This window comes from Nannobrachium achirus, assembly GCF_963921795.1.
Source record: "Nannobrachium achirus genome assembly, chromosome: 4".
NCBI classification, from domain to species: Eukaryota; Metazoa; Chordata; class Actinopteri; order Myctophiformes; family Myctophidae; genus Nannobrachium; species Nannobrachium achirus.
In genome coordinates this window covers 56,105,621-56,177,709 of record NC_137813.1, presented here as the reverse complement: position 1 = coordinate 56,177,709, position 72,089 = coordinate 56,105,621, and the positions used below count along the sequence as shown (strand labels likewise).

Below are 72,089 nucleotides of genomic sequence, written 5' to 3'. Positions count from 1 at the left end.
TAAAACGGTACAAGCGGGGATAAGATGCATACAGATAGACAGGCTTACCAGTTCAGACAGCCAGCAGTAGTGGGATAAATATGTAACAAAAAAAGGCAAATGTGTTCACTTCCGGCAGAAAGCGTGAAAATTTGCACCTAGGGGTATTTTTGTGCGCTGAATTCAAAAATTGACGGTCCCAAGCACTTTTCCCATGGGATCTGGTGGCTCTCATTCACTTACCATACTAGGGAAAAAAGACCCCCCAAAAAATCTTCTTCAAGTAGCATGAGAGGGGTCTATCTAGGGGGTTTTCATGATTCTGAATCCATTGCAAGCATTTGTTTTGCACGGAAAACATTCCTTTCCGAGAAATGGACACAACAAAACTTTGAAAAGTGATGACTCATCACTAAACCATAGTTTGTGGGGTCCATTTCTTCCCCAAGGAATGTTTTGTGTGCAAAACAAATGCTTGGAATGGATTCAGAATCATGAAAGCCCCCTAGATAGACCCCTCACATGCTACTTAAAGAAGATTTTTGGGGGGCCTTTTTTTCCTAACCCTAACCCTATGGTAAGTGAATGAGAGAAAAGTGAATTTGAGAAAAGTGCTTGGGACCGTCAATTTTTGAATTCAGCGCACAAAAATACCCCTAGGTGCAAATTTTCATGCTTTCTGCCGGAAGTGAACACCTTTTTCACATATTTCTTCCACTACAGTACTCAACCCTCCCTCGCTCAACACGCAACCTGCAGTGAGGACCCACAGTACTGTTCTGTGCCGCGCCTGTCTAAAATTGCTCTTAAATATACACCCCACTCATGACGTCAACTTGTCCGCCACTCTGTGCTCTACTGCCCTCTAGGGGTTACATTCTACCCCCCCATAGATGAATGTCGTCCCGACGATTCACTACTAAATGAAAAACTGGAACAGTTACCCACTTCTACAGGGCCCCATCATTGTCTTATTCTGCCATTGGTGCCACCCTTCGTTCCACTGACCAGGGGAGATGATAAGAATTCGAGGGCCGTCTGCTTTCCATCCGAGGTCATCAAGGACCCCTTTGTACTTCGGGAAGTTCTTGTGCTGCTTCTCTAAGGCTGGCTACAGACCTGCAGGCACAAAGTCTAGTGAGAGTTGTGTGGGGGGAGCGGGGGGCAGAGACAGCACAATGCATTCCGGATGGAAGTCACATGGTTTGAAGTCTAGTGAGAGTCCTGTGGTTGCTTAAGCACAAGCACACAAGCACACAACACGCACAGGGACTGTTGTAGGCAAGCATTAGAGGGCAGACATGCTGCACTTGATGAGACAGAAGGGCAGGGTTCAACTGCCAACCAATAGGGCAGAAAGGCCATGATGCAATCCCACACAGCTGTGTTCACTTGTAGTTTGTAATCTACAGCAGCAGAGCCTGTCTGCACTGCAGTGACATGAAACCTCCATTTCAGAACGAAAAATATTATAAATAAATTAAAGTTAAGTGTGTTTCACAGTAAAACATTTGACAATAACAATGAATATCACAAATATTTCTTTGCATGTCATACATAGTGACAGTGATGCCTACACAGATGCAATTGATTAATAATAAAATGATTCATAATAAAATGTAAGCTTTATACAGTGGTGGAAAAAATACTCAAATTCATTGCTTAAATAAAAGTATCCATACTGAAACATACAAATACTTTGTTACAAGTAAAAGCCTGGAATTCAAAATGTATTGAGTAAAAGGTACTCTGCCTTCACCCGATGACAACTCCAAAAGAACTACATGGCCAAATACCATATCTGGTTCCTCCTCAAGCGGAACCGCCCACGTCCGCAAAGCATTGTGGGAAATGTATTATTTTTTGGAAGAGACTTTGACTGAACACAGAACTTTGATGAACACAGTGCGTTCCAGTGTGAGTGCAGCCTCAGTGTTCCTCCAGTGTTTTCTTCAACAGGAAGGAGAGCGCATCATCAGTCTTGTTGTGCTGAGCCTGTAGAGCCTTCTGGAGCTCCTCCACCTAGACTTGCAGCTCTGGCAAGCATTTGTCTTGTCCCCGCCTCAGCTCGTCATTGGTCACCTGGAGTGCCACTCTCTCCGAGATCAACCCTTCTTTCTCCTCGACTAGAATGCGGTGCTGGGCACGAAGGTTGTTATATCCTCCTCTAGCTCACCCATGCGCTGCCTATAGACAGTGTTGCGCTTCTCCAGTAGGTGCACTTGTTGCTGTAGATCTCCCAGGTCATCCAGCTTCTGGTTGCAAGTCTCCCCCTGGGCCTCTGGCCAACTCACCCGGTCAGATGAGTGTTTGGAGAAGTCCATCTCTTTGAGGGTCTGGGCCATACTAATAGGCTCCTTGTTGCCGTGGCTCAGCTCCGACACCTCACCCTCCAGAAGGCCCACTCTCCTATGCCGCTCCCATCTGCTCTTCTCCAATGCATGTGGTTCCACCTGTAGAGACGGCTTCTCCACCTTTGTCAGTGGCAACTGGTGCTCCAGGTCTCGACAGCGCTGGTTCCTAACTTTGAGCACAGGGTCACAGTCGGGTGTAGTTTGGCAACCTTGGTCATTAGTGTCACACCGGTAAGCTACATGTCCTGATTGGTAGCATTGAAAGCCAGACAGATCCTTTTCTAAAGAGAAACGGTTAACTTGACCAAATCTCTGAATCCCACTTGTGTACACACTCTGTTTCTGTAAAGTTGGACAAATCATATTAAAGTGTGCATGCTGCTTTCTTACAATGTCCTTGCCATTTGAGCCCAATGCCCCCACCTCCAATATGTGGCTCTTCATGCTGGGGGGTTCTAGTTTTTTTGCTGCTCTGCCTCCTCTCTACCTTGCCTGGTGTCAAAATCCAACCACCTCTCGCCCATTTTTGGTCATATAGTACGCATTGCCTCATTGCCTCCCGTACATATAAGCCTAAAAAGGCCCCGTTCCCGTACTATTCAACCGAGAATCTCCCCCATTCAAATCTATGGGAGCCGAGCAGCCAATCAGCTGGCTGGCCGTCATCCGCGTTGGTTTGGACTATAATAATAATAATAATAATAAAATGGCCTGGGACTGTATTTTTATAGCACTTTTATAGCGTTTTTCCAAGTGCTCAAAGCACTATATTATTGTCCTATAATAGATGTTGACAGAATGTCTTTACACAACCTGATTCACGCTGATATCGCTTTTGTTGTTGTTTTTTTTATTATATATATATTTAACAAGGAAGTCCCGCCTACTGCAGTGCATCCGGTTTACTCCCGTTGCACTTCCTTGCACTTTCACCCATAGAGTATGCTTACACCACCGTCCCACTTGCAAAAGGCGTGCTGTTTCCGTGATCCGGTCTAGACCGGATGGTCAAAGTGTTTACACACTGCTGCAGGCTCACGGCACGGATTATGTCTTTTCTTCAATAATTGAAATGTCCATTCAGGTAAGATAATAAATACGTTACATCATATGCACCACTAATGTTAGGATGTGTAGGTACTGTAGCAAAGGGTGTGTGACTGTCTGCTTTCGCCTTTGTTGGGAGGGACACATATTCATAACTCTAAAGTAAGCTAACAAGCTAATCTAAGCTAAGCTAATTTAGCCAAGATAACAAAAACCTACAAGCAGCTAAACCTGGGGTCTTCAACGTTTTCAGGCCAGGGACCCCCTAGCTTATAGAGAGATGAAGCAGGGACCCCTTAGCTGAGAGAGATGAAGCAGGGACCCCTTAGCTGAGAGAGGGATGGAGCAAGCAGGGACCCCCTTAGCTTAGCATGCCTTGAATGCTTTGTTGTCAGTATTAAAGTGATAGGTAAAGCCACTGTTACTTACTTCAACAGGGGTCCGGGGGTCCCCAGAGTTACTACAGGGGGGTCTTCCAAATCTTTGAGTGATAGAAACTTTGGTTTATTAACCACTTGAACCCTAGCGTCCATATTCTGAGAACTCTAGCCAAAAATAGCAGATCTCCTATTTTTGGCAAATAGCTTTGGTGAATGGGGAAAAGAGCAGACTAAGTACAGAGTGAAAGGTCAAGTTTATCAGGCCAGGGACCCCCTAGCTTATAGAGAGATGAAGCAGGGACCCCTTAGCTGAGAGAGATGAAGCAGGGACCCCTTAGCTGAGAGAGGGATGAAGCAAGCAGGGACCCCCTTAGCTTAGCATGCCTTGAATGCTTTGTTGTCAGTATTAAAGTGATAGGTAAAGCCACTGTTCCTTACTTCAACAGGGGGTCCGGGGGTCCCCAGAGTTACTACAGGGGGGTCTTCCAAATCTTTGAGTGATAGAAACTTTGGCTTATTAACCACTTGAACCCTAGCGTCCATATTCTGAGAACTCTAGCCAAAAATAGCAGATCTCCTTTGGCAAATAGCTTTGGTGAATAGGGGAAAAGAGCAGACTAAGTACAGAGTGAAAGGTAAAGTTTATTAATATTGACAGTTCAAGTCAATCTCTCTCAACTAAGGGGCCCTTGGCCTGAAAACGTTGGTTAATCGGTCAATTATTTAAGCAATTAATCAGATTGTGGCATTTGTTTAGCTATTACCTTCTGATTAAAGAATAGCCACACATTTGTCAGGCTAAATTCTTTTCAAATAGGTAATTTAAAAATAAATATTCAAGTCATATTTTTAGCAGGGTTCCCACGGTCATGAAATTACTGGAAATATTTTGAAAGAGTCCTGGAGAAATAGCTATGCATTCTTTGGTTATTAATGATGTTGTACCTATGAAATGACAAATTAAACATGGGGCAAAAAAACTACAAATATTAGAGGCAGAAATTGTGAAAATAGCCAATCTACATGCTCACAACGTTGCGAGGCGTTGTGAGCATGTAGATCTGCTATTTTCACAATAGAACAGTGTTATACAAAATTCCTCAACTCTTAGTGCTCAGGGTCAGTATTGTTATACCATTAACTTGTTTAGACCTGAGGCCGATTCTAAAATCCACTTGAAAATTTAAATGTAAAGCTTTTGCCATCTGACCACTTCACCTGGCAGCCTATGAGCTGCCATGCTCCGTGGTCATGTGGGTAGATCGCGTGCATTTTCACTGAACCCTAACTGCTCCTGATGATCAGATTGGTGCCTTGCTCTGCTGTTCATCTTGATGTGTGTGAATGTAATGAACATTGAAATTCACTGTGTATATAACGACATTTACCTTGATAAAGCTTACTTTAGAAAAGATATTCTGAGTGCTTTGCCAATGGACAGCCAGACAGCCAACCTACAGCAATCATTCTTATTTGATTGCATATTCCTAGGCAGATAAGTGACTGAACTGTCCACATTATGTTTTGGGAAATAGTCTAGTCCTCTCAGGATAATAACCATGTAACTACCGTCACAGCAAAAAGGATAGTTATATAGTTATATATACTTATAGATTTTACAATTTATGCATTTAGCAGATGCTCTTAATCCAGAGCGATTTACAATAGGCAAGGACAGCACAAGGCAATCCATCAAATTCATAGAACAACTTGTGTTTATAACACATTATAGGCATGGGGTGCCTAGCAAGTGTTACACTATTCATGGGTTGCATTTGTAGTCCTACATCAGCCATGTTGAGGACCAACACAGGCGTTCTGATTGGCGTAGAACATTAGTTCTATGCCAATTAGACAAATTGAAAAACCTTGTTGGTCCTCAACATGGCCTTTTAGGACTACAAATGCAACCTGAATTCATGAATGAATTGCATGAATATAATGGAAACCGCTGATTAATGTAAGTAACACAGTCTTTATGTTGTGTTCTCCCCCAAGACTCACCGTGGGACCTACGTGAAGAGGGGGTGAAAGGTGCATTCTCCTCAGCAAGCAGTGGAACCTCCGAAAAGTGATGACGCAGTCAAGGGAACGTTACCTGCTAGTTTTGACTGGGGCAGAGAACGTCAGCTTTTGGACAACGCACCACAGATGCTGATGATGATTATGACAATGACAGTGACTCCGACATTTTCTGAGGACGATTTGGAATAGGCAGCTGCAGACCATCTCATTTGTCTCTCTCGCTCTCTCTCAACCACTCCTACCTACAGGGCTTTTTCACAGCCACAGTGTCCCTCTCTGGTTAATATGTAGACACCAGTGTCTCCACACTGGACCACTTTTCTTTGATGGACTACTATTCCAATTTTGGATTTGTGTGGATTTTACCCCTATGCGGACTACTGAACTAAGGGTTGCCCACCTGCCCCTGGCAGATAAATAAAACTCTCTGGCAGGTGAAGTTTGCTTTCAGGTTGCCCGACTGGGGACAGCAGGGCTGTGTTGTGTTGTTGTTTTGGATGGAGCATGGGAGAGGAGAAGGAGAGAGGAGGTCAGTGACTCTGGCCCTCAGCAAGGAACAGAATCCAAACATTTATGAAGAACGCATGAGGATACAGAGAGCACGTCCCCTCTCCGCTGTTTGAGAGGGTTCGCCAACGGAACCATCTTTATAAACACAACATGAGATATCGGCCCAAACGCCTGAACGTGGCCAGAGCACTCTTTCTTCTTGTGTGGAGAATGTTAAATAAGAGCACTGTTTGCCTAAATGTCCTGTTGTCACTGTTGCTACACTTGAAAATATAAAACAGTAAATGTGAACCCTATAGTCATATTCATAGCTATGTAGGTTTTTGGCTTAAAGAAATGAGGTATGACATTTGTTATTGCACATCCCCAGAAACATTGAGAGAGAGAAAAATAGAACAGTAATTACAATTTTACCTATCATTCCATAATGTACTATTTCGTTTAGTAGAACATGACATGGACTTGCCAAACAGGTACGTGCCCCTGAAACAATATTTATATGGCAAGAGCAAGATATCACAGTAAACTTCCATCTAAACCAGGGGTGGGCAACTTTATGATGGAGAGGGCCACTATATTTCCACCTTCACTCCAGAGGGCCACAATGCATATTGCTGTGTCCTATACTTTGTCATTCTAAGTATCTCATACAAAAAAAGTCAAAATAGCAGATCTACCAGCTCAAAACGCTTCGCACTGCGATGCGTTTTGAGCTTGTAGATTGGCTATTTTTGCTTCTTTTGAATTGGAATCCGGAATTATTTTTTGTTCTTTTTTAATTGGAATCCTGAAATCTAACATTTTGATTTAATTTCAAACTCATTTAGTTATATACTCATGTTAACTTTATGAACCTAAATATGAAAACAATGGACATTAAAAAATACATTTTATTACTACTATACTAGTCATTATGGCATGACCTGAGGCCACAGTGGCCTTAATGCCCCAGCTGACTGTACCACTTTATCCTCTGTCTCTTTCTGGTCAATATGTTGACAGTAGACACCAGTGTCTCTTTCTTGTCATGTAGACACTGGTGTATCTTTCCAGCCATGTAGACACCAGTTTCTGTTTAATATGTAGACACCAGTGTCCCTCTCTGGTTAATATGTAGACACCAGTGTCTCTTTCTTGTCATATAGACAGCTGTGTTTCTTTCTAGTCATGCAGACACCAGTTTCTTTTATTGAGATTCTGAAATTTTAACTCCTCAAGTCCCCATTTGGAATTTGAGAACATTAGTATTCATTTCAATGTGTTTGTAGTGTCCCTGGTACAGAAGTCTCTTTGTGAGAACATTGCGGGGGCAGGTGAAATGGTTCTGAAGTGTTTGTATGAATGGGTGAAGTGGTCCTTTAATGTTTTTCAGTTAACTGGTCAACCATGGTTTTTATTATTCTGTCTGGAATGTAACAGGGACGCTACAATATCCTCTGCTCACACTTTTTTATAATCCTGTATGAGAGCCTCATTTAGTATTAATATGTTGTGTGAATCTTTAGAAACTTAAAGGTGGACACTACAGTACTCATACTAAGGAGAAGCCTTAACTTTGCCGAAACTTGTTCATTTACTTTTGTTTTCCTTCTGTACCGTATGAAGTTGTGATTAACACGGATATGCTGTTCCGATTTATAAAGTTCTCTGCACCTTAATAAAAGCCAGATAAACCTTCCTTGTTGCTCGAATGCCTCCTTTTTTATACTTCTGGAATGTATTCATCTCTATTGCTGTATCTGAAAGTACTTGTTTATCTGTCATCTTGTAACTGGCAGTGCTGCCTCTGGGCGACATACTTTTCCTCCTAAGATTAATACGACTAATAAGACTGATTCTGAATAAAATGAGTTAAAGCTACTTGTAGAACAGGAAATGACAGCTTGTATATTTTGTAATCTATGCAAGTAATACTTGTAATACTCTGTTTTCTTATGAAGCAATTTCATTCACACTAGCTGGAGGGCAAATGTGCGGACAGCATTCAAGGTGTGTAGTTCTTGAGCACAATAAACATATTTTATGTTAATCATTGTAGACCAGTCTATTTCCACACACTGCCAAAATATGATTTTAAAAGGTGATTACTGGCTTTGGCTGGCAGTGTGAATATACTACAACACCACATTACAGGAATCTGTTATAGTATATTATCACCAAGCCCCCAGAACCCAGGGCTAGATTTGAAGGAGCCCCGATGGTGGCCAAAGTTGGAACTGCAGCCTAAACGCGCATTTTGGCCCCGCCCCCTCCACTCCAGACTGTGAGCGGAGAGCAGCGTGACGTCATTTGTGGTCTCGAATAGTGGCCAATTTCCCCCAGAATGCACCTGGATTAGCTACATGCTAGCACGTAGCCGTTGCTTCAAAACGCCACTGAGCACTTGCATTGAAATGATAGTGGGGGCGGGGCTCGTCCGCTCTCTATTTTATATATACTCTATGATTATCACTGATAAGATTATAATGCTTTTTAACTAGAACATAGTGTTAACAATGTGGGTGTATGAAAGCTGGGGAAGACATAAGGGGCCTCGGAATCTCAAAATGGAGCTTTGTGTAAAACTTGACACAAAGGGTTGTGTTATAGTGTAATATTATAATTGTGTAATAGCGTAATAGTGTAATCATGTAATAGCGTAATAGTGTAATATTTTAAAAAACGTAATAGTGTCATATAGTAATATTGTGATAGCATAATAGTGTAACAGTGTGATAGAGTAATACAATAATAAAGGGTGGGCATACTAGACTGAGTACCAAAACACAAAGCAGCATGAAGCATTGGAGTTTGGATGCACTCGATGGGAAAATCCTACAGACTCCTCACTCCTACTGAATCCTCATGACTCCTGCTGTTATAGTGTAATAACTAAATGAGGGTATGCATCATATCATATGCCACTCAGATAAAGTAGCAGTTGACCAGTAGCAATTAATTCCAGGTGCCTATAACTATGGTCTTTGCTGTGTTCGGTAGATATTGTCTTTGCTGTATTTGAAGGAAACCAGGTGTTGTTACTTCGTATTCGCTCTCCTATTTTGGCATCGCTTCACAGTAACTTGAACACTTTCAAACTCAAGGTTTTTTTATCCAAGGGTTTAAGAAAAACCTATCCATCATTCTCCTCCTCCACTGAAGCGCTGCGTGCTAAGAGAAGATGAGGAGACTTGCCGTGTCCGAGTTGTTCCTCCTGGCCGCTGTGGTTAGCCTGGCGACAACATCACTGGCACCGGAACACAACAGCTACTGGCTGGACCCTCTGGTCAAGGAGTTTGTGGATCTGGCGATTTATAAAGCCAATCGTCAACTCAATTACGACCATCTGAACTTCGAAAGAATCGAAGGTGAGGCAGACCTCAAGGACCACTGGGTGAAAATAGACGTACGTTTAAGAGCAACAACCTGCAGTAAGGAGGAGAGACCACACAGACAACGCCCTGAGTGTCCTTTCAAATCAAGGCCTGAGGTTCGATGCCTTGTTTGTGCCCAGAAGCCAGCAATTTTCAGCCTGAACTGGCAAGATACTTTCATTGACTGTGTTCGCAGAATGGACGAGAGGGCGCATTATGCTCTATGGGATGAAAAATGTAAACCTCCACAACCTCCATTTCCAACGCTGGTCAACGCTAGCCAATAGAGGGTATGCGTGTGACACCATATTCATCATACATGGAAGTTATGCGGGAACACCTATTGAGTGGTAATAAAAAGAGCCAGCAGCAGTTATGAAGTTATGAAGAGTCAGTGCGCCAACATGCGCCCCAATCAAACTCCAAAGCTTCTTGCTACTTTATCTGAGTGGCATATGATATGATGCATACCCTCATTTAGTTCATTCAGATAACTTACGATATGATTAACAATGTTTATTATTGATGAGTATTACAAGTGTATAATGTAACATTTTGACTTGGCGTCGGCTCTGCTTCCCCCTGCTCAGCGCAGCCCGGAAGAACATCATAAACCATTAGGAGCAGGGGGATATAAATATATAAATATATAAACACCCCCCATGGGGGACAGAATTAGCAGAGCCTACTGGTGGAGCTGGGGAGGCGGTGGGGGCAAGCAAGCGCATGGCACAACAGCCTGGAAGGCAGCAGCAAGAGAATGACAGCCTGAGGGGGTTACATAGCTTGGCAAGAGATCAGCTGACTGCCAGCAGGCTGCCACGTCGCCTGTGACGTAGACTGCGTAATAGTGTAGTAACAGACTTAAAGCAACATAGTGCGCAGTGACCCCTCAAGTGTATCTGTATGAACTAATTCTGCTGCGCTACATACATTTATTACACTATAACAGCAGGAGTCATGAGGATTCAGTAGGAGTGAGGAGTCTGTAGGATTTTCCCATCGAGTGCATCCAAACTCCAATGCTTCATGCTGCTTTGTGTTTTGGTACTCAGTCTAGTATGCCCACCCTTTATTATTGTATTACTCTATCACACTGTTACACTATTATGCTATCACAATATTACTATATGACACTATTACGTTTTTTAAAATATTACACTATTACGCTATTACATGATTACACTATTACGCTATTACACAATTATAATATTACACTATAACACAACCCTTTGTGTCAAGTTTTACACAAAGCTCCATTTTGAGATTCCGAGGCCCCTTATGTCTTCCCCAGCTTTCATACACCCACATTGTTAACACTATGTTCTAGTTAAAAAGCATTATAATCTTATCAGTGATAATATACTATAACAGATTCCTGTAATGTGGTGTTGTAGTATATTCACACTGCCAGCCAAAGCCAGTAATCACCTTTTAAAATGCCATATTTTGGCAGTGTGTGGTAATAGACTGGTCTACAATGATTAACATAAAATATGTTTATTGTGCTCAAGAACTACACACCTTGAATGCTGTCCGCACATTTGCCCTCCAGCTAGTGTGAATGAAATTGCTTCATAAGAAAACAGAGTATTACAAGTATTACTTGCATAGATTACAAAATATACAAGCTGTCATTTCCTGTTCTACAAGTAGCTTTAACTCATTTTATTCAGAATCAGTCTTATTAGTCGTATTAATCTTAGGAGGAAAAGTATGTCGCCCAGAGGCAGCACTGCCAGTTACAAGATGACAGATAAACAAGTACTTTCAGATACAGCAATAGAGATGAATACATTCCAGAAGTATAAAAAAGGAGGCATTCGAGCAACAAGGAAGGTTTATCTGGCTTTTATTAAGGTGCAGAGAACTTTATAAATCGGAACAGCATATCCGTGTTAATCACAACTTCATACGGTACAGAAGGAAAACAAAAGTAAATGAACAAGTTTCGGCAAAGTTAAGGCTTCTCCTTAGTATGAGTACTGTAGTGTCCACCTTTAAGTTTCTAAAGATTCACACAACATATTAATACTAAATGAGGCTCTCATACAGGATTATAAAAAAGTGTGAGCAGAGGATATTGTAGCGTCCCTGTTACATTCCAGACAGAATAATAAAAACCATGGTTGACCAGTTAACTGAAAAACATTAAAGGACCACTTCACCCATTCATACAAACACTTCAGAACCATTTCACCTGCCCCCGCAATGTTCTCACAAAGAGACTTCTGTACCAGGGACACTACAAACACATTGAAATGAATACTAATGTTCTCAAATTCCAAATGGGGACTTGAGGAGTTAAAATTTCAGAATCTCAATAAAAGAAACTGGTGTCTGCATGACTAGAAAGAAACACAGCTGTCTATATGACAAGAAAGAGACACTGGTGTCTACATATTAACCAGAGAGGGACACTGGTGTCTACATATTAAACAGAAACTGGTGTCTACATGGCTGGAAAGATACACCAGTGTCTACATGACAAGAAAGAGACACTGGTGTCTACTGTCAACATATTGACCAGAAAGAGACAGAGGATAAAGTGGTACAGTCAGCTGGGGCATTAAGGCCACTGTGGCCTCAGGTCATGCCATAATGACTAGTATAGTAGTAATAAAATGTATTTTTTAATGTCCATTGTTTTCATATTTAGGTTCATAAAGTTAACATGAGTATATAACTAAATGAGTTTGAAATTAAATCAAAATGTTAGATTTCAGGATTCCAATTAAAAAAGAACAAAAAATAATTCCGGATTCCAATTCAAAAGAAGCAAAAATAGCCAATCTACAAGCTCAAAACGCATCGCAGTGCGAAGCGTTTTGAGCTGGTAGATCTGCTATTTTGACTTTTTTTGTATGAGATACTTAGAATGACAAAGTATAGGACACAGCAATATGCATTGTGGCCCTCTGGAGTGAAGGTGGAAATATAGTGGCCCTCTCCATCATAAAGTTGCCCACCCCTGGTTTAGATGGAAGTTTACTGTGATATCTTGCTCTTGCCATATAAATATTGTTTCAGGGGCACGTACCTGTTTGGCAAGTCCATGTCATGTTCTACTAAACGAAATAGTACATTATGGAATGATAGGTAAAATTGTAATTACTGTTCTATTTTTCTCTCTCTCAATGTTTCTGGGGATGTGCAATAACAAATGTCATACCTCATTTCTTTAAGCCAAAAACCTACATAGCTATGAATATGACTATGGGTTCACATTTACTGTTTTATATTTTCAAGTGTAGCAACAGTGACAACAGGACATTTAGGCAAACAGTGCTCTTATTTAACATTCTCCACACAAGAAGAAAGAGTGCTCTGGCCACGTTCAGGCGTTTGGGCCGATATCTCATGTTGTGTTTATAAAGATGGTTCCGTTGGCGAACCCTCTCAAACAGCGGAGAGGGGACGTGCTCTCTGTATCCTCATGCGTTCTTCATAAATGTTTGGATTCTGTTCCTTGCTGAGGGCCAGAGTCACTGACCTCCTCTCTCCTTCTCCTCTCCCATGCTCCATCCAAAACAACAACACAACACAGCCCTGCTGTCCCCAGTCGGGCAACCTGAAAGCAAACTTCACCTGCCAGAGAGTTTTATTTATCTGCCAGGGGCAGGTGGGCAACCCTTAGTTCAGTAGTCCGCATAGGGGTAAAATCCACACAAATCCAAAATTGGAATAGTAGTCCATCAAAGAAAAGTGGTCCAGTGTGGAGACACTGGTGTCTACATATTAACCAGAGAGGGACACTGTGGCTGTGAAAAAGCCCTGTAGGTAGGAGTGGTTGAGAGAGAGCGAGAGAGACAAATGAGATGGTCTGCAGCTGCCTATTCCAAATCGTCCTCAGAAAATGTCGGAGTCACTGTCATTGTCATAATCATCATCAGCATCTGTGGTGCGTTGTCCAAAAGCTGACGTTCTCTGCCCCAGTCAAAACTAGCAGGTAACGTTCCCTTGACTGCGTCATCACTTTTCGGAGGTTCCACTGCTTGCTGAGGAGAATGCACCTTTCACCCCCTCTTCACGTAGGTCCCACGGTGAGTCTTGGGGGAGAACACAACATAAAGACTGTGTTACTTACATTAATCAGCGGTTTCCATTATATTCATGCAATTCATTCATGAATTCAGGTTGCATTTGTAGTCCTAAAAGGCCATGTTGAGGACCAACAAGGTTTTTCAATTTGTCTAATTGGCATAGAACTAATGTTCTACGCCAATCAGAACGCCTGTGTTGGTCCTCAACATGGCTGATGTAGGACTACAAATGCAACCCATGAATAGTGTAACACTTGCTAGGCACCCCATGCCTATAATGTGTTATAAACACAAGTTGTTCTATGAATTTGATGGATTACCTTGTGCTGTCCTTGCCTATTGTAAATCGCTCTGGATTAAGAGCATCTGCTAAATGCATAAATTGTAAAATCTATAAGTATATATAACTATATAACTATCCTTTTTGCTGTGACGGTAGTTACATGGTTATTATCCTGAGAGGACTAGACTATTTCCCAAAACATAATGTGGACAGTTCAGTCACTTATCTGCCTAGGAATATGCAATCAAATAAGAATGATTGCTGTAGGTTGGCTGTCTGGCTGTCCATTGGCAAAGCACTCAGAATATCTTTTCTAAAGTAAGCTTTATCAAGGTAAATGTCGTTATATACACAGTGAATTTCAATGTTCATTACATTCACACACATCAAGATGAACAGCAGAGCAAGGCACCAATCTGATCATCAGGAGCAGTTAGGGTTCAGTGAAAATGCACGCGATCTACCCACATGACCACGGAGCATGGCAGCTCATAGGCTGCCAGGTGAAGTGGTCAGATGGCAAAAGCTTTACATTTAAATTTTCAAGTGGATTTTAGAATCGGCCTCAGGTCTAAACAAGTTAATGGTATAACAATACTGACCCTGAGCACTAAGAGTTGAGGAATTTTGTATAACACTGTTCTATTGTGAAAATAGCAGATCTACATGCTCACAACGCCTCGCAACGTTGTGAGCATGTAGATTGGCTATTTTCACAATTTCTGCCTCTAATATTTGTAGTTTTTTTGCCCCATGTTTAATTTGTCATTTCATAGGTACAACATCATTAATAACCAAAGAATGCATAGCTATTTCTCCAGGACTCTTTCAAAATATTTCCAGTAATTTCATGACCGTGGGAACCCTGCTAAAAATATGACTTGAATATTTATTTTTAAATTACCTATTTGAAAAGAATTTAGCCTGACAAATGTGTGGCTATTCTTTAATCAGAAGGTAATAGCTAAACAAATGCCACAATCTGATTAATTGCTTAAATAATTGACCGATTAACCAACGTTTTCAGGCCAAGGGCCCCTTAGTTGAGAGAGATTGACTTGAACTGTCAATATTAATAAACTTTACCTTTCACTCTGTAATTAGTCTGCTCTTTTCCCCTATTCACCAAAGCTATTTGCCAAAGGAGATCTGCTATTTTTGGCTAGAGTTCTCAGAATATGGACGCTAGGGTTCAAGTGGTTAATAAGCCAAAGTTTCTATCACTCAAAGATTTGGAAGACCCCCCTGTAGTAACTCTGGGGACCCCCGGACCCCCTGTTGAAGTAAGGAACAGTGGCTTTACCTATCACTTTAATACTGACAACAAAGCATTCAAGGCATGCTAAGCTAAGGGGGTCCCTGCTTGCTTCATCCCTCTCTCAGCTAAGGGGTCCCTGCTTCATCTCTCTCAGCTAAGGGGTCCCTGCTTCATCTCTCTATAAGCTAGGGGGTCCCTGGCCTGATAAACTTGACCTTTCACTCTGTACTTAGTCTGCTCTTTTCCCCATTCACCAAAGCTATTTGCCAAAAATAGGAGATCTGCTATTTTTGGCTAGAGTTCTCAGAATATGGACGCTAGGGTTCAAGTGGTTAATAAACCAAAGTTTCTATCACTCAAAGATTTGGAAGACCCCCCTGTAGTAACTCTGGGGACCCCCGGACCCCCTGTTGAAGTAAGTAACAGTGGCTTTACCTATCACTTTAATACTGACAACAAAGCATTCAAGGCATGCTAAGCTAAGGGGGTCCCTGCTTGCTTCATCCCTCTCTCAGCTAAGGGGTCCCTGCTTCATCTCTCTCAGCTAAGGGGTCCCTGCTTCATCTCTCTATAAGCTAGGGGGTCCCTGGCCTGAAAACGTTGAAGACCCCAGGTTTAGCTGCTTGTAGGTTTTTGTTATCTTGGCTAAATTAGCTTAGCTTAGATTAGCTTGTTAGCTTACTTTAGAGTTATGAATATGTGTCCCTCCCAACAAAGGCGAAAGCAGACAGTCACACACCCTTTGCTACAGTACCTACACATCCTAACATTAGTGGTGCATATGATGTAACGTATTTATTATCTTACCTGAATGGACATTTCAATTATTGAAGAAAAGACATAATCCGTGCCGTGAGCCTGCAGCAGTGTGTAAACACTTTGACCATCCGGTCTAGACCGGATCACGGAAACAGCACGCCTTTTGCAAGTGGGACGGTGGTGTAAGCATACTCTATGGGTGAAAGTGCAAGGAAGTGCAACGGGAGTAAACCGGATGCACTGCAGCAGAGCGATATATAAGAGAGTGGCGTCACGCTTTGAACTCGCCGCAGACCGGAAGTGGCTTCGCATGGAGCCGTTCTCATTCCTAGCGAGCCTCTGCCCCGTCCGCCCCCATTCTAGCCGAGGCATTTAAAATCGCTGGAAGTAGACCAAATCACGTCTTTTTCACCATTGTAACGCATTCACGGGCCTCGCTAAGGTAGAAAACATTATTAAAAGAGTGAAAAAGACGTAATTTAGTCTACTTACCAGCGAGTGACAAAATGAATGGGGGCGGACGGGGCAGAGGCTCGCTAAGAATGAGAACAGGCTCCAGTAAGCTAGGCTAAGTTAGCTTCCCACCATAGAGTAAATAGGCTTTCCACGCTTACTATGGGAGTCGACGTAAGTGACGTAACTCTCTCTTCTACAACTCTGCACTGCAGTAGGCGGGACTTCCTTGTTAAATATATATATAATAAAAAAACAACAACAAAAGCGATATCAGCGTGAATCAGGTTGTGTAAAGACATTCTGTCAACATCTATTATAGGACAATAATATAGTGCTTTGAGCACTTGGAAAAACGCTATAAAAGTGCTATAAAAATACAGTCCCAGGCCATTTTATTATTATTATTATTATTATAGTCCAAACCAACGCGGATGACGGCCAGCCAGCTGATTGGCTGCTCGGCTCCCATAGATTTGAATGGGGGAGATTCTCGGTTGAATAGTACGGGAACGGGGCCTTTTTAGGCTTATATGTACGGGAGGCAATGAGGCAATGCGTACTATATGACCAAAAATGGGCGAGAGGTGGTTGAGCCTATACTGGTAACGGATGTATAGAAAAAAAGAAAAAGGAATGTATTTAAGAATATTGTAACCTTTCTGAAAAGGTGTCATATAATCCCATGAGGGATGGGCCACGAGGTGGCATGACACTCAAATAAAATTATTCATTCATTCATTCATTCATTCATTCATTCATTCATACATAGCCGAGTAATTATGTGTACGTGACATCTGTCTATTTCCATTTCTGATCAGCCTTCTATAGGAGAAATGGCCATGCTGATGATGTCTGAGATAGAGTTTTCAAATTCTGCCCGAACCCAACCCGACATTTAGGGTAGGGGAGGGCCTAAAATGTATGCTAATTAGTCAGGCCGGGTAGAGCCTCTGGCTCAATGAAAAAATAAAATATATTATTTTATTACTATTACTCAGTGATAAAATAATGAGAACCCGACCATACCCGAACCTGACCCGACATTTAGGGTAGGGTAGGGCCTAAAATGTATGCTAACTAGTCGGGCTGGGTAGGGCCTCGGGCCAACCCAGTTAGAGCCCAGTTAGGGCCGGGCCTTCATTTTCAGGCCCGTTGAGAACTCTAGTCTGAGAAAGGTGCAGAGTACGTTTTTTTTGTGTGTGTGTGTGTGGGTGGCTGTTGAAAAAGCCACAGACACACACACATATGATTGATGATTACGGTTTACATGGAGCCAAACGTAGGAGCAGGCAAAGGTTTTGTGGTTCTAACCACTAGCATTAAAATAGGACAATCTATAGTGAGGAGTTCGACAGACTAGACTTTCCCTGCTTAAAATAGAACCCACGAAAGAGATTAAGAAGATCTCAAAGATCTCACAGAATAAAAGAGAAATGTATTTTTATTTTCTTTAACTCACCGGGGGACAACATTAGGGATCGAGAGGCCAGATGCCACAAGATTATTAAACTGGCTCAATAAGTGCAGAAGAATATAGGCTGTATTGCGTGGCTGGTATCGTTCGGTTTCGTTCCCGCCCCATGGGCACTACATAAACTTTGCTTCATTAGAAAGATCTATTGATAGTAAGTAAGAAACAAAAAGTTCTCCGCGTGTCACTGGCACAATCTTTGTCACCAGCCAGAAATGTATTTAATGGGAATAACAAAAAAACGATTTTGGCAACACAAAATCTTTCTCAAATGTCATAAATACATCTACCTAACATCTGAAACAAGTATTGGTGCCTTAGTATACTCATATGCAAATTTAGATCATGTAATGTAGCAAATTTGTTGAAGCAAACGCTTCAATGTAGTGAGGTTAATGTTATTTTAATGCATCCATGAAGCATTATTGTGTCGTTATTATTAGATTATTATCTGTGTAGAGATTTGTTTAGTTGTTCATATACCGGTAAGTGCAGAGTGAGTCACATATCGCCCTACAGCTGATCACAGTTTGAGGTTTGGTTCCTACTTTCCAAATCACAATATTGGACTGCTGTCCATTTCATTTTCAGTGTGTGTACTTCAATGTAAGTATAAATATAAGTAATGAGTTATTGGGTTCCAAACGGCTAATGTGGGCAGTTGAGACTTTACCTGAGTCTTACAAAAAGATGTTTCCGTCGCCTTGCAAAGTCCCTTATGGTTACAAACCTGTATAGTGTAGATCGTCTATTTACCAAAATGCAAAAATGCCTAAATACTCCTTGGGCATAAGAGGTAAGGCGAGATAGGGTGCTTTTGGCTTTCTTCCAAATAAGTAGCAGAGAGATTTGCTCAATGAAAGCCCTCCCCCTGTTTAATGTTTAACTTTTTTCCTGATGTTATTATCATTAGACCTATTTAAAGAGTGATCTAATGCCTCTAATTTCAGCTTTGAAGGTGAGTGAGCTGAATTTGATATGTGTGACAAGGAAGATAAGACGCAGTTTGCAATGGGCGTCTCTGCGGCTGGCATTTAGGACTTTGTGTTCTACAGTAGGTGACTAATGAGATGGTTTGAACTTGGTACGTCCTGGTACGGATTGGTAAATTGTTATGTACTCTTACAATGTGTCTGAATCTGACCGCTGGCTGCTAAACGCTGCATCCTGGTCCTTATCGTTTGTCCACTGTGTACAGTCACATGAGATATAAATGACCTGGCCGCCTTATCGTGCTGTATGTCCACAACGTGCGTCATACATTTGTTTTTAGGAATAGATTATTCTATTGAAACATTGCTAAACCACTTACCGATAGGCTCTAGGCATAACTGGAAAGGGCACGCATATCTCCGCCTGGCTCGTGGCCTACTGTACGTAGGGGCTGTGCAAGTCAGGAGTTGCACACGTCGGTAGCAGAGAAAAGCTGAGCCGTTGTTCCCCCTCAATCATGCATGTTGACGATTCTCCTACATTTGTTCCATTACCTCCCAATACTATTAATGGACAAGTCTACATGGAATGGATGTTTGTGTCATTATCCCCAGGGGGTATTTGTACCCCATACCCCTCGTACCCCTGACATGGATGTACACCTTGTTCAAACAGGTCACCCTAGCAACATTGGTGTAAAGCAAACTGTGGGTCGGGACCCATTTGTGGTTCGTGGACACATTTTTATGGGTCCCTTTATTTTTTGTTCCCTCCCTTTTGTTTTGAAATGATTATTTCAAAACATTTTCAAAAACAAAAAGCAATTCTTTTCATGAACTAATAACCTAATTCAATATTTTTGTTTTTCTTTTCAGTAATTTCATGAAGAAATCAAAGACAAATCGAATACATTCCATAAATTAGGAAACCAATGTTTCGTGCCGCATTGAGAGCTTGTAGATCGGCCATATTCACTAGTGTGGGTCCCGGGCAAACGTCTAATTTCTCAAAATATTTAGGAAGAAACAACAATGCTATAATCTGACCTTGTATGCTGGCTTCATATGAGCCAGAGAGGGAGAGATTTGTTTTTGAAGTTTTAATGAATCGTCACTCATCTTAACTGTCTTTATGATTGGTTAATAGAACAGAGTATCCGTACATGAGGAAAATTTTAATAATTGGCATTATAGCTTGATTTTACAATCAGTTACTTCAAACAGTGCATTCCATGTAATCATGGTTTTTAGGGACTAGAGAATGAGCTCTTGTCTTGTACGTAGCCTATGTATGTATGTATGCATGGCTTGTATGATATCTCTGTGTGAGTTGATTACGGCATGTCTGAGTCGTTGCAGGAACACCGTTGCTACTAGAAGCAGTTGAACTTGACACACAGCCGGAAGGGGCAACACGCCAGAAACACACCAGCTGGCCCTGCTGGCTGAGTATTCTGAACGGATTATGTTTTTGTTGTTTAACATCACTTTGCGTTATGAACTTGACCACCCCATAAAAAAAGAAAAAGAAAATAATCAAGTAGATTGACAACATTCTGAATTTGTATTTTGCATCATTTACCATTTTACCATGAGAAATGTCGCAGCTTGTCTCTGTCTCGTCTGACTGTCTGTCTGTCTGTCTGTCTGCGTCGGTACACATTTTTACAGTCTATGGGTTGGTTCCCTTGTCACTGTGACATCACAGGTGATATCACAGGTGACATCACCTATGTGAAAGTCCATATATGGTTATTCCCCAGAATCCCTTTTATGCCCATACATGAAGATCCCTGATGTCATCGATATATCACTGGCCAGATGGCCAAGAGATGGCCCATAATCTGTGTGGCTGGTTCAGATAGGGATGGGCATAAAATATATTGTATGTACCGGTATATGGATTATGGATACATATTATTATTAATAAAGGATAAAATTATATATATATATATATATATATATATATATATATATATATATATATATATATATATATATATATATATATACGCATTCTGACATCACTTCTGCTGACTCAAAGACAAACAGGCAAACAGATGGTCAAAACGGGTCCTACAGAGATCTTACATGATCATTTTGTGACATTCACTTCATCAATCTTGATTTTTTAATCAAATACATATTCTGTATACTGGAATACATGTTGTGCTATATTACACTAGAATACAGTTATATTAATGGTGCAAAGGTACCATGAAATTTTGAAAACATTTTTGGATATCTGTGCAGCAACTGTAACTTCTGAAACATGCCTCAGAGTTGATTACAGGTCAAACAAACAGCCTCTCAGCTTAAAAAAAGAAGGGAAAAAAAAGCTCCTGATGGCGTGTTGAGGGGAGGAGACTGGTTGTACAGTACTCTTTATAAACTATAGCGAGTGGAAAAAGTTCAACTAACTCTACAACAGACAGACATCAGCAAGACATCAGAACTGACAAGACACCATTAATCTTGACAAGACACCATTAATCTTGATACTACCGTATCAAGATAACCATGGCCAGCAAACATGGTAAGTAATTTACTGCTGTTCAGGTCATCATATGAACTAACGTCACACTATAAATATGAATGTCATCTTTTGTCAGAAAGGCATCTATAGTAGGCTACACAGAGATTATATCTATTATTTTATTGTTTAGAATTCTTGCTCTTTGCAAAGGTTGGGCGCAGCTCAAAGCACAACTAAGACACCATCATGTGTCTTTAAGTGTGAAATCATTAAATATTCATTGGTGCACATTGACAAAATCTCCAATGGAAAAAGTAGCCTAAACTAAAATGGGGACGTTTATACTACTGTGTATGAACAGAGAGGCATGACACTATAAGGTGATGAATGGCTTGAGTTCCAAGGTGTGTTTAGTGGAGATGACATTTTCACCACAAACTTGGAGGGAGGAAACAACATAGCCCTTGAAAATGTTGAATTATGTAAGCTGCTATACCTTTACATACAGTAATGCTAAAACCTTATATTTTGATTGTCTGAAGGCCTGTTGTCCATACTGTCTCTGACCACCAAACTTTTCATCAGAAAGGTCCGGTTCAACTACAAAATGACATCACTCACATCGTCTGAAAAGCATTAGGCCTACTACAAATTAGATTTCGGAAAGCTGCACATCAGAAAGTAGGAACTCTCTGACCAAAGTTTTGTTGGTCGGAGACAGTATGGACAGCCCTTTAAATTAAGCCATAAGAGCTTGTACTTAAGACAATCAAAATACAGCCAATGGCTCTAATTACTTAATGAAAGCACTAAAAGTCCATGAATTCACATTTAATCTTTGTCTCATGATCTTGAGTTATTTATGTCATTATCATTATCAAAGGAGCATGATTACATGCATGATTACACCCCCCCCCCCCCCCCCCAAGAGGTGGTGCCATAGTTTTGTACTTTTTTCTGTTTTGTATGTGTCTATGGTGTTAACATTACTCTAATGGACCACCGGGTATGGTTATTATAATGTGCAAAATTGCCTTCCCTGTGTATTTTTGGTTTCTTCCTGAAAGCTGAAAGCCTCTGAGTCATAAACGCATCCCCTCCACTTTTACTATACACCCACACTGTGGGTGTTCAGCTCACCACCCACCAGACAACCAGAAATACTTAATGAATTGGTGGTGTCGCCACATAAATAAACAACACATTTTAGCCCGTTCTGTACACTTGTTTGAAATATTTCAAAGCTGTTTGTTGATTACGATTGATGCAGAAAAGGTCTTATTTTTATTTATTTTTATTTTAGAGGTAAAATAAAATACCTTAAAGGACAACTTTGTGGTAGTAAAGAATAGTAACAAAGAAATTGCCGGCTTATTGTGTCTAAAAAGTCATATTTAGCAGCTTGTACGCATGCCCCCACCCACTGAAATCAAAATACTAAAATTGCTAAAACAATAGAAATCAGTAAATTAAAACATTTTAACACTCATCTTTTCTTTTCTCTAATTTGCAATCTAAAATATGAACCCTTGTTGTAAAAAAACAAAGTTGTCCTTTAGTTACTAATCATCAACATAATAAATACAACAACAACCTAAGCTAGACACATGGCCCTCCTCCATTTCAGAAACGACCACAGACAGTGGAGCTGCAGCAGGTCCCCCTGATGATGACATTGAAGACATGAGAGGTGAGCTCATATAACGGCAATTTAAAGTTATTCCAAGCAACCTTTGTTTTATTGTGGGCTGGACATGACATCATCAACGTGTGACACACATTGTCCCCCTTGAGTGAAATATTAGGCAAATAAAATATTTAACATTTTAGTTATAGAGGGCAATTCGCCCTTCGCTATGCCCCTCCCCAACCCGTCCTTGTCCAATACAAGGAAGATCAAAGAAGGAATGGACACCGACGTCATTTTAGGCTCCATGGCCATCCGCCATGACACTTTGGGTGGCGGAAGTGGCACCGGAGGTTCGGTGAATAACATTAGCGGTGCCACTTCCGCCACCCAAAAGTGTCATGGCGCATGGACCGTGGTGTGCCAACTTCCGGGTGGTGTCTTCTCCTTCTTTGAGCCTTCTTGGTCCAATACCACGTCAGCAACAAGTTACTAAGAGAGGAGCGATACGGCAAGCTTTGCTTCTCACCGATAGACTTGCATGTTTTATATGACAGCTTTTCGTTTTTTCCATGTAAATAATCGATCATTTCAGCAGCAAAAGCTTCAAAATGTCTCCTATATCTAGTCAACAAGGCCTGCAATAGGCTATGCACTTGAAAAAGGAGCATGACATTATTTCAATAAGCACGGGGAAATGTTAGAAGGAGAAATAGCCCTGAAACAATTTGTCTGTATCTCACGACTGTAATGTGTCCACCTGTTGAGCAGTTTAGCCAATTTGCAATGTATGTCTACACATTACACAAATGTTCAGATTTCAAAAATAAAGTGCTTAGCAAAGGCTCACGGATGCCACAATTAGGGATGGGACGATAAGAAAATGTCATATCACAATTATTGTGACAAAAGAAATCGCGATTTACGATATTATTGGGATAATCAAAAATCCATTATCCTGGGGCGGACATTTGCGTTGCGACGCGTTGTGAGCTTGTAGATCGGCTATTTTTTGGCAAAGACATTTGATAGAGTTAAAAAAAAACTGTATCAAGTACATATATTATAAGTACATTTTACCAATTATAGAGGGTTTAACTGATATGCAGCTCAGCAAATAACAGGTGAATTGATCCCATTGCATGACAGAGGACGATATCACAATAATTTAAATCTCCACGATACGATTATCGTGGGTGTTTTTTATCACGATAAATGATATCGCATATCGTCCCATCCCTATAGTCACAATATGATACGCTGAAGCAGAATTACCCGTATCTTCCGTATTGTTTAATAAAAAGCATTTTAATCACATTTTTCCCACTATGCGACCCCATTGGTTGTGAGGTGACCGATCAGATTAAAATGCTTATCATTAAATAATACGGAAGATAGTAGTAATTCTGCTTGAGCGTACCATATTGTGATAACTGTGAGCCTTCAGTAAGCACTTTATTGTTTTAAATCTGAAAGTATGTGATCTGGCCCCAATCGAGACGTCACTGATTGGTCCAGGTCCTGACCGTGCTTGCTGGGTTACTCTCTTACTTAAAAGTAACAGTACTCTTACTTAGAGTAGGATTTTTTAGTACTCTTTCCACCTCTACCCGTTGGTGGGTGAGTTGTGTAACTTTCCCGACGTTAAGCTGTGTATGTGTTCAACAACACAACAACGTAGCCAACAATTGCAGATTTCAGCACGGGAAAAGGGGTGGAAATATCACCCTCTAACCGTTTTCTGGCAATGAATCTGTTGCTGGTTCTTATAGTCACCGTCATCTATTCTTGCTGTTATGTCCTGACAAGCTGCCAGATAGTAACGGTTGCATTGGACAATTGCTTTTGGGGACGGGCATAGCGAAGGGCTAATTAGAATGCATTAAGGCATACTTGATTCAGCCAGGGATCCTTTTAAGGAAACATTTGATCTGTTTTGTCTTGAATTTTGCTACAGAACAACTTCTCCATGTTAAATTATGCTTTTATCAATGTGTATATAAACACCAACCCGGTCTCACCCCAACACGTAGAAATAGCACGGATTGATGCATCACTGATTCCGTTTATAGACTACTCAAAAGCCCCAAACTCTGTGAATAGGACACTAAAATCTCCCCATTAACTCATTGAATGCCAAGGCCCGAGTTTCCCGAGTTATTACAGTAGTAACAGGGTGCCACAGCCCGAGTTTCCCGAGTTGGAAGCCATTTTGAAAATGGCTTCCAATTTATTTATTTATTTATTTTTTTAATTTATTTTTATAAAACAATTTCTAAAAATGCCTCAAATGTATTAGGCATGATCGCAATTGCGAAATTGCATGTTTAGCCCCATAACAAATACATCTTTAAAAATGTCAAAAATGGCTGTTTTGTCTGACTTTGAAGGCTTGTATCTCATGAATGCCTGAACGGATTTCCAAGCGGATTTTTTTGTTTGAAAGCTGTTAAAAGTACTACAGATATGGTGCATGATCTAGGCATGGGCGTGCACGATCCGTGCACTGAAAATTGATCCGTGCACTAGAAATTTAGGAAGGTGGCAGTGTTTGTTTTGTCTGACTTTGAAGGCTTCTATCTCATGAATGCCTGAACGGATTTCCAAGCGGATTTTTTTGTTTGAAAGCTGTTAAAAAGTACTACACATATGGTGCATATATGGTGCATGGGCGTGCACGATCCGTGCACTAAAAATTGCTCCGTGCACTAGAAATTTAGGAACGTGGCATCCTGGTACTTGGCGGCCATCTTGAAAATGGCATTCAATGAGTTCATCTATAGTAGGCACTCACGTGACCCTCTCTCTTGTGAAAACAATTTAAAAAAAAGATTAACGCTGATTTTGCTACTGTAAAGCATTTTATTACATTTGAGGCACCCCATATTTGTATTCTAATAACTATTATTATTATTGAGTGCCGTGGTGCAAGAATTTGCAATATGCTAATACTCTGTTACAAGTCCAGAATTCAAAATGTAATTGATTAAAAGTACAAAAGTATCGATATCAAAATGTACTTAAAGTACCAACATTAGAAAGTACTCGTTATGGAGAAAATAGCAGATCTACAAGCTCACAATGCATTGGCAACGTAACTACTAACTAGTAACTAAAGTCCCAAATAATTGTAGTGGAGTAAAAGTACAATATTTGCCTCAGAGATGCAGTGGAGTAGAAGTAAAGGTATTGGAAATTAGAAATACATCATGAAAGTGTACTTTGCAAGCCAAACCCCACAATCAATCCTCCAGTTCTAGGCAACACAGAAGGGGCTTTTTTCTTATTTCCACACAACAACTCTAAGGTATATTAATTACATAGTTCAATATTGAAAATGAGTGGTATACCCCTTTAAGTACCAGTAAGAGTCCCTAATCGGGAGATAAGCTAACCGTCAGGTCGCAACGTGATTTTAGGCCAAAAAGTAACATACCGAAGCAGTAGCGTTAATCAGTTAATTTTGATTGTTTTCACAAGAGAGAGGGTCTCACTGTTTTGAAGTTTGGTTGAAAACTATGCACGTGAAGCGCCTCCTATACATGTTAATTCATCCTATTCACAGAGTTTCGGGCTTTCTAAGCTTTTCCGAGCACACTCAGAGATTAGTTTGTATTGGCCAGTGTATTCAGTGCTGTATTTCCGAATGCACCCTAGTAGTCCGGAACGGCGTTGCGTCAATCCGTGCTATTTCTACGTGTTGGTATGAGACCGGGTTGATAAATACACACATACCACCACTGGTGTGTTCTACGCGATACGGGGGTCTATGCCATATACTGTGAAGAAGGAAAAAAAAAATAGAAAAAGCGTATGCCCTCGAGAACCTTTCAAAGTAGCGTATCTGATAGGCATTATGCACTGGCGTATGTGCTGGCCACATGAATGGCTGCGGTTCGTAGATTATAGTATGCCCTCAAAAAGTTCTAGAACACACCACTGCATATCACTGCGTGTAATTAATTACTGCCCACATCTAAATTTAACCAGCCAATGGAGTGATACAAAAGTGGTGGAACTGAAACGCCTAATATAAATAACATCCTTGTAAACTCTCAACAGAGCAATTAAAGAAAGAAGATGAACTACGGATTGTTCTTGTTGGAAAGACTGGAGTTGGGAAGAGTGCTAGTGGCAACACCATCTTAGGAACAAAGTCATTTCAGGCCAAGCTATCCTCTTCCTCTGTGACAGCAGAATGTTCAAAACAAGTAGGAAAGGTAGACGGACAATCATTGTCCATTGTTGATACTCCAGGTTTGTTTGACACAAAGAAAAATCAAGAAGAAATAGTGGAGGAGATTAAGAAATGCATCTGTTTGTTGTCTCCTGGTCCCCATGTGTTCCTGGTTGTGATTCAAGCAGGAAGATTTACTCCAGAAGAGTTGCAAACAGTGCGAATAATACAGACCACCTTTGGAGAAGAGGCAGGATGTTATACAATAGTCTTGTTCACCAAGGGCGATGACCTGGAAGATGAAGGAGGTTCCATAGAGGAATTCTTCAGGGAGCATGAACATCTTAACAATTTCATTAATCAATGCAAAGGAGGATATCATGTTTTTAACAACAAAAGCAAAGATCCCTCCCCTCAAGTCTTGGAACTACTACAGAAAGTCAAGAAAATGATGGAGGTAAATGGAGGAAGCCACTACACCAACGAGCTGTTCCAACTGGCTGAGAAATCCATAACAGAAGAAATAAAAAAGATTATGAAAGAAGATCCTAAACTGACCCCGCAAGAAGCAAGAAAACAAGCTGAGAAAAATAATACCTTCATTAAGAAACACCCTTTCGTGTGGGCAGCTGTGGGTGTTACTGTAGGTTTGATTACAGCTGGGGCTGTAGGTACCCTTGCTGTTATTGCAACACCAGTTGTTCTTCCTATCGCAGGAGCTGCAGCTCTAGCTGGTGGCAGTGCAGCAGCAGGATTGACAGGTGGAGTTACAGCTAAGCTTAAGGTTGCAGACAAATGCAAAATGCAGTGATATTACACCAGTAAAGGATATGATACAAAAAAAGGGGGGGGGGGGGGACTTACTTATAAAGGCTTTTGTTTAATTTTACGCTCTCAAGAGTTAAATTATTGTAATTTGTTAAACAACTGCATTACTTAACAACAAAACCAAAGATCCCTCTCAAGTCTTGACACTACTACAGAAAGTCAAGGAAATGATGGAGGTAAATGGAGGAAGCCACTACACCAACAAGCTGGTCCAACTGGTTGAGAAATCCATAACGGAAGAAACAAAAAAGATTCTGAAAGAAAATCCTTGTCTGACCCTAGGAGAAGCAAGACAATTAGCAGAGGAAAATAACACCTTCATTAAGAGACACCCTTTCATTTGGGAAGCTCTGAATGTAACTGCAAGTCTGACCTTAGCTGCAGGTACATGTGCAGTTGCTGTCGTTGCAGCACCAGCAACTGCAATTGTAGTAGGTGCCGGTGCAGTTTCAGGATTGACAGCTGTAGTTACAGCTCATCTTAAAGTTCCAGACAAATTCAAAGTGCAGTGATATCCAAGTTTGTCTCTGATCATTAGTTTAGCTGGTTACACCAATGAAGGATATAGAATAAAAAATAAATAGTAACAGTAACATATATGTCCAGCTCTTTCCCATCAATGCGGTGTCGCCTAAATATGCCTAAACTTCATTTAATAATACCTTGTGTATAATGGTAATCTGAATATAAATAACTATTCATAAGCATTTGTATATTCTTGCATGCATTACAGTAATATACATTTCAATATTCAAATGTATAATTCTTTTTTTACAATTTGTAGTACAGCCTTTTAAAGACTGGTGTTTCATCACAATTGATCTCATATAATATTTGTAATAATATTTTATATACTGTATATTTTTCAGACTTTCTTTCAAAAATTATGACTCTTTTTTTATGTATATTCAATTTGTATTATTCTGTCTATTCTAATAAACATGATTGAACATAATAATTTTGTTTCAAGCCCATATGTTGCGCTGTGCAGCTTGTTAAAGCTATGGTATTTCATCAAGCATTTTCTAATAATATACATATTTTAAATATATTTTTTCTGTTCGCTTACATGATAAGTTTAGCAATCTAGTCTCATTTTCATAACCTCTGTTATTTTCTAGGGCCCTATTTTTGTCACCTTACCACTTATCTCTATTTTGAAAAAAAAAAGAAAAAGAAAAACAATCTACGCTCACAATGTGTCGATATACCTGTAGATCGGCTATTTGAAGTATTTTAATATGTTTTTCAAAATCGTAATAAAAGGTAAAGAACTTTAGGGATAAGGGCTAAGGCACAGATGAAAATATAGGGCCCCTAGTCTCATTTCCATATCCTCTGTTATTTTCAGGGTCTGAGCTGAGAGTGGTGTTGGTAGGTCAGGAGAAAGTGGGGAAGAGTTCTTCAGGAAACACCATCATGGGAAGGAAAGTATTTGACTGTAGTTTAGGTTTTGTTCCAGTCACTCTGAAAAGTGAAAAGGCAGAAGGAGATGTGTTCAACAGCAGGGTAACAGTGGTGGACACCCCTGGACTGTGTAACAGTAAACTGTCAGAAGAACAGCAGGAAGCAGAGTTGGAAGCAGCCTTGTCGCTGAGCGTTCCAGGTCCACACCTCTTCCTCTATGTAGTCCAGCTGGGACGCTTCACTGAACAGGAATACGAGGCCATGAAGACACTCGAGAGAATCCTGTCACCTGACGTCTGTGCTTACACCATGGTTCTCTTCACTTATGGAGACAGACTGGAAGACACAAGCATAGAGCAGTTCATCAGAGAGGATGAGAACCTAAAGAAACTGGTAGACAAATATGGAGGGAAGTATCATGTGTTCAACAACAAAGATACAGGAAACAGAGAGCAGGTCAGAGAGCTCCTTGAAAAGGTTGATTCAGTCAGTGAGAGAGGATGCAGATGTTATTCCAGACCTCCCTCTGGAATGAATTACTGGCGCTTTAACTGGGTCTTTACTCTTATGTCATCATCTCAGAGGTTCTTTATGTGGTTATTCAGAAGAAATGCAACGTATGCAGACATCGAGGTACCACAAGAAAACTCTAATCTGTAGATTCCCTAAACAGTACGGGCAGTAGGAAAGTTCTGCTGTGTATGTATACTAGACAGGAGCTGCATTCATTTTGGATTCCATACAATTCATAATAAGAATAGAATTTTAAAGTGGAATTATCAAACTTAGCATTGGAGCCTATAAGAAAAATAATCTTGATTTTCTGTATTAATTAGCTAATTCTACTGTAACATTATTCTCCATTACATGTTTATTGAAGATTGCAATCTTTTTTTTCACCATTAATTATAGAATCATCAGGTCATCAGGTTTGATCAGTAAACTATAGTAATGACGCATTATTACACTGTATTGAAATTGTCTGAACATTTTAATCAAAATAAACTGAAATCTTTGTTCAAATACATTTTTATTTCACCATGCAAGTGTATCACTTCATATACCGTTTCACTGTAAAACTTAGAAACCTCTGCTTAACTTGATTGTATCAGCACCATCCAAATAAATGGTTGTTTTTGAATGATTTTACTATTTTACTTTCATGTGATGAAAATGTACAACTTACCGGATCTTACCGGTGAGGTGGAGGGATGATTATTCACTGCTGAGCTGGACCTGGGTTTGAGGAAAGAGGGAGAAGCAGTAGAGAGAAAGAAAAACAGACAACACAAGTGCACATGCATGCTCCAAGTATAGCCTACAATCATGCTCTAAGCCAGAGGTTCTCAACCTTTTTACACACCTCAGAAAATATCTGTACCTCCAAGTATAACATCATAATAACTGGTGTCAAAATACAGGTGTATAGACCTACCCCATCCTATTCAGCTATGCACAGTTAACACAGACAGGAGGCCAATGTATTCCTTGAATTCATGGAGATTTCGTTTTTGTTGCATTATTAAGGACATCCTTTGATGACCGGGTCATCTGCCAGATTTAGCTAGGCCTACTAACTTCCTTTACATGTACCACAGGTTGAGAACCACGTACTGCTTTCATCCATAAAAGGGCAACTGGCGGGCCACATGCGGCCCCCCACCTTCACTTAATGCGACCCTCAGAATAGTGATATATGATAATTCCAAACATGCAAATATGACCTGTTATAATTACTTCAGTCTATATAAGTACCTTAAAGACTAGTATTAAAATGTTATTGTCTCTTTTATATCCAATGTATTTGTATTTAAAGGACGATTTTGCCACTTTAAATGATAGGTTGAAAAGTGGTGAAATCATCCTTTAAGTTCTAATTCAGTAACTTTCCAGGATTTCAATTAAGAAATAGCAGATCTACAAATGGTGATCTACAATCTCAAAACGGGGCTTATAGACAGGATAAGGTTCCCAAACTTGTATTGTAGGAGTTGTGGCATAACAGTTAGTTTGACTCAGTCAAACGTATTGCCTCTTTCTTAGGTAATATTTGCTAATTTGGCCAGTGTTTGACCATTTTTATAGTGTAGTTTGTTGGTTACTTTTGACTTCATGTTATAATATAGATGTTTAGGCTACTATGAGCTAATGGGAAAAGTACATTAGACATATTGATTGAATACTCATTTTACACTGCAGATTGGACAGAGGTACGGTTTACAAAGTTAGTTAAAAGAAAAACACAGCTAAGCCCTGGGGACTTGTTTCCAATATTACAATAATTAACAAGACACAATCAACACTAGTAGCAATGATGTAAATTTAGGGGAAGGGGGGGGGGGCTTTTTGGTGTTATACTCAGAGGGCTTTTCTAGGACTTAACAACATTTAGACAGTTGCTCTTTTAATGGAGGGAAGGAGTCACACTTTCTGATGTTTGTTGTTGAGAGGGCGTGACATTTTGGCGGCATAGCAGTAGAATGGATTTGGCAGGGTGCCAAATCCAGGGTGGTGGTGGTGGTGCCCTTCAGGCTCCCAAACTATGGAACCGTACTCCTCATTGCAGTTAGAACGGCAGACTCACTCCCAGTCTTCTGCCGTAAGATCGTCTGCTAAATGCCTAAATTGTAAATTGTAAATCATCTAAGAGGAAAACATTAAAGCTGCACTATGTAACTTTCCTTTTCTACCCTGGATATCCCTCAAGTGCTGGGCAATTTTACCATAAAGCTAATAGAGCCATTTGCTCAGGGGATACATTTAATCCTGACCGTGTCAGATCCAGCCAGGTATGTACAGTACAGTACAGTACAGTATGTGTATGTGACAGTGGTTCCTTCATATGTCCAGCAGAGGGTAATCACATTGCACCAAGTTCCATGAAATTGCATGTTATTAGATAACAGTAGTCATATAATAGTGCACACTGAGTATGAAAGATGTCAAATAAAACTAACATTAACAAAATGAACATGACTGACAAAGCAATTAAGCCGGTCAGTTGAGAGTATATACTGTACATATCCTATAGTAGCCATTTTATTTCTCATATTCACTATTGATTGCGACCGTCAGGGAGCAGTTTACTATGAAAACCTCCACCGGCCGTCCGTCCGTCCGTCCGTCCGTCCGTCCGATTCTGTTAGGGATCTCCATATATGGGCATAAAAGGGATTCTGTTAGGGATCTCCATATATGGGCATACAAGGGATTCTGTTAGGGATCTCCATATATGGGCATAAAAGGGATTCTGTTAGGGATCTCCATATATGGGCATAAAAGGGATTCTGTTAGGGATCTCCATATATGGGCATACAACGGATTCTGTTAGGGATCTCCATATATGGGCATAAAAGGGATTCTGTTAGGGATCTCCATATATGGGCATAAAAGGGATTCTGTTAGCTGTTAGTGATCTCCATATATGGGCATAAAAGGGATGCTGTTAGGGATCTCCATATATGGGCATAAAAGGGATTCTGTTAGGGATCTCCATATATGGGCATGAAAGGGATTCTGTTAGGGATCTCCATATATGGGCATAAAAGGGATTGTATCCCAGATGATGCCCTGTTAGGAGATCCACACTAACAGAATCCATATATGGTCCTACCGACAGCTGCTATAAGCCAACCCTGGCGATAAGGTCTGAGTCGAAGAAATGCTTCTTTCCTGGCAAGAATTGCCCCTTTATACTGTAGGGCTCGTTTGTGTATTGTATGACATCACGCCACATCATCGGCTGAGGACTGTGTGATGTCATCATATCTCCATATATGGAGACATAAGTTGCTCATGCCCAAATATGGGCTGATGAGGTCAGACTTAGTGTGATGCGTAGGTTATCTCCATATATGGAGATTCAACTTCAATGAGTAACCATGGCAAACTGTCAACTGCCCGTATGTCTTGATAATTGGTAAAACAAACTTTTGGCCTATTTGTGGAGATAAGCGACCAACGGTCGCTTATCTCCCGATTAGGGAGTCTTACTGGTATTATCCAGATCAACACATACATATATCCAATCAGTCATTGTCCCTCGTATGCCCATATTGAGACTCACACATATTGTGTGAGTCTCATGTAGTCTATAACATAATGATGTCAGAAGTCAGTCATATCCATATTTGGAAAAATATTTTGTCCACATTTTGTCCAACTTAAACAACCAACCACAATTCGAATCACACCCTAAAGGGCGCCCTAAAGGGAGATTTTTTGCCTTTAGGGCGTCTTACTGGTCTTATATAAGAAACGTTTTATCATTTAAGTTAAGCTGATGTATATCTTGGTGATTTCGTAAGAGACTAGGCTACATGGTCACCAACTGCAAGGTTTATAAAAGAAGAATGTGGGAGTGAAAAATATATGAGAATGTATAGTCTAACTGTATTTTTGAGTATACATGACTGCTACTATTTGTTATAGCAAATAATGAAAAGAATGTTGGTTAGAGGCTTGTTGTTGATTATGTCTTGTGCAGGTAATTTTGTCAAAACTCTATGAAATATTGTATGAGAGAGAAGCAGATGTTTTTACGTTTACCATACAGTATATACTGTAGGGTGTAAGCTAAAGATGAGGTGTGGCACAACATATAATTAATGAATGTTAGTTATGCAAAAGTGTGGCAGTGTTAGAAGTTCATTATATTGTGCACTTTGCACAAATGTCACTCTTTATTCAGGGGTGTAGTGGAGGAGGAGTGCAAGGGACTGACGCTCCCTCCTTTCTGATAATTGGATTTCGGCTTTGGTCAATTCATTCAGTTTGTTAATTTGATATTATATTATTGACTCTGTGATTTTTGGTTATTTGCAGTAATACAGCAAACTGTTCCACACCACACCTGTATAAATGAAGGACACTGTCACTGTCAGGCAGAAATCTTGTATCTCCAAATTCCATCGTTTGATTTATGTATTTTATTTTTCATAAATGAATGTGTGTCACTCAACAGTGTCGCAAAAAAGTGGCAAATATAGCAGATCTGCAAGCTCACAATGTGTTGCCAACTTGCCAGACACCACAATGTGTACTTGTAGAGCTGCTATTTTGAACAGACTAAAATAGGGATGTAAGTTTGAGAGTGGAGTTTCATACTGTGTTAAAAAGTATTAGGAGCTTGTGTGACTAAATAATACCTATTGTATCCACTATTGGAGCACAGGCTCTGTTTTTCCAAATCCTGAATAGTAATGGTTAACTAATATTTCCGCCTGTCAGCAACTAGTCCGAATACTGAACATATTTATTACATGGTATTTTGTCATGAAACACCATAGTCCTTAAACAGCTGCACGGTCACATTGTCTTTATTGATTGATTAAAATTATGTATTAATCATCAATATACAAGTGGCCCCTCTAGCCAGAGAAGCAGATACAGAAATAATCAAAAGGATCAAACCACAAAAGGATATTTCCATTTTGGTCCTAAATTAATAGAGGGATTGCAAGATTATACAAAATAAGACAGTTTATTATGAATATATTATACTATTCAGATTACCAAATACATGAAGACAATCGTAGCAGTAAATATTTAGACAAAATCTATAAAAAGCTAGAAATATAATATGTCAATCACTATAGCATACATTTTCTGTCTTTATCTCTGTGTTGGTGTAATTAGCTTAAACTGACCAATAGACTGGACAAGATACTGGACAATCACTGCAAATTGCATCCATTTGGAACTAGAATCCTGGACATTGCCACATCCACTAGCATTTCAGTTGCACGTTTTGCACCTTGCCATATGACTTCGGAGTATTTTTCAAGGAAGGTATTATTTTTCTCAGCTCTTCTTCTTGCTTCTTCCGGTGTCAAGCCAGGATCTTTCTGCAGAACGCATTGCATTTCAGCTGTTATGGCTTCCTCAGCCTCTCGGAACATGGCGTTGGTGTAGTGTTTTCCTCCGTTTTGCTCCACCATTTCGTTGATCTTCTGCAGCAGTTCAGTGACCTGAGAGGGATCTTTGTTTTTGTTGTTAAAAACATGATATCTTCTTTGACATTGCTCGACAAAGTTGTTCAGATCTTCATTTTCACTGATTAGCTCATCAATGGAAGTTCCTTCTTCATCATCCAGATCGTCTCCCTTGGTGAACAAGACCATCGTATAACATTCTGCCTGTTTTCCAAAGGTGATCTGGATCATGTTTACGGTGTCTTTTTCTTCTTTTGTGAATCTTCCTGCCTGGATCACAACCAGGAACACATGGGGACCAGGAGCCGCGCAAGAAATGCACATCTTAATCTCCCTCATTACCTCTTCTGTTGTTACGGTGCCAAACAAACCTGGAGTATCAACCACGACCACTGATTGTCCGTTCCACTTCCCAATTTGTCTTGACGTTCTCAACGTCACAGATGAAGAGGACACCTTGGATTCAAACACGATTTTTCCCAGGATGGTGTTTCCAGTAGCACTCTTCCCAAGTCCAGTCTTTCCAACAAGAACAATCCGTAGAGTCTCAGATCGGGGCTCTATGGAGAGTTTTAGAAGGATGGTATTGATTTTAGCTTAATTTTTCTTCCCCCAGACCTGTTAATTCAATCTTGTAGCCTATAGCTAGGACTAAATATCTGAAGTCTAAAACTCTATTAGGGACAAGTTGAAATTCATGAAATGGGGGGAGGGGGGGGGGGTCTGGAGGAACTGAATTCAGAAAAGCTGTAGTAAAAAGAAAAAAAAATGGTATTTATTAAAACCCAGACTATTCTTAAAATTGTATGAACCTCCATTGGACTCAAAGTAATAGTTTATGACCTTCCCTTGGACTAAAATGAGAAAAGCATTACCCTCCCCTATTTTCCTCCAGACCCCCAATTCATAAATTTCAATTGGTCCCTTACAACAGTGGTTCTCAACCTTTTCAAGCCACAACCTCCAAAATAATCATATTTGCCAGACCCATGAAATGGGTAGGCCTACATAAGCAAATGTCGGTCTGTCCGGGTTTTCTATATAAAGGGTATATATGATGATGACATGATGATGACATGCCTACAAAAGGCATGATGTCATAAATGATGATGACAGACAGGGGGTTGGCAGAACCGGGGTCTGGCACAACCAGGTTGACCTGGTCTAGTTTAACTGGGGACCCCCCACCCTGACGAGCACTAAGAGTTGAGGAATCACAATTCCTGCCTCTAATATTTGACAATTTGGCCAATGTTTAATTTAGAGCTAAAAAGTCCTTAAAGGGGAAGACCACCCATTTTCAATATTCAACTGTGTCATTAATTGCCAGACCCATGAAATGGGTAGGCCTACATAAGCAAATGTCTGTCCGGGTTTTCTATATAAAGGGTATATATGATGATGACATGATGATGACATGCCTACAAAAGGCATGATGTCATAAATGATGATGACAGACAGGGGGTCTGGCACAACCAGGTTGACCTGGTCTAGTATACCTTAGAGGAGTTGTATGGAAATGGAAAAAAAAGTTCCCCCCCTTCTGTGTTGCCTAGAACTGGAGGATTGATTTTGGGGTTTGTATTGTAAAGTACAACTTGATGACATCACACATTGTACTTTACAATACAAACCCCAAAACCAATCCTCCAGTTAGGCAACACAGAACGGGGGGAACTTTTTTCTATTTCCACACAACTCCTCTAAGGTATATTAATGACATATTTCAATATTGAAAATGGGTGGTCTTCCCCTTTAAATGTGACTTTAGAAATGTGCACATACTGTACACTCTATACACTTAAACTTTATGTTGGTTGGTTTGTTTACTGTTGAGTGACAAAACAAGTTTTCACATTAACCCACTTATCTGGGGACCCCCAAATCATTTTGGGACCCCCCTGGGGGTCCCGACCCACAGGCTGAGAACCACTGCCTTATAACACAGGACCAATTTAAGACCCCATAGAGCAGCTGCTGTAACAGTACAGTATGCTAATGAGGATCTAATAAATCAATCAAATCAATTACCAATTACTTATTTCTATTGGACCTGCATGCTTTGCATACAATGCAAGTAGTAGAAAAGAACAAAAAGGTATCGTTACTATGTCCTATATGCGTAGCAGGGACCTTTCTAATGCTGGTTTATGATTACCTGTAGCATCAGTAGATAAAACATACTTACCAAGTTGTGCATGTTTGCTGGCCATGTTTATCTTGATAAGGTAGTTGTCTTGTCAATGTCGATGTGTTACAGTGAAAGATTTTGACTTCTTTCACACTACATAGAACGCCTCCAGTCTCCTCCCCACAACATGTGTGTGTGTGTGTGTGTGTGTGTGTGTGTGTGTGTGTGTGTGTGTGTGTGTGTGTGTGCGTGTGCGTGTGCGCGTGCGTGCGTGTGTGTGCGTGCGTGTGCTTTTTAGTTTTTTGCAGTGCCTCCAAACATACAGCAGAGTGTGTGTGATCACCTTTCAATAAATACATAAATAAATAAATATTATATATTCCTTTTCTGTTGATTCGATGGCATTTCTGTTTCAGTTAGACACTTTTGTCAGGATTAACAATTTTGCTATTTGTACCTTTATTAAAAGTTAGAAACCACTGTTTTACCCTAGCATGTAAATGTTTGTTTTCTCTGGTGTTTTGCAGTCAAATGAGCAACTGATTAATAACATCAAAATTCGCTGAAGCTGTCTTGGGCTTGAGTGTTGGTTAGTGGGTAGAATAACTAAACCAATTCATGCCACATAAATTGTAGTAGACTAGGTTTGATTGAATATAATGATGGGGATTTAAGAAGTGAAAATAATATGAGATATGATACAATTTTCCTCTAAATTAAATATACTGAGTGCTGTCAGCAATTTGTAATTTGTTAATGTTAAAAACCCACATTTTCATGGTTTCATAAATCACAACTTTATAGTAACTTGAAACGAACCAGTGCATCAAGACGCCTGAGCGCAGCGGGCCAATACAGAGCATTTTATGGAGAGATAGATGCCAAAATGAAAAACGCAGTGCCCTTCTAGGACCCTGGTTTGGCATTCCATTTTGTCTATCCATATCCTTAATCCTGGAAGGATTTATTTCCTAATCTGAGTTCAAAAGGCGATGGTTGTTGGACAATGCAAAGTTATATTAATGGTGCAAAGGTACCATGCCGTTTTGAAAACATTGTTGGATACCTGCAGCAACCGTAACATCTGAAGCATGTCAAGCAATTAAACTGTAAACTTGAACATGTTAATAAATATTGAGTTTCATGGAACATGAATTAGTCTGTTTTTGTACTTATAATTGTTTGGTTTAAATAACTATTTTATTGGGTTGTAGTTGAATATATTTCTATAGTTGAGATAACTGATTGATCAATATTTGTATAGTTTAGATAACTAATTGATTCAAGTTAACACCAATAGAAAACTATTAACGAGAATATTTGAGTTATTTAATCAATACATTTAATTTAATCAATTCAAACAAGAACTATTCACAACAAATGTTTTAGTTCTGAACACATTACAACTTTTGATGTAAATTATTGCCTCAAATTGTTGGAGCATTGCTAACTTAGTCAAGTTTACAGAAGTTGGGGAATAGGGTAGTACGATGGAACCTCTTCATTACATGTTGACAGATGGTGTGTCGAGGGGAGGAGACTGGTTGTACAGTAGCCTACTCTATAAAGTAGTGAGGAAGAAGTTCAACTAACTCTACAACAGCAAGACATAAGAACTGACAAGACACCTTAATCAACTAATCAACTATACTGTACCAAGATAACCATGGGGTCCACGGCCAGCAAAGATGGTAAGAAATCTACTGTAATCAACAGCATCATAATATAAATATGAATATATTTTGTTGGAAAGGTCTCTATACTACACAGAAATGATATCTATTATTTTATTGTTATTAAGCTGTTTGAATTCTACTGTATGTAAGCCCTGTCATACACAATTGATATCATTCCTGTCTCAGTTATCCTGTACCTTTGCATATACCGGTAGTAATGCTAAAACAGAGTTAAAGATACATGGCTCCAATTACTTGTCTACCATAGGCTTTAAGCGGCTGCGTCAGGACAGCGTTTCGTTTGCAGTTGCAAAACTTAAAGGAGTACTTCACCACTTTTCAACCTATCTTCATATATTTGGTCCTCACTAAAAATTGCTTCTTTTTTTCCATCAGAGGTGGGTTGTGGGCAGGTCAGAAACCCATCGTATTGTGACAGCATCGATTGGGAATCCAAGCTAATAGAAAATGCAGGCTTTATACTCCTGAAAAGTTGCAATGTTAAAGTGGAAGCCATTGTTCTCGCTATAATAAAAAATATATAGATTTTTTTTTTTTTAAATGATGATGTCACAAGACGATGGATTTCTGAACTTCCCACAGCTCTCCTAAGAGACTTGGACCGAGTAGAAAAGAATTGTGCCGTGGTCTTAAAAAGTTAAATCAGGCAGAGCAAAGAGAGAGAAACAGGGCAAGGGGAAACAGCTCCTAACTAGTTTCTTCCCCCAAAAATCAGGTTAGCAGACAGTGAGTGACTCTTGGCAAATTTATACCGTCGTATGACAGCGCCGGTGCATCAAAAATAGCCGATCTACAAGCTCACAAAACATCATGTTCTGACCACTGTAAACAAACAAATGTGGTGTTACACTTTGACATAAAGTGAACATGATTTTTGGACTGCCTTCTTTCAACCAAAGATCAGATGAGGTAAAAACATCAACATGGTAATAAATGAACAAAACAACCACCTAAGCATCATGAAACACATGGCCCTCTTCCGTTTCAGAAACGACCACAGACAGTGGAGCTGCAGCGGGTCCCCCTGATGATGACAGTGAAGAAGACATGGGAGGTGAGCTCATATAGTGGCAATGTAAAGTTATTCCAAGCAACCTTTGTTTTATTGTGTTTAGCTTCTACCTTTCCAATATGTTAGGGTCATTTTTGACCTGTTTTCAAGTTTCAAAAAGTAAAATGTACATTTCTTTATTGCAGTGGTGTAAAGTAATTAAGTACATTTACTTAAGTACTGTACATAAGTACAGTTTTGAGATATTTACTTGAGTAATTACAGTTTTTCATTACTTTTACTTCTACTCCACTACATCTCTGAGGCAAATATTGTACTTTTACTCCACTACAATTATTTGAAAACTTCAGTTACTAGTTACTTTGCAGATTTAAATGATTTTATTATAAAACATACATTAATCCACTTAAAGGAGTAGTTCACCCACAAAATTATTTTTTTTCTATTGATTACTCATGCCATGGAGAGTAGAGTTCAACTATAATTTTTTGTCACATTCCTAAGACAAAAATTTGATTCGAGTAAATTTACCCCCATTGAAATGGGTCCCCATCCGGAACGAATGGGGGTAAATTTATTGTTATCACATCTTTGTCTGCGACAAAAAACTAAAAATATTATTGAACTCTTTGATTGATTGATTGATTGATTTATTTATTTAGACATAAAAAGATGCATACAGTACAAAGCACTTTGGGCCAAAAAGGATATTTCACTGAAGAAAGACCATGTGGTCTTGTTTCCATTCAGGTCCTATTGCATTCATTCACTAGAGCAAAAGCAAAACACATTGATAACGCCACGGAGACTCTAGTCTCCGTGGCGTGACTAATCAATAGAAAAAAAGTCATTTTGGGGGTGAACTACTCCTTCAAGCCCTATTTTATACCTAGGCATTTTGTACTTTTACTTTTGGTTTAAGTATATTTTGATCCCAATACTTTCGTACTTTTACCCAAGTACATTTTGAATGACAGACTTTTAGTTGTAAGGGTGCCCTCACACCAAAGTACCTATGAGAGTGGAATCTGCGTTCCGCCAATGCATTTCAATGAGAGTGAAACGGTTTCATGCCAGCAGAGGATTTCTGCAAAAAACGCTCCCTTCTCATTGAAATGCATTGGCGGAATGCGGATTCCACTCTCATAGGTATTTTGGTGTGTGGGCACCCTAAGAGTATTATTAGTATTTTTGCTGTATTGATACTTTTACTTAAGTAAAACATCTGAGTATTTTTTCCACCACTGCTTTATTGGAACAAGACTGTGTGTGTGTTCTAATATTAGTCTATTATTGCTTCTGGGGTAGTGAGAAGGATGAGCAGAGGGCAGAAGAGGTCAATCCAGAACAGCATTTAGCAGAGGACCCAGGACTATGGCCAGATAATCTTACAAATAAACAGAGAGATACTATTGTTTTCAGATTGGCTAATACAGTATGTATTGCACTCAAAGATAAGGAAGGCAAACCATTCCCAAAATATCTAGAAGTCAGCCAATGGCCGTGAGAAAACTAAAAGAGACTGGCTCATGTAGTGCAAGTGCAAAGGCTCTGTACTGCATTCCATGCATTCTGTTTTCTTACGAGCAAAACAAGCTCTCTTGAGCTGTTGGTGCATTATAATCCCATTTTGCACGAGCAAGGCAAATTAAGAAAGGGAAATGGTTAACTCATTATCTCAGTGCTAGCACGCAGAATGAGTTCAATGATCTCTGTGGAAAAAGAGTGCTAAACTAAATTCTGGCAGAAAAAGAACATGCAATCTATTACTCTGTAATATGTAACGCAACACCACCAGACATCTCTCACACTGAACAGAATGTGATATTGGTAAGATAATTATGTAGAAGAAGACGAAGACAGTGGTGTTGACAGTGGTGTTTGAATAACCGAGAGGTTCATTCAATTCACAGACATTAACAAAAAGTCAGGCAAGGATATTTCAGAAATGATTCAAGTATCATTGCAAGAGAATGGCATACAATTGGAGGACTGTAGAGGTCAAGGTTATAACAGCGGGGCCAAGTCAGGAAAGGTGAAAGGAGTTCAAGCTCAGATTTCAAAAGCCAATCCTCTTGCTACGTACTCGCCCTGTACGCTTCCCCTATCCTCAATCTGGTGGGTGTATATGCAGCTGGATCATGTTCTGAAGTCTCAATTTTTTTTTGGTTGTGTTAATTGACTATACAACTTCTTCAGCGCTAGCCCAGAGCGATGGGCAATATTGAAGAGAAAGACGGGGTGCTCTCTCCATTCCCTCTCTGAGACTCGATGGGGTGCCCACATTGCTGCTGTTAAGTTGTGGCTACATGCTTGCCCTCTATCATTGAGGCACTGGAATGTGTTTTAATATCATGCAATCTGACAAATGAAGCCCATTCTGAGGTCAGCGGTCTAACACAATATTTCCAGACCTTCGATGCAGTTGTCCTTCTGAGTGTGGGTCAAAGGTCCTTCAGTGTATTGAGAACAAGATTCTTCAGAATGGAGATATTTCCCGTGAAAGACAGGCTGCAAACATTAATACACTATAGCTGCAAGAGGAAATACAGGGAACTCACTAAGGACTCACTGCACCACTTTACACCACTTTAACTGCATGCAATTAATTAAGCTCATATCTAAATTTAACCAACAAGTGGATTGTGCCCATGGTAGATGAAAGGTGATGGAACTGAAACGCCTAATATAAATAACATCCTTGTAAAACTCTCTCAACAGAGCAAATAAAGAAAGAAGATGAACTACGGATTGTTCTTGTTGGAAAGACTGGAGTTGGGAAGAGTGCTACTGGTAACACCATCTTAGGAACAAAGTCATTTCAGGCCAAGCTATCCTCTTCCTCTGTGACAGCGGAATGTTCAAAAAAAGAAGGAGAGTTTGGCGGACAATCACTGTCCATTGTTGATACTCCGGGTTTGTTTGACACAAAGCGAAATGAAGAAGAAATAGTTAAGGAGATTAAGAAATGCATCTGTTTGTCGTCTCCTGGTCCACATGTGTTCCTGGTTGTGATCCAAGCAGGAAGATTTACACAAGAGGAATTAGACACGGTACAAATCATCCAGACCACCTTTGGAGAAGAGGCAGGATGTTATACAATGGTCGTGTTCACCAAGGGCGATGAACTGGAAGAAGAAGGACGCTCCATAGAGGAATTCTTCAGGGATCATGAACATCTTAACAATTTTGTTAAACAATGCAAAGGAGGATATCATGTTTTTAACAACAAAAGCAAAGATCCCTCCCCTCAAGTCTTGGAACTACTACAGAAAGTCAAGAAAATGATGGAGGTAAATGGAGGAAGCCACTACACCAACGAGCTGTTCCAACTGGCTGAGAAATCCATAAGAAGAGAAATAAAAGAGATTCTGAAAAAATATCCTCATCTGACCGTGCGAGAAGCAAGAAAAATAGCGGAGAAAAATAATACCTTCATTAAGAAATACCCTTTCGTGTGGGCAGCTGTGGGTGCAACTGTAGGTTTGATTACAGCTGGGGCTGTAGGTGCCGTTGCGTTTCTTGCAGCACCAATTGTTCTAGCTGCAGCTCCTATAGCAGGAGCTTTAGCTCTAGCAGGTGCTGGTGGCAGTGCAGCAGCAGGATTGACAGCTGGAGTTACAGCTAAGCTTAAGGTTCCAGACAAATGCAAAGTGCAGTGATATTGAAGTTTGTCTCTGATCATTAGTTTAGGGTGATTACACCAGTGAAGGATATGATCCAAAAATGTCCACGTTTTTACCATAAATGTGACGTCAAATCTGTCTAAATACGTGTCTTTTTTTATTTAACCTTTGCCTAAATTTGATTCAATAATACCCTGTGTATAATGGTAATCTGAATATAATTCATTATTAATTCATTCTATTTTTTTTTACATTTTGTTGTGCAGCCTTTTAAAGATTGGTGTTTCATCACAATTGATCTCATATTAATATCTGTAATAATATATTATTCTCTCTATTCTAATAAACACGATTGAACATAATGCTGTATGTGTCAAGCCCATGTGTTTTGCTGTGCAGCTTGTCAAAGAGTATGGTGTTTCATTTACTGTAAATGCATCTTCTAATAATATATTTTTCTAAATATATGTTTTTCTGTTTGTTTACATGATACGTTTATATGGAATCTAGTCTAATTTAATAACCTCTGTTATTTTCAGGGTCTTAGCTGAGAGTGGTGTTGGTAGGTCTGGAGAGTTTGACTGTAGTTTAGGTTTTGCTCCAGTCACTCTGAAAAGTGAAAAGGCAGAAGGAGATGTGTTCAACAGGAGGGTAACAGTGGTGGACACCCCTGGACTGTGTAACAGTAAACTGTCAGAAGAACAGCAGGAAGCAGAGTTGGAAGTAGCCTGGCCTGAGCGCTCCAGGTCCACATGTGAAATTGCAACATTGTCTCTCATGTCATGTCCCTTTTATGCCCATATGGAGATCCACGATGTCATCAATATTAAGCCAGAATCTTCACGGGTTTTCAAAGTGGGTGCAATGACGGCAGTCCAGGGGATAATGTGAGATAATGTGATAATAAATTTGTAATATACGAGCCCCAAACCAGTATGCTTCCTTTGCCCGGAGAAGTTATCAAATGCAGCGCTGGTGCCAAGTCCCAAGTAGTGATTTACTCAATAAAACAGTTGTCATCATCTTATAATAATTAATAACATTGATGGATCATACAAGGTAATAAGGTAATATACTATTATTTCAGACAGAAGTCAATAAAACTAAATGTTACATACCAGTAAGACTCCCTAAATCGGGAGATAAGCGACCGTCAGGTCGCATATACACAAATTTTGGAAGGCAATGGTAGCCAATCAGGAGGTAATATGGGAAATGGGACAGATCCATGTTGATGACATGACTGTATATACTGTGTACTGCTTTGCGTGATTTTAGGGCAAAATCTGTAGGAGCAGTGTCCAAAATGTGTTTTTCAAAAATCGGCCAGATGGTGGCGCTAGATGGGACAGACGCATTTTGATGACTTGACTGTAGAGATACTGTGTATCGGTTTGTGTGATTTTAGAGCAACATTTGTAGGAGCAGTGTCCAAAAATGTGTCTTGCAAGAATCTGCCTCATGGTGGCGCGAGAAGAGGGCCATGTGAGAAATGATATTATGCCATTTTGGTGAACTACCGTACTGTATTATGAACTACACAATCTCTTACTCATCAGAACTGTCCTGTTCAACTGTAGGAATTGAATCTTCTTCGGGTACTTGGTTTGTATACAGTTCTGGAGACAACTGCAGTTATAAAGCTTGCATAGTCACATTTACACACCAAAAACTCAAGGACTACTACTTTTTCCCCTCATTTATTCTCTTTTTAATGTTTATTTTATTTGAAAATGAAATATCCCTTTTAAGGTGAACAATTGTCCTACAAGGATGTTGATGAGAAAGGCTTTGGACATTGTTGTGATTCCATGTGCAGGTGTATTATAAGGTGTGCTAAACCTGACAGTCAAAACAGATACACGAATAATGGAATTCCCAAAGTACTGTCATTAAACATACTGGCTGAGGACAGTGTTACTTGAGGACAGGAGGAGATCAAGTTCTACCAGTTCTAGTTTTCTGGCAAGGTATCTTTAATAGTTGTGGTTTCCATGAAAAACAAGGTAAGGTGTGCGTGCAGGAAGAAAGCTGACTGACAAAACAGATGCAGTACATGATGAGTGATTAGAATCTAATCAAGATCATTAAGAGCATGGCAGGATTTGAAGGAATGCAGTGTCACACCTAGGTAGATGTGTCCTGATGCATCACGCTAGTTTCATGCTACAAGGAAGATTATTGAAATATATACAATGCCCGATTGGGTTGGTATGTGCGTGTGTGCTTGCCTATGCGCGTACGTGCGTACGTACGCACAGACCCCTCATATTTGGATATCGGTACGATTAGAGGTGGCAAAGGTTGCATGTGATTTTTGTATTGCTGTCTGTAGTTTATTAAATGATATGATAGCAAGTCAAAGTAGAAGCTGATTACTTGTTTTCGGCCCTTATATATCAGTTTCAGTTTCAGTTTATTTTTATTTATAGTACAAAATCACCCCGAGGGGCCTCTGTGCACTTCACAACAGGGCAATACAACACACAATTTCAAGGAAAATAAAAACAGTCAAATGTGAAAACAACAACAACAAAACATTCAATTTTGAAAACAACAAAAACAGGGCAAAAAGATTATATATAGAATATAGCAACACAATGTTAAAAACCATGGGGTAATAGGATATGGTCATGGCAATGTTCATAGATTATGGCAAACCGTAGTGCAGGCAAAAAAGATGAGTTTTTAACTTAGATTTAAAAATGTCTAGGGAGTCAGCATCCCTGACAGCCTGAGGGAGAGCAGGCTATATATCTGTTAAAAGTGATATATAGTGAATTACATGACTCAGCAACTAAGAGATTTGGATGATTCTGCTATCAATGTATGTTTTCTGGGTTGCTGAGTTGATTTATGAGGAAGTAAAATTTTTATCACAATAATCACAAATGTTACATCAGTCTTAATATTCCAAGAATATGTCATTTTGATGAACTACCATACGGTTGGTTTGAACTACACAATCTCTTCCTCATCAGAACAGTCCTGTTCAATTGTAAGAATTGAATCTTCCTCGGGTACATGGTTTGTATAGTCCTGGAGTTTGGAGAGGTCTGTACATCTCAAACTTTTGCTAAGACAACTGCAGTTATAAAGTTTGCATAGTCATGCACATTTACAAGCCAAAACCTCAAGGATTACTACTTTTTTATTGTATTTTTTAATGTTTATTTTATTTGAAAATGAAATAGCCCTTTAAGGATGTTCATGGGAAAGGCTTTTGACATTGTTGCGATTCCATGTGCAGGTGTGTTGTAAGGTGTGCGTGCCGTGCAGGAATAAACCTGACAGACAAAAGAGATGCAGTACATAATGAGTGATTAGATCATTAAGAGCATGGCAGGATTTGAAGGAATGCAGTGTCACACCTAGATGTTTTGTCCTGATGCATCACGCTAGTTTCATGCTACAAGGAAGATTATTACAATATAAATACAAAGCCATATGACATGACCCTACTGCACTTTTGAAATTGTGCATGCATACGTGCGTACGTAAATATGTGACGGAATGACGGAAGTTGAAAAGGAATTTACCATCAGCTCTCTTGTCTGTTCTGCAATAAAGGTGGTCACACATTGAATCAAAACATTTATATTCATATTTCATGATGTCTTCTATCATTTGAAATTATGCATCTATGACAAAGGGCCATAAAAAAGTGGTCATGTGGCTCAACTTGCCCCAGGTTAGGGGGTTACCTCTGTAATTTAAAGGAGTAGTTCACCCCAAAATGACTTTTTTTTCTATTGATTACTCACGCCATGAAAACTTGAGTTCAAAAATATTTTAGTTGTTTTGTCGCATTCCTAAGACAAAAATGTGAGTACAATGAATTTACCCCCATTGATTCCGGATGGGGACCCAAATGCATTCGTGTCCCCATCCAGAATCAATGAGGGTAAATTTACTATAATCATTTTTTTTGTCTTAGGAATGCGACAAATACAAAATCATCAAATTATGGCGACTGAGGAAGCGTTTGTTTCTTGGCGTTGTGTTCCCCAGGTGTCCATGCTGAGTGTTCAGGAGGACACCTGTCCCTCGCTGGAGGAGTCAGAGGAGGTCCAATCACAGCTGAAGGAGAATATTGCTTGACCTGGAAGCAGAGTTCAAACAGCTGCAGGGACAGGTACGATTGTGCTACAGTGTTGCCAGTGCATGGTCACCAATTGCAAGGCTTTTAAATGAAGAAAAGTGTAATGGGAGTGACAGATTATGAGAATGTGTATAGTCTAACTGTATTTTTGGATTATACATGACTGCTAATATTTTTATTGCAAATGATGAAACAAATGGTTGCTGGCTTGTTGTTTATAGTGTTTGTCTTGTGTATGTAATCTTTCCAAAACTATAACAATATTGAAAGCAGATGTTTATACGTTTTACCGTGTCTATAGGCTGAAGATGAGGTGTGGCACAGCATATGATTAATGAATGTTATATGCAAAGCTGTTTGCAGGGTTGGAAGTTCATTATATTGTGCACGTTGCACAAATCTCACTCTTTATTCCACACACACACACACACACACACACACACACACACACACACACACACACACACACACACACACACACACACACACACACATGCACAACTGTTCCAGAAATGGAAATGGGAGTACCGATAGGGGAGGTCTTTGCCTAGATCGGCTAGATGACACCAGAAACCCAAAGGTTATCACAGTATTGCTTTTTTATTATTATTATTTATTTATTTTAATGGCAAGTACACCATTTCTGACTCCATACTGCTAACTGCTGTAACTATGAAAATGAAAAATAAAATCTATATCAAATAAAGAAGGAAGCTGCTTGGTCTTCTTTTTTTGTTCTAGTGTTGTGTTGTGTTATTTGAAATAAGATGAATAAAACAATAACCTTTAGCGTTAGTGACATTTAGCACAATTCTTTTCAGAGTGACAGTATAGACTAGAGACTGCTGGCTTTGAAGAGAGTGTTACTTGAGGACAGGAGGAGATCTGATTCTACCAGCTAAACTAGTTTTCGTTTTGGCAAGGAAGCTATTTGTGGTTTTCATTAAGGACAGGTATTCTGTTGATGAGAAAGGCTTGGAACATTATTGTGATTCCATTCTAGTTAAGTAATGGAACATCGGAGGAAGAAACTTGAACACTGATTAAAATGACTGTCATGGCATGGCATGGCATGCAATGTCACAACTACTTTCGTTTCATGTTTATCCTGATGCAACACAACAGTATTATGCTACAAAGAAAATCATTCAAAAAAGAAAAGAATAAAGAAATTAGTGCTGTGCAAGTTAACTAAATTAATCGCGATTAACTCACCTTTATGTTAATCGCGATTAATTATTTTAATTGCAATTTTATATAGCCATTTGGCCTTTGGACACTGTTTCTCAACATTATTATCTCAACTATTATTTGGGGAGGTCTCCAGATGATTAGCTTAATGTGCAATTTTGTTTTCTCACTCAAGAGTGAACAAACCAACATACATATACAAGGTATCTGCACATTTATAAAGTGACAATTTAATTATTTTATTAATATCTCTAATTGTCTCACAAGTAATTAACTAAAATGGTCAAACATTGGCTACAATATTGCTATTTTGGCTACAAGGTCCATCCCTGTTGATATAAAATATAATTAAAGCATAAAGGTGGACACAACAGTAATCAGATTAAGTACATTTAGCATATCCTTATACACATCAGCTGCAGTCTGTTTAATGCAATACCATTATGATTTATTTGGGTTTTTAATTGATTTTGAATAAAAGATTAACATACTTTCGCATAAAGCCAGCATATTGTTCCACTCCCAAGTTAATAGGGCCACGAAAGACCTCTAAGTTACATTGTGAACCGATAAAAGCTGATCACTTATTCGATTAAAATATTTAATCGTTGAACAGCACTAAAAGAAATATAACACACTATCTCGCATTACCCCAACATGATAGACAGGGAGAAAGCTGTAAAAACCTGATTAAAGGGTGTACCAAACTTTTCTCAATCGATTCCTATGTATTCTTCCCTGTAGAATCCATTTCTGCAAAGTATACTGTTGTAATTGTGCATAATTAATTAGATAATTAGCATATTTGACTAAATCAGAGCCTCTGGGGTCCTTGGTAAGTGAGGGAGAAGTTCACTTCTTCATCCAGGACTTTGTGTCAGGTGAGTGCAGTGGGCAGTAGAACACCTCAGGTGAGGCTGGTAGCATTCTGGACAGCTTCTGAGACTTCCCAGCACAACATGCACGCACGCACAAACACGCAGGCAGGCAGACAGGCAGGCAGGCAATATACTTTTCAGAAATGGATTATACAGGAAAAAGTACATAAGGATCAACTGAGAAAAGTTTGGTAAACCCTTTTATAATATTTTGTCTTTTTTCTTTCTGCTCATGTGTCATATTATTTGACAAATGGGTGGAAATGACAGGACAAACACTATTAAAATAAATTCTGCTATGTACATTTTTGTATCATGCATATTTAACCTGATTAACCAGGTTTTTGTGTTTTTGGAGCTGTGTGAAGCACAGGCTCCCTATACGTGGCCGTGTGGGTCTGTCTGTGTGTGTGTCTGTGTGTATGTAGCCTGAACTTCCTAAACTTCGGCACGCTACTAGTCCCACAGTTTTGCCACCACACACTCGCGCCATATGTCAAATCGACAGGCTTACTCGGGAATCGTGGGCTAGTAACTTGCTAAGAGAAAGGTTCAATAGTTTAATTGATATTAATTTATTAGTGAATTAATTTTCCCCATTGACTTATAATGGGAATCGCAAAAACTCACATTCAATTATTTGTCTCTCGCAAACCATAGGGGCTAGAGTTTCAAGACTTGGAGAGGAGGTTCATAATGATTTCAAGGATTAAATAAAAAATAATTGTGTCATTTGGCCGCATGGTGGCGCCATAACACCCCACTTTACGTTTTGGCCTGTAACTCTTGAACCGTAGGTCGGAAAATTAAAAATATTTTTTCCCTGGATTCCTTGGGTCATGACGCATCTCCCCATATAGGCCACGCCCATTTGCGCCATGATAGATTTTCCGCCATCTTGAATTTTCTCCAAAACACACTTTTTGCTCCTTTTCCTACATATTTTCTTCAAATGTCACAAAAATCGGTACACATGATCCACACACACACACACACACACACACACACACACACACACACACACACACACACACACACACACACACACACACACACACACACACACAGCTCCACTTCACACGGGTGTGATTTTTATGGTAGTTTTAAAGAGAAAAAAGTAAGTGGAGCTATAGCTATGATATTACTGTAGCTATAGCTATCCATTCCAGTTCTGTTAAATGCATTCTTGTGTCTAGCTAGTATCCCAGCCCAGTGGTTTAAATGAGTAATTATAGAGAACTTGTTAGTGAAGGTTTGAGCCAATCAACTCAATCTCCTAGATTAGACGGTTCCATACCCCAAGAATCCACCATTCAAACCTAATCTACTGTAGCACATAATATAACTGGGCAGAGTGTTTGTTTTCTTCCATTAACCGCACCCAAGCCAACATGTGACTGGCACACACCTGCCAGCGCTTTACGCTCAAAATGAGTGAATGCCAAAAGAACAATAGTGCAGGGGAATATTGTTTGTACACACATACGTACATACGTACATACGTACATACATACATACATACATACATACATACATACATACATACATACATAGGCTACATATCACTATACTTTCCTTTTTCTTTTTTTCAAACTGCTAATAATCAATCACTCAATCAAGTTTGGAAAACTAATGTTGGGGCGCTACACCGCTACCCATACATTTTGCTGTGTTGCTCATGAATGCCCGACCCTTACAAGCTGTACCTAATTTAAAGGTGACTAATCAACAATGAAAATGTAATCAAATAGAATACAAATTGGTAAAATGCATGTGGGTCCCCAAGACTCCCCATCCGGAATCAATTTACTATAAAAAAATGTTTGTCTTCGGAATGCGACAAATACAAGATTGTTGAACTCAAGTCTCCATGGAGTGAGTAATCAATAGAAAAATAGAAATACAAAATATCAAAGACCAAAGTGTCCCCCACAGATGTCAAGAACCACTGAGACGCAGCAGGCCGCCCACACAACACTCCATTATAGGTCATATGGTTATTGGTGGCTTTTCAGGAGACAGTGTTACTTGAGGACACGAGGAGATTAAGTTCTACCGGCTAAACTAGTTTTTGTTTGTCAGCTTCAATACTTGTGGTGTCCATTAAGGTTATGAGGAATTCTATGATGATGAGAAACTCTTAAGATCATGCAGGTGTTATGTAAGGAATGGCGATAGAGAGCACGTGAGAGTCTAAACAGATCGTACATGATGAGTGATTAATGAAGGGCATGACACGACAGGCAGGTTTGATGGTTTGACAGTTCCTTGTCAACAGATAACATAATTATGTCATCTGTCTTAGCTTTTTTCTTGCACCATTCTTCACTGTGGTCACTCACTTATGTAGCCTACCATTCACGTAAAATTGTTTCATTGTCGGACCACACTTGAATTTCCAAAAAGTAATACTCTTCTTCTGGAGTGGAATGTGGGTCGGCGGTGGTAGTGGACGTCACAAACCTAACCTGTGGACCATCAAAGCGCAACGTTGCTCAGATCCGCACCACAAACACTGGTCAGGGGTCTAAGAAACAAGCAGGTGTGGTGCAGAACTAATTCAAGATACCACAGTATAGTGAAATGCACATCAGATGCACATTATTATTTTATTGAGAAGTGTTTCGGCCTCTGCCTTTTAAAAGTGACATTAAGATTAAAAAGTGACATTGGGGTGTACAGTGCACAGCCCTCCTTTTATGGCATACATGTAATAAAGCAGTTCACAATATCGGTTCGCAAAATCACAGACACTACACATATCAAAGGCACTGTTTTTCTTTTTTTTTTACATCACCGACGACATCATGATTGAAATAATCTAATTGCAAATGGCACATAATGACCACCTTTAACATCTCCTGGTCTGCATGTGTGCAAGCATGTGCTTTGGTTCATAAGACAGGAGTTGACTGACTGGACCTGATTACTGCGACACTGAATGATGCAGGTCAGCAATGGAAACAGCATGACAAACAATCTGAAACATAATAATGTATTATCTAGTCTTTCTTTCTTTCTCCCCCCTCTTGAATGGCTGCTGACTGGCATTTCTGAGACCTTTTGTAATTGAGGGAGCATTTGAAAATAATTAAAAATAATAAACCACAGGGCCATGAACAATTCATTGTCATGGCCGTCAATTGTCAATCTTCAGAATATATCGGTTATCAAACTGTCCGACATTTATCTGTATGTACAGAATTTAAATGAGTAATTATAGATCAAAACCCTGGTGAGAAGCAGTAGATGAACAGAGCTCACTTAACATGCTCTCATCCCCCCTCACAGTCTTCTATTGGAGAACACAACACAACTACAGTCAACAACAAAGTTGTTTACAGAGACAGGCGAGGTTGAATAGCGTTGAAAGATGATGAGAAATCTACAAACAGCCTGGCAAAATGTTTAATAAAAGATTGTGCAAGGTGACAGTAGTGCATGTACACCCTGTCACTCCTATTATGCAAACAAAACATGAAAGGGATCTTGAAACTTCCCCTGGCCAGCCAGGGTGCCTGATGGAGGGGAAAGGAATAACGTGTTCCTTCCACGCGCTATGTCCAAACCCGGGAAATCCCCACTGTCAGGTGAAAAGAAGCAACTTGGACTACTCATGCATAGAAGGAAGATGAGGTCCCCAGGCGCGGCAGAGGGAGAGCAGAGCCCAGGATTACATAGGCAATTGGCACTGGGTGAAAATGGGTTACAAAATTGCGGGATAAAAAATATTAATTAAAAAGAAAGGGATCTTAAAACATGAAATTCAGGGGGCTTATTGATCAACTGTCAGAGTAGGAATATTGATCTACAACATTATCATTACTTCTAATGAAATGTAAAACAGGTCACAGGTTAGCGCAACACAATGTGGACATTGGTCTAAGTCTGAACTTGTATCCCTACTGGCCTTTATAGACATGTTTGACGTGTGTGTGTGTGTGTGTGTGTGTGTGTGTGTGTGTGTGTGTGTGCGTGCGTGCGTGCGTGCGTGCGTGCGTGCGTGCGTGCGTGCGTGCGTGCGTGCGTGCGTGCGCGCGCACACACGTGTGTGTGTGTGTGTGTGTGTGTGTGTGACATTGAATTAATTAATTTGAGATACTAACATTTAAAAAATGTCTAGCACATTGGCATAGACACTAATGGCACATTAGGGGGCAGTAGCTTAGGTGGTAGGGCGGCCACTTGTGTATCGAAAGGTTCCTGCTTCAAGTATCCTTGAGCAAGACATGAACTCCTAATGACTCCAAATGAGCAGGTTGATGCCTTGCATGGTTTCCTTCACCGGTGTGTGAAAGTGAGTGTGAGTATATTGTGCTTTCGAGAAAGGTGCTATACAAATCGGTACACATTATCTTATAGTAGTGCGATCAAGACAGATCTGTCCGATTTTTCATATTCCATCCTGATTGGCGAATTTCTACCATTGCTGGCCCACACCTGAAATGGCAGAGAGCTGTGCTCCAGGGATCAAAAAATTAATAATAACTTAAATCAATATGGATATGGATAAATCCATAACCAAAATAAGACTCAGACAGCCAAGGACTATATCTTAGTTGTTGTATTTGAAGAGAGTCAGACAAAACAGTGAGTATACCATCCTAGCGGCAGCTGGCTAAATTCTCTCTTCCCAAAATGGAGGTTGACATACAGCTTATAAAGAATACAGCATACCGGTATGACAGTTTGATCGTGGGACTCATTCATTCATTCCCATATCATAACAAGAAGACAGAGACACGTAGGGTGGCTCTCTGCATATTTCCACTAGCCAGAACCTACAGTACATCAGGGTAACAATGACCTACAGTATACTGTAGGTTCAGACAGTAGTTCACATAATATAACCTAATAAATGAATCATATAATTATGTATCATAATTCATATCTAACAATCAATATGAATTGATAAAGGATGATATTAATCATAACAAAATACCTAACAATCACAGTTTTTCTAGTTTAAATCTTCATGTTAGAGTTCATTTGGATCTGTATAAACTTGCTCATGGTAGACTGTGTGTTTGTCTTTCTTTTTTTTTTTCATTACTAGCTTAGGATGTTCCTGTTTTTCATGCACTGACACTGATGAAACCCAGGTATTTAGAACATCTGTCTAATTATAAACGTGACTTTTTTTTAAACTATTATGACAACTTACCCTGTGATGGGGACAACTTGTCACACATGCACATAATGCATATTTATGTCTCTATATTAATGTGAAGAATTACAAATCTAAAGTACATGCATTTGTGCAGAATTCTTTAATTTAAAATTAAAAATGAATGAGAATTAATGTGATCTACAGAGACTGATATACGAAAGCAAAATGTGTGACACTGCGGCTTCGACGAGTAGCAGATTCAGTGGATATTGAATCGGCATTTCTGAACTCGCTGTCAATCTGGTCGACATTAGAATGCAGCTCATACTGTCACTGTCATGAAACTGTAAACCAAATCAAATCAAATCTACTGTAGTATAAATAAGAGATACATTTTGAATAGTTAAGTATTGAATTAATAATTAACATTTTAGAATAATGAAAAATCTAAAATCAATAATACAATTGAAATCAGAGCGCACCATGCGTATATCAGCGTATGTGAAAAAGAAAGTATTAGCTTGTATTAATAACCCTTAATTATTAAAGATAATATACCATCTATTAAATAATCATTAGTATTTTTTTTCTTCATATTTATACTGCAATCTGAAGGAGAAGTCTTTGACATGCCTTTGCTTTCTGAGTTAGAAATTCAACTAAAACATGACACGACTACGACTTTAGATGAAGAGAAATCATTTATTTGATCACACCATAATCATGACAACCGAACTAAAACTACCGTGCATGGAAGATACAATTAAATGAAAATTAAAATAACATGAACATAAATGATAACAGAAATAGCTATGAATGAGAAGAATGAATGATGCCATAATGTCCAATGTATAGTATGTATATGCATAATATAAGTGCGGTGTGACCGTAAAAGACCGGAACAAGCTCACAATGTGACCCATCACGATGCGAGAGATTGTAGATCAGCTTTTTTCAAATGGACAAAATGTACATACTGTAAGTGGGTAATGTATGTTTTGTAATAATCAAAATCTACAAACTAACTACACACAGCAACTAGTAACTAAAGTCTATTTGTCTCTGAGATGTAGTGGCGTAGAACTAGAAGTACAGAAATGTTGAAGTATTCCAGTAAAATAAAAAAATACCCCAAAATTGCACTGAAGTATATTACTTATTGCTTTACACCACAGCAGCAGGCCATGTGTAGCAGTAGTGGCGCAGAACCTCCGCCTGATGACCTAAAAGCCCAATATCCCCCCACCCTTCAATGATTTGCCCCTTTAGTCTATACTGTATAAGATGTTGGCTTTTCATGCGGGAGACCAGGGTTTGTTTCCCGGCTGTCAGGGCTGCCTAAGGTCGTTGTGGCCAGGCCTAAGATGGAGGGGGCTGTCGTTTGCATTGGTCTCAGTGCATGCAGCAAAAAAGTGACCTTATTGTATCATCAGCAACACAAGCAGCAATTTGAGTCTTCATGGCGTGAGCGTGAAGGAGGTCTTACATAACATCTGCATCCTCTCTCACTGACTGAATCAACCTTTTCAAGGAGCTGTCTGACCTGCTCTCTGTTTCCTGTATCTTTGTTGTTGAACACATGATATTTCCCTCCATATTTGTCTACCATTTTCTTTAGGTTCTCGTCCTCTCTGATGAATTGCTCTATGCTTGTGTCTTCCAGTCTGTCTCCATAAGTGAAGAGAATCATGGTGTAAGCACGCACGTCAGATGACAGGATTCTCTCCAGTGTCTCCATGGCCTTGTATTCCTGTTCAGTGAAGCGTCCCAGCTGGACTACATAGAGGAAGAGTTGTGGACCTGGAGCGCTCAGCGACAAGGCTGCTTCCAACTCTGCTTTCTGCTGTTCTTCTGACAGTTTACTGTTACACAGTCCAGGGGTGTCCACCACTGTTACCCTCCTGTTGAACACATCTCCTTCTGCCTTTTCACTTTTCAGAGTGACTGGTGCAAAACCTAAACTACAGTCAAACACTTTACTTCCCATGATGGTGTTTCCTGATGAACTCTTCCCCACTTTCTCCTGACCAACCAACACCAGTCTCACTTCAGACCCTGAGAACAACAGATGTTGAACATTGAAATTAGACTAAATCAGGGGTTCACAAACAATGTTATAAAAACCTTGTCGCTTGAGTGACCTTCCTTCCTTCTGTAACCTTCCTTCTGTACAGGAAGTGATGTCAGTGTGATGTCAGCGAGTTGTGACGTCACTTCCTGTACGGGGTGGCTACACAAGACTAAGAAAGACAAAAAAAAAGAGAAGGATACACAAGACTAAGAAAGACAAAAAAAGAGAAGAATAAAAAAGAAAAAAAAGGAGGAGGAGGATAAAGATACCAAAAGGAGAGAGAAGAAAGGGTGGATGATGTACAATGTGCAGTCGGCAGTCTCAGAAAAGAAAATGTAAATAGGAGGTGGCAACGGGCGTCAGATAAAGTTATTAGGCCTGCATCCGACTTTAAGTCGACGCACAGGATTCCAGAAGTGTAGCGCTTATTCGCTCTTGTATCAAACCGGTACTCGAAACGTTCTTAGAATTTAACATATTTTCTAAAGTAAATATGGGGGCGGCTGTGTTAAGAACGTTTCGTTGTCAAGCTCAACGTTGGGCTTTTGGACCTATAAATGGAGAAATGGAGAAAACCTGTTTGGCCTAAACATGGAGATGTGGAGAACACTATAAATGGAGATAGTCCAGTCCATCATGTCATATGGGACTACCGTCATGGACAGTAGCCATTGTTAGGCCGGAGTCAATGGCTGTCTGTCTGACTGTCTGTACAGGAAGTGATGTCACATGACATACTTTTTATGCCCATATATGAGTCATTCTGTACCACATCTCCATGTTTAGGCAAACTCCACACAGAAAGGCCCTATCGCCAACCCCACCTAGGGTGTGGGCGATAGGGCCTTTCTGTGTGGAGTTTGCATGTTCTCCCTGTGTCTCCTAGGGTTGATACCCTCACAAAAACATGTACAAACTCCCCCCAGAATGACAACAACTAGAATCGTCAGAGAAACGCTGTGGTTGGCCAGATGGTCAAGAATTGACGTGACCTCGCCCTAAGGGCGAGGTCGCATGTCACCCTGAGGTCGCATGTCACCCTCAGGTGTCTTACTAGTACTACGACCCCATATGTCGGGTCTTGGAATATCTTGGTTCTTGGAAAAGTCTTGGAATATCTGTCCTCGCTTATGTTTTTCAAAGTACAACGTTTGGGAAAAAATATTATACGTTAGTAATTTTAGTTTTAGTTTAGTTTAGTTTAGTTTAGTTTATTTGATCATCATATTTTCATACAGGTCATACATTCATATAATCATCGTTACAGGTGATCAAAAGGAATATGCTGAAGCTGAAAGCTTGTGAATGCCTATCCTACATGTTCATGAATTAAGACATTGATTCAAACATTGATTCGTCAATTTGTATATTATGTCTGGGGTTCAAAAGATCTATATTATAGTCCCCACAAATATAGCAGGCTTTATCTGTCTTTGCAAACATCTCTTCCATAAAGCTCTTAAAGGGCAGAATGTTGTTTTCTGGAGCTCTATACACACAGCTTACTATGACATTTTTCTTTTTTTCGATAATTATTTCTATTGATATACATTCACACACATCTTCCACAGCAATAGACATATTTTCAATAACCTTGTAATTTAATCTATTGTCAACATAGATAGCCGTTCGTTTAGTTGTTCAGTTAGTTGTTCGTTTGGCCCTGCAGTGTGCTTCACCACAAGTGGCCTTGTAGGAGCTTTAGTCTATGCGACTGTCTTTATCGCCTGTCTGAACACTCTCTTCTTAATTAGAAATCTATATATATGTTTTAGATCCACCCGGATCTCTGGCAACTCATTTAATAGATAGACACATGGGGATAAATCAAATTCTGTCTCCATTACGGATTTTGTAAAGAAGTGAATCGAATAGCAGAAAGGTTTTAGTTTTTCACTGTGCCAAAACATGTGTAGATAGTTTTTACTAATATCATGATATCGCCCAGCCTTAAATCCTATGCAGTACAAGTAATTTAGCCTGTCCGCTCAGAGAGTGGGTGGGTCTATGGGCTGGAGCCAGGCAACAAGTAATTAAAAACACATACTTTGTACCATGTGTACGGACAATACAAACAAAAGACGACATGTTCATTTTACCGTATATATTGAGCAGCAGTAGATTAAATATAATTACCAAGTTGAGCATGTTGCCTGGCCATGGTTATTTTCATAAGGTGGTTGATTAACGATGTCTTGTTGTCAGTGCTGATTGAAGAGTCTGTCTGTTGAAGAGTTTCTGCTTCCAACGATCCTCCAGTCCCCTCCCCTCATAGCGGGGCAGATAAATGCATTTTTGCACTAAAATACTTCACAAGTGGAAAGAAACCTAAAACCTTTCACAAGTACTCCTTAGGGGTTGTTCCTATGATAAAACACGTTAGACACTGAAAAATCAAAATGGCTGCCATGTTTCCAAGATGGCTGCCTCTGAACAGTACGCCAGCCAGTTAATGTACGATTTTCATAATATTAGAGTTGTTTTGTAGGTTTTAAAACATCCTGAGTTCATTTATTACACTTTTAAAGCAGCGAGAATAACCTTTCTGACTTTTAGTTGGGGTCTTTCCTCACCTGGGATCCCCCAAACAGACCCCTGAGCCTATCTCAGTAATCGCTTTGCTCCTGCTCCAGAGCAATGTTAAATTAAATCATAACTGAAGCATTAAAGTTGTTGTAACTGGGCTCTGAAAGCAAAAATGAGTAGTAGCAAATACCGAGGGGTCTTCCACAGGGGGTCCGGGACCCCTAGGGGGTCCTCAGAGTTACTACAGGGGGCCTGCCGAATCTTGATGGGGAAGTTTTTTTTTCTTTTTACATTTGAAACAGTTTTTATTAGTATTCTCAGTATTATTTATAACATTTTTGTGTTAGACAGACAGGTTCACAGGTGTTACTGCAGGGATTGCAAGAATTAAGGTATTGCAACTTCTCACTTTGGGCGTGCAGTCTAACATTCATTATCTAACCATTTATTGCACTGCGCTCACACTGACAACACAACACAACACACACACATCTTTGTTATCGTCACCCCAAAACCCGCACCCTATCCTCTTACAACAAGGGTTCATATTTTAGATTGTAATTAGAGAAAAGAAAAAGTGAGTGTTAAAATGTTTTAATTTGCTTCGTTCTATTGTTTTATCGCGTTTACCGTGCTAAAATGTGGGGCATGCGTACGCATGGGGGCATGCGTACAAGTGGCTAAATATGTCTTTTTAGACACAATAAGCCAGCAGTTTCTTCATTGCTGTTTACAGTAACACTTTTAGCCCCCATAAGTCACATCCAACCATGAAAGGTTGCGTTGTATCTTGGGAATGGGCTTATTCTGTGTAAAATGACATAATTAGCCACTTGCCCCCAACCACTTGCCCCCAACCACTGAAATAAGAATCTCTAAAACAATAGAAAAAAGTAAATGAAATCATTTTAACACTCATCTTTTATATTCTTTAATTACAATCTAAAATATGAACCCTTGTTGTAAAAAACTAAAGTTGTCCTTTAAAGAGCTCACGGTCAATTGTACCCAAAGAAATTCACTACTATACATGTCCTCCCTAATAGTGTTGACAGTTTCCACTATAACATTTGCAGGGAGGAGAGTGAAAGGCAGGTTATTGTTCGAGCAGCTGCACCGTCCCTCAAGTACTGCCTTTGCAGCAGGGAGGGCAAGAAACCTGATGGGAACATACCTTCCACTCTCTGAATTCCATCTATTTTTTTTTTTTTTTTCAATTGATGGAAGCTCAGGGCAATTTGTCAGGTATAACAAAATAGGCATCATAATACGATACCTTCATCAAGGGACATGATTTTGAGGAAGTGCAAACACATGAAGAGGCTGATACCCAGATTCCTTATCAAGTCCTTGCCTCCGGTACAAAAAAAGGAAATTGATATATTCGAGTGAGTTCAAGTTATTGGATGTTTCAAATGTCAAGGGTTCCTTTGCGTACATAGTTTTTCAGGTGCTGACTGGGGAAGAACATTTGTTGGAATCACCAAAAAGACATGGGTCAATGCCTACTTGATGATGATGATGATGACCAAGCCATTAACTGCTTCAAGGACCTTGGCAAGGTCATTGGCCATTCCTCCTGAGCTTATAAATGGTGAGCTTCCATCAACATTGCAGTCGGAACATTTTGCATGCCATATTTACAGTTCAAAAGGTCCAACAACCCTGGGATTACTCAGATGGGAACTATTTCTGTCAAAGAACTTGGAGGTGAGATGCTACCTCCAACTCATGCTGCACTGCTACCACATTACCTCCGTGCCAACTCTGTCACAATGCAGGATAAATCATACCTGACAAATTGCCCTGTGCTTCCACCAATCGAAGAAAATAGATGGAATTCAGAGAGTGGAGGGTATATTCCAGTCAGGTTTCTTGCTCTCCCTGCTCCAAAGGCAGTAGCCTACTTGAGCTCATCAAATGTGTCTGCAAAGCAGGTTGTAAGGGACGGTGCAGCTGCTCAAATAACCGGCCTTTCACTCTATGCTATGGTGAAGACTGTGTCAACACGATTAGGTTGGACATTGAAGATGATGATGATGAAGAAGACGAATATATACTGCATGTCTGAAATTACTGTATTGTAGTGAATCTCTTTGGGCGTAATTGACCATGGGCTCTATAAGAGGATAAGGTGAGGGTTTTGGGGTGACAATAACAAAGTGTGTGTGTGTGTGTGTGTGTGTGTGTGTGTGTGTGTGTGTGTGTGTGTGTGTGTGTGTGTGTGTGTGTGTGTGTGTGTGTGTGTGTGTGTGGTCAGTGTGAGTGTGGAAATGTTGTTCTGCGAAATGTTGCAATACCTTCATTATTGCAATCCCTGCAGTAACAGCTGTCAACCATAACTGTTTAACACAAAAACATTATAAATAATACTGAGAATACTAATAAATCATCAAAGTACAATAAATAAAATCAGGATACATAAAAACATTCGAAGTTTCAAATAAAAAAAATAGAAATAAAAGATCTAATCGAGATTTGACAGGCCCCCTGTAGTAGCTCTGAGGACCCCCCCCCCCCCCCTAGGGTTCCCGGACCCCCCGTGGAAGACCTCTGTTATTTGCTACTAGTCATTTTTGATTTCAGAGCATACTTCAGATCTAATTTAACATTGTTCTGGAGCAGGAGCAGAGCGATTACTGAAATAGGCTCAGGGGTCTGTCTGGGGGGTCCCAGGTGAGGAAAGACCCCAACCAAAAGTCAGAAAGGTTATTCTGGCTGCTTTAAAAGTGTAATAAATGAACTCAGGATGTTTTAAAACCTACAAAACAACTCTAATATTATGAAAGTTCGATATTAACTGGCTGGCGTACTGTAAAACATATCCGAAAAGGCGGCCATCTTTAAAACTGGCGGCCATTTTGAAAATTAAGTGTCTAATGTGATTTTTCTAAAGAATGACCCAAGAGGTACACTCTGTCAAATGTTGGTGCTTCTTTCCAGAACTGAAGTATTGTTCTCCTTAACTGCCCCGCTATCAAGGCATCATGTGGATATGTACTGCAGCCAACGGGAACCTGAACCGCCTGACGTTAGAAAGGTTTGTGTGTCTGTTAAAGAGTTGGTTGTTTGTTTTGTTTGTAAAGCGGAGAAAACCTGTTTGTTGAGCAACTATCATCAACTCTGAGGTTCTGTCCTAGAACAGTGGTTCTCAACCAGATTTTCAGGGGGTCCCCAGATGTGCAGGAGTCATCAACATGTCCGTGTTATATAGCCTATATTTTCTTAATTATAACGTAAACAAACATCTTAAAAATGTGTTTGTAAACTTTGGTGACTAATAAGTGTAACCCCTAGAGAGACACAGGCAATTGTAACTAGCGAGGCAGCTAATGCCAGGCAAACTGAGTATTCCGAACTCAGGGACATTGTAATGAAACAACAAGAGCAATTGGATATGTTGATTAAAACTCTGGGGGCGCAGGGTGGGTACAACAGGGGGCTGCAGAGGCCTAGACAGGCCAGCCAGTATACCAATGGTCTCCAGAGGGGCATACAGGAGGATATAACCCGCACTCACTTTTTAAGAGTCTTTCTTTTATTTCAGCAGCAGCAGTAGCTCATCACAGACGCGTTTCGGCTCTAGGCCATCATCAGTGTATCTGAATTGTTACAGGCAGGAAGTGACGTATATACGCAGTGATAATTATCAAATGCCAACAGCTGTGTGTATTTACAGATTACTTCAAAAATAAAAGAAAAGACAATAAACAATTAATTAAGAACAAAAACAAAAACAGTTTACACAATTTGCTACAACAGCAGTTGAAAGTATCATAGGAAACAATTTAATACCAACTCTTCATTTAGACCTTTAGGATATACTGTATTCAAAGTATGGATCCAAAATGCCTCTCTTTTTAATAGTAGACGATCTCTGTCCCCTCCTCTTCTAAGAGGATTAACTAATTCTATACCTTGGTATTTTAAAGTGCAAATGTCATGTCCTATTCCATTGAAATGTCTAGCAATAGGGGATTTTTCGTCTTTAGTTCTAATGTTACTTTTATGTTCTGTTATTCTAGTTCTCAACTCTCTTTTTGTTTTTCCAACATAGCAGAAGCCACAAGGGCACTTAATAAGATAAACCACATATTTTGATCTACAAGTAATTCTTCCTTTAACTTTAATTTTCTTACCCGTATGAGGGTGTAAAAAGTATTGGCCCTTTATCATAGCGTTGCAGTTCAGACAACCTTTACATGCATAATTACCTGGCTGGAGGTATATCAGATAAAAAGTGTACTGGTTGAACATGAGTGTCATTCTTGACTAAGGTATCTGTGAGGTTCTTAGACCTTTTATTAGCAAAGATGGGAGGAGAAATGAAAGCTTTACCTATAGAAGGGTCACTAGATAATATATACCAATACTTTTTAACTATTTGTTTTATATGTTGAGAGAGAGGAGAAAAAGTAGTAGATAAAATAATAGATTGCCCTTTCGGGACTTGAGAAGATTTCGGGGTGAGAAGATCTGTTCTCTTAAGAGGCTCTATTCTGATAAACAAGTATTCAAAGTGACATCATCGTAACCTCTAACTTTAAACCTGTCCCTCATTTCTGAGGCTTGTCTCTTAAAATCAGACTCCGTAATACAAATTCTTTTAAGTCTTAACATTTGACTATAGGGCAACCCTCTTTTTAGGCTGGAAGAATGATAGCTTGAGTAGTGCAGGTAATTATTTCTATCAGTTTGTTTTCTAAATACTGTGGTTTGAATGCCTTCAGCAGTTTTTTTAACCAAAACGTCTAGAAAAGACACAGATTCTATATTTGCTTCCAGGGTAAATGTAATAGAGGGAAGTCTAGAGTTAAGGTAAGAAGTAAACTCATTCAGAGTATCAAGTGTACCAGTAAAAACAAAAAAAATGTCATCAATATATCTGAACCAACCTTTTATAGAGGCACTGAAAGGATTATTATTATATACATAGTCATATTCAAATTTTCCCATGAAAAGGTTAGCGTAGTTAGGGGAGAAAGGGCTGCCCATAGAGACACCTTGTTTCTGAAGGTAAAAGTCATTATCAAATTTAAAATAATTCTTTGTAAGTATCTCTTTGGATAAAGCCATAATTAAGTCAGTACTAGGTGACTGAACTTCTCTTAACTCCATGTAAAATTGAAGTGCTTCTAGGCCTTCTTTATGAGGCACATTTGTGTAGAGACTGGTTACATCCATAGTACAAAGGAGGTCTGAATCTGCTAAGTTACCAATAGAATACAATTTGTTAAGAAAATCAGTAGTATCTCGCACATAAGAGGGTAATTTATGAACAACATTTTTAATATGAGCATCAACAAATTGAGAGAGAGGTTCTGTAAGAGAGCCATTACCAGCCACTATGGGGCGCCCTGGGACAGGTGCAACACAACTTTTATGTATTTTAGGTAAAGTGTAAAGTATGGGGCGCACTGGGTTTTCATTTACCATGAAGTTATACTCATCTTTAGTTATAGATTGATCTGACAAAGCTTTATCTAAAGTACTTCTTATTTCTTTAGCAAGAGTAATAGTAGGGTCAAAAGATAATAAAGTATAAAATGTTGTGTTCCCCAATTGTCTTTTTATTTCAGTTGTATAGGATTCTTTATCTTGTAACACAATAGCGCCTCCTTTATCAGCTCTGCGTATCACGATAGATTGATCACAGGATAGTTCTTTCAGAGCTTTTCTCTCTTCAACAGATAGATTAGAGTGGCAAAAGTTAATAGGCTCATTAGGAGAAAACAATGAAGTCACATCTTGGTCCACTAGTCTACAAAAAGTGTTCACTGAATGATTCAAAGTAGGAGGAACAAACGTACTCTTCGGTTTGAATTTCTTTAACTCATGACTGTCTCTGAATGTTACAGGCTCCTCTGTTCTCCTCAATTGAGGCGAGAGGGGCGGATTGTCAATTTCATTGTCTTTGTAGAAGAAGGCTTTTAATTTAATGCTTCTATAAAATTTGAAAAGTTCAACCTTAGTAGAGAATGGGTCCGCCTTTTCAGACGGTACGTAAGACAACCCTTTAGATAGAACAGTCATTTCTTCAGCATTTAATTGCCGACTAGACAAATTAATAACGTTGGAGACATCTAGACAGGTCTTTTGGACCCGCCTGTGTCTCTTACCTCCACGTCTTGTGGGTCTTTCTTTCTCCAGAGGGGCAGCCAATCTGTTTTCTCTGCAATCAGGCTGATAGGCTACAACATAGATACCAGTGGGGGGAAAACAAAATAATAATAAAATAAAGCAAAACAGAGCATATGGTACTTAACCCCTACTGGTTGTACAATGCTTTTTTTCTCAAGTCCCAGGCTTTACGTTCTTCTTCATCCAACCCAACATAACGACCCGTTTCAATATGGAGTGGCAGAATACCTCCTCTAATCTGAGCACAGAGTGACCTTTTTTTCTTTGGCAGGTTAAATAAAACATATTTTTCTGTATAATAATCATACTTAATTTCTCTGTATGTACGCAATTTTGGTTTACTCCAAATCTCCTCTGTCCAGGTACGTTTGATCTGATCAAACAGCATCTCCTTTAGAGCCACAACATCAACTTGTTCTAATCTGAGGAACACGTCTTCCACTCCATATTTACAAAACATAGCATGCATGTCCTCTATCCAGGGTCCATTCTGATGTCTGTCCCAATTAAATACTTTCTTTGTTAGCCTATTATCATTCATAGTGACTAATCTATTCCACAACCTGACTGTGCAGACCTTCCATCGAACATCACATGGTTCCCATCCAATATCTCCTGATGCTGCTGCCATTGGCGCATATTTATGTACACCCAGGAAATATCGGATGGCTCGGTTGTGCACAGCTACACTCTTAGGGAAACTCCCATGACCCCAGACCCCAGCACTGTAATCAAGAACTGGGCAAACGCAAGCCTGATAAAGTGTTGTGTAAGTAAGGAAGCCAACATCTTTGAGTGTCTTGATTTTACCAATAACTCCCCCTAATGCTCGGCCTGCTGATTCAGCAAGGACTGTGGAACCATGGACCAGACGCATATGCTCATCAACATAAAACCCCAAATATTTATAGGACTTTACATAATTAATCTTTTTCTCACCAAAATAAAACTGATACTTACTAATATGAGTTCTAGAACTTCTGAAGTGTATCACATTTGTTTTCTTTTCATTTATGGTCATCCTCCATTTTTTACACCACTCACTTGTATGCAAGAGCATTTTTTGCATATCAGATTCCTTTTCGGCTATTAGGACAATATCGTCCGCGTACAGGAGAATGCTCACTGCAGCTTCCCCACATTGCACACCACAGTTTAGAGACTTAATTGAGCATGCTATGTATATGCTATGTATATGTATGCTATGCTATGTATGTCACGTATGCAGCGTGTGCAGCTCAAACACAGGAAACTCATAACCACAGAGGCTTCTGCCTGTTGCAAAATGTCAAGTGCACCTCAAAAGTCATTGTTCCTTCTCGCACCAAACCAAGTGATAAGATAAGATAAGATAAGAAAACTTTATTGTCCATAATATTTTGCCTAAAATGGAAATTCGTCTTTGGCACACAGGCAGTCAGTCAGTATACAACAGTAAAACATACATAAAATACACAATGCATTAAAACGATATAAAGTGCATCCCATGACATAGCAACATAAAGACAGTGCAGTGATCAAGGTCTGTGGGGGGTTGGAGCTATTCAAATGCAGTTGGCACAAATGATGTCTTATAGCCCTTCTTCTTTGCTAGTTTTCAAAATTTCATGGTACCTTTGCACCATTAATATAACTGTATTCTAGTGTAATATAGCACAACATGTATTCCAGTATACAGAATATGTATTTGATTAAAAAATCACGATTGATGAAGTGAATGTCACAAAATGATCATGTAAGATCTCTGTAGGACCCGTTTTGACCATCTGTTTGCCTGTTTGTCTTTGAGTCAGCAGAAGTGATGTCAGAATGCGTATATATATATATATATATATATATATATATATATATATATATATATATATATATATATATATAATTTTATCCTTAATTAATAATAATATGTATCCATAATCCATATACCGGTACATACAATATATTTTATGCCCATCCCTATCTGAACCAGCCACACAGATTATGGGCCATCTCTTGGCCATCTGGCCAGTGATATATCGATGACATCAGGGATCTTCATGTATGGGCATAAAAGGGATTCTGGGGAATAACCATATATGGACTTTCACATAGGTGATGTCACCTGTGATATCACCTGTGATGTCACAGTGACAAGGGAACCAACCCATAGACTGTAAAAATGTGTACTGACGCAGACAGACAGACAGACAGACAGTCAGACGAGACAGAGACAAGCTGCGACATTTCTCATGGTAAAATGGTAAATGATGCAAAATACAAATTCAGAATGTTGTCAATCTACTTGATTAGTTCATAACGCAAAGTGATGTTAAACAACAAAAACATAATCTGTTCAGAATACTCAGCCAGCAGGGCCAGCTGGTGTGTTTCTGGCGTGTTGCCCCTTCCGGCTGTGTGTCAAGTTCAACTGCTTCTAGTAGCAACGGTGTTCCTGCAACGACTCAGACATGCCGTAATCAACTCACACAGAGATATCATACAAGCCATGCATACATACATACATAGGCTACGTACAAGACAAGAGCGCATTCTCTAGTCCCTAAAAACCATGATTACATGGAATGCACTGTTTGAACTGATTGTAAAATCAAGCTATAATGCCAATTATTAAAATTTTCCTCATGTACGGATACTCTGTTCTATTAACCAATCATAAAGACAGTTAAGATGAGTGACGATTCATTAAAACTTCAAAAAAAAATCTCTCCCTCTCTGGCTCATATGAAGCCAGCATACAAGGTCAGATTATAGCATTGTTGTTTCTTCCTAAATATTTTGAGAAATTAGACGTTTGCCCGGGACCCACACTAGTGAATATGGCCGATCTACAAGCTCTCAATGCGGCGCGAAACATTGGTTTCCTAATTTATGGAATGTATTCGATTTGTCTTTGATTTCTACATGAAATTACTGAAAAGAAAAACAAAAATATTGAATTAGGTTATTAGTTCATGAAAAGAATTGCTTTTTGTTTTTGAAAATGTTTTGAAATAATCATTTCAAAACAAAAGGGAGGGAACAAAAAATAAAGGGACCCATAAAAATGTGTCCACGAACCACAAATGGGTCCCGACCCACAGTTTGCTTTACACCAAGTTTGAACAAGGTGTACATCCATGTCAGGGGTACGAGGGGTATGGGGTACAAATACCCCCTGGGGATAATGACACAAACATCCATTCCATGTAGACTTGTCCATTAATAGTATTGGGAGGTAATGGAACAAATGTAGGAGAATCGTCAACATGCATGATTGAGGGGGAACAACGGCTCAGCTTTTCTCTGCTACCGACGTGTGCAACTCCTGACTTGCACAGCCCCTACGTACAGTAGGCCAGGCGGAGATATGCGTGCCCTTTCCAGTTATGCCTAGAGCCTATCGGTAAGTGGTTTAGCAATGTTTCAATAGAATAATCTATTCCTAAAAACAAATGTATGACGCACGTTGTGGACATACAGCACGATAAGGCGGCCAGGTCATTTATATCTCATGTGACTGTACACAGTGGACAAACGATAAGGACCAGGATGCAGCGTTTAGCAGCCAGCGGTCAGATTCAGACACATTGTAAGAGTACATAACAATTTACCAATCCGTACCAGGACGTACCAAGTTCAAACCATCTCATTAGTCACCTACTGTAGAACACAAAGTCCTAAATGCCAGCCGCAGAGACGCCCATTGCAAACTGCGTCTTATCTTCCTTGTCACACATATCAAATTCAGCTCACTCACCTTCAAAGCTGAAATTAGAGGCATTAGATCACTCTTTAAATAGGTCTAATGATAATAACATCAGGAAAAAAGTTAAACATTAAACAGGGGGAAGGCTTTCATTGAGCAAATCTCTCTGCTTATTTGGAAGAAAGCCAAAAGCACCCTATCTCGCCTTACCTCTTATGCCCAAGGAGTATTTAGGCATTTTTGCATTTTGGTAAATAGACGATCTACACTATACAGGTTTGTAACCACTAGCCCTTACCCGTTCAAAGATATGAGCTCCGAAATGATGTGCAGTGTGTGGATTATGGGATGTGCACTGTGCACACAGTATATGAGGGATGGAAAGTAACTTTAACTGGTGCTTGCATGCTAATATGTAGGAGCATCAATGTAAGAAATACCCGTTCCATTTAACGGCTACAGAGATACTGTGTACCGATCTGCATGATTTTGGACAACATCTGTAACAGGGCCAGAACCCCCCCCCCCCCCCCCCCCCGCCCGCCTGCCCGCCTGCACACACACACACTCCCCCCCCCCCCCCCCCCCCCGTGTGTGTGTGTGTGTGTGGGTTTGTGTGTGATTGTGCATGGCCTGAACAACAGCGCCCCTCCCTTAACATGTGTGGTCACAAAAGGTACTCTAGGCTAAATAGATATAGATACACCATAAAAATGCTATTATACAGCATACGATTTGTGAAAGTGACAAACGGGCTTCACAGTTATGTCAGGTGTGTTCATATGCTGATGGTGATGCGATTTCAGATCAATTGCTCCAGCCACCGAGGAGAAACGCTGAGACAGACAGACAGACACTCAGACATTCGCAAAATTATAGTATAGATAAGGGACTTTGCAAGGCGACGGAAACATCTTTTTGTAAGACTCAGGTAAAGTCTCAACTGCCCACATTAGCCGTTTGGAACCCAATAACTCATTACTTATATTTATACTTACATTGAAGTACACACACTGAAAATGAAATGGACAGCAGTCCAATATTGTGATTTGGAAAGTAGGAACCAAACCTCAAACTGTGATCAGCTGTAGGGCGATATGTGACTCACTCTGCACTTACCGGTATATGAACAACTAAACAAATCTCTACACAGATAATAATCTAATAATAACGACACAATAATGCTTCATGGATGCATTAAAATAACATTAACCTCACTACATTGAAGAGTTTGCTTCAACAAATTTGCTACATTACATGATCTAAATTTGCATATGAGTATACTAAGGCACCAATACTTGTTTCAGATGTTAGGTAGATGTATTTATGACATTTGAGAAAGATTTTGTGTTGCCAAAATCGTTTTTTTGTTATTCCCATTAAATACATTTCTGGCTGGTGACAAAGATTGTGCCAGTGACACGCGGAGAACTTTTTGTTTCTTACTTACTATCAATAGATCTTTCTAATGAAGCAAAGTTTATGTAGTGCCCATGGGGCGGGAACGAAACCGAACGATACCAGCCACGCAATACAGCCTATATTCTTCTGCACTTATTGAGCCAGTTTAATAATCTTGTGGCATCTGGCCTCTCGATCCCTAATGTTGTCCCCCGGTGAGTTAAAGAAAATAAAAATAAATTTCTCTTTTATTCTGTGAGATCTTTGAGATCTTCTTAATCTCTTTCGTGGGTTCTATTTTAAGCAGGGAAAGTCTAGTCTGTCGAACTCCTCACTATAGATTGTCCTATTTTAATGCTAGTGGTTAGAACCACAAAACCTTCGCCTGCTCCTACGTTTGGCTCCATGTAAACCGTAATCATCAATCATATGTGTGTGTGTCTGTGGCTTTTTCAACAGCCACCCACACACACACACAAAAAAAACGTACTCTGCACCTTTCTCAGACTAGAGTTCTCAACGGGCCTGAAAATGAAGGCTAACTGGGCTCTAACTGGGTTGGCCCGAGGCCCTACCCAGCCCGACTAGTTAGCATACATTTTAGGCCCTACCCTACCCTAAATGTCGGGTCAGGTTCGGGTATGGTCGGGTTCTCATTATTTTATCACTGAGTAATAGTAATAAAATAATATATTTTATTTTTTCATTGAGCCAGAGGCTCTACCCGGCCTGACTAATTAGCATACATTTTAGGCCCTCCCCTACCCTAAATGTCGGGTTGGGTTCGGGCAGAATTTGAAAACTCTATCTCAGACATCATCAGCATGGCCATTTCTCCTATAGAAGGCTGATCAGAAATGGAAATAGACAGATGTCACGTACACATAATTACTCGGCTATGTATGTCACGTATGCAGCGTGTGCAGCTCAAACACAGGAAACTCATAACCACAGAGGCTTCTGCCTGTTGCAAAATGTCAAGTGCACCTCAAAAGTCATTGTTCCTTCTCGCACCAAACCAAGTGATAAGATAAGATAAGATAAGAAAACTTTATTGTCCATAAAATTTTGCCTAAAATGGAAATTCGTCTTTGGCACACAGGCAGTCAGTCAGTATACAACAGTAAAACATACATAAAATACACAATGCATTAAAACGATATAAAGTGCATCCCATGACATAGCAACATAAAGACAGTGCAGTGATCAAGGTCTGTGGGGGG

The 72,089-nt window shown here is 39.7% G+C and overlaps 2 protein-coding genes across 2 annotated transcripts; one reads left to right on the top strand and one right to left on the bottom strand.

Moving 5' to 3' along the window:
- Positions 1-34,179: 34,179 nt before the first annotated feature.
- LOC308283017 (GTPase IMAP family member 9-like) lies at positions 34,180-37,511 on the bottom strand (the record flags this gene model as incomplete). Its single annotated transcript, XM_080723403.1, has 3 exons — positions 34,180-34,217; positions 35,121-35,858; positions 37,487-37,511. 3 exons carry the CDS (start codon positions 37,509-37,511, stop codon positions 34,180-34,182), a joined length of 801 nt encoding a protein of 266 aa, XP_080579529.1.
- A 1,584-nt stretch (positions 37,512-39,095) lies between these two features.
- LOC308283015 (GTPase IMAP family member 9-like) lies at positions 39,096-47,865 on the top strand (the record flags this gene model as incomplete). The annotated part of the gene is made up of 4 exons (XM_080723401.1): positions 39,096-39,120; positions 40,115-40,180; positions 42,860-43,617; positions 47,776-47,865. The coding sequence occupies 4 exons, from the start codon at positions 39,096-39,098 to the stop codon at positions 47,863-47,865; spliced, it is 939 nt and encodes a 312-aa protein (XP_080579527.1).
- Between the last annotated feature and the right edge of the window lie 24,224 nt (positions 47,866-72,089).